General features: G+C 42.5%; 1 protein-coding gene across 5 annotated transcripts; it reads right to left on the reverse strand.

Annotated features, from left to right (window-relative positions):
- Window positions 1-8,208: 8,208 nt before the first annotated feature.
- Window positions 8,209-33,899, reverse strand: LOC121514267 (protein NLRC3-like). Of its 5 annotated transcripts, none has more exons than XM_041794393.1 (11): window positions 33,888-33,899; window positions 26,743-26,845; window positions 24,188-24,298; window positions 19,613-19,723; window positions 16,198-16,273; window positions 15,859-16,072; window positions 13,832-15,632; window positions 13,575-13,748; window positions 13,253-13,420; window positions 10,939-10,985; window positions 8,209-10,574 (listed from the first exon to the last, which is right to left on the reverse strand). In XM_041794393.1, the coding sequence occupies exons 3-11, from the start codon at window positions 24,289-24,291 to the stop codon at window positions 10,030-10,032; spliced, it is 3,240 nt and encodes a 1,079-aa protein (XP_041650327.1). In that variant the 5' UTR covers window positions 24,292-24,298; window positions 26,743-26,845; window positions 33,888-33,899; the 3' UTR covers window positions 8,209-10,029. The 5 variants fall into 5 exon arrangements, with proteins under 5 accessions (XP_041650327.1, XP_041650324.1, XP_041650325.1 ...); XM_041794390.1 differs by lacking the exon at window positions 33,888-33,899 and adding an exon at window positions 32,580-32,659; XM_041794391.1 differs by lacking the exon at window positions 33,888-33,899 and adding an exon at window positions 32,604-32,655.
- Window positions 33,900-72,089: the final 38,190 nt, after the last annotated feature.

Here is a 72,089-nt window from a genome sequence, read left to right on the forward strand (position 1 = left end):
TTTTAGTCTGACTCTTTGCTATAATTATACATAGTTCATGATAAATGAGTGAAAATTTGCATTTCAAACACCTAGGTCAATAAATATTGAAAATTCATTAAAAAAAAAAAAAAGTCCATCTTTGTCACACAGACCGCGAGATGGTACCTGCTGGCATATGGAATTAAAATACTATCTTTTTTTGAGAGCATGCTCTAATTTTTGAGAGAAAAGTTTCAAGTTTTGAGAGCATTTTTCGTATTTGAGAGCAGATTTACATGTATTGAAAGAAAAAAGTTGTCATTTTGTGCTTCAAAACCCTGTTTGTGCACTCGAGTCTCTTTTCTCCTTGGATTTCTTCTGCACACACAAAACAAAACTGCTCTCAGCCAATAGGAAGTATCGGTTTGACCAATCACAGTAATGCTGCATAGTTGCTGAGGGGTTCACTAGATTGAGCTGAGCGTCCTACACGGGCGGCTCGTCTCCCATGTATCTCCCATCTGTTCCCGCTCTAGCACCATTGAAAGATGCCACTGGTAACTTTTAGCTAACCAATGCTGTTTTTTTCTGTGCTATTTAGATTAAATGTTCGTACATCCATAGAGAGCTAAAAATGACACTATTGCGAGATCTCTGTGTTTCCATATGTTTGAGTAATCAGAGGTCAAAAGTTCTCCACTGCTCCAGGAATCACCGACCAGTCAGATTCACCTCTGACTTCTCTACCCTGATTGGTTGAGGGGCAGGGCTTACTCCCTCGCCCTGACTCAGCGAGGAGTTCTCGCTGCGTGAATGCGCTTGAGGAAGTAAAGGGCATTGATCATGGCTGAAAATGGCTGACGGTGGTCACTCAAGGAACAGAGACAGTATTCTAGTTTTCCTTTTGCAAACAGCTATCAGCATAGCAGTAACAACGCGACTAACACACTGCAAACGCTCGGAGAGAAGAGGACTGTAAAACGAGTAAAACGAGAGTAAATATCGGCGCAACATGCTATCTGACGAAGCCTGGGAGCTGAAAAGTTTCATTTCAGATCCAGGGCTGACTGCTTCTCTCCTGCACAGGTAACTAGCCTCTTTCTTTATTATGCTATGTTGTCTCGCAACGATAAATATAACTGTTATATAGTATAACTGTCACCTGCTGTAAGATTTAGCCTTGTTTAGGCCTACTCGCCTGTGGCGTGGCATAGCCATGTTGACCAGGGAAATGTCACTGCCGTTGGGGGCTCATTACCCCGAGTTAGGAGGATTGAGGGAAATTCAGGATTATATGGACATACATTACAGCCATTATGAAGCGTTGTTCCAGAGCCCAGCTGGTAGGATGATTTACTCCGTTTGAGTTTCTAAGTCATTTCACCAGCTAATCAGAGAAGATAACAGTCTCCTGCTCATATCCTGTACTTACCTCTGTAGCTTGCTCAGCACAGACTTGGTTTTAAAGTAATTATATGGAAACACATCAAACTTAGAAAGAGGAAAGAGGAGCCGGTTTTAGTTAATTCCCTTTTCTCTCAGTTTTAAGTATCATGATTTTGTGCTATAGAATAAATGACAGCGAATGTATGGCATCGTGTTAGATATTGGTTTAGAGACACAATAGATTTTATTTGCATAAACGATTAAGTTGTCTTCATAGCATGCATTCCCTGGAGGTTTTAGCCCAGTTGTTCTATTCACAGATCCATTAAGTTCATTCCAACATCATTACTCATAGGTAGTGATCAGAAAACAGACCTCCAGACCATGTCCCAGTCTGCTGATACCATGGATGAAGGTTAAACTCCTGAAGATGTACTCCTGCCTCCAGACCATGTCCCAGTCTGCTGATACCATGGATGAAGACTAAACTCCTGAAGATGTACTCCCACCTCCAGACCATGTCCCAGTCTGCTACACTGAAAATCTCATAGTATAAGCATTCATTGCTAGCTGAGTTCCAGATCTTATGCATAAAATGTTGTTTAACTCTTTCCCCGCCATTGACGAGATATTCCGTCAATTCGTGTTTTCACCGTCATAGTCTGGGGGGCGCTGTTGCGTATGTTGTGAATTACCACACACTCCCGGGTACACAAAACAAACGAAGAAGAAGCAGCTCATCTGGGAAACCTGGGAAACTGAGTTGCAACAAAGTTGCACAAACTGTATACTGCATGCATCTCATGGCAACTCGTATACAGTATCAGCGCGCTTTGGAAGATGCCGGCTCCCTGGAAAACATTCACGGTTACAGACGCCTTAAAGGACAGCGATGGAGAAGGTGGAGGTGAGGGAGAAAAAAAAGTTACACACAGTGGCGGACACGGAGAGACTCCAGGTAAAACAGATGTCAGAGACAATTTTCGCGGCCGTTCCAGGGGAAGACAGACGACCAGACGTGGGACAAGACAAAGGGCACCTAGTCGTTATCTGGAAGACAGTGGGAGTTCGGATTGGGACACTCTGGACACGGAGTGGAGGGATTCAAGACATAGATTTCGTTCTCAGCTCCCAAATACCAGAGGTGCAAGGGGTAAGACATTGTTTTATGTGGCTTTTGTATAAATAAATAAATACATAAATAAATAAATACATGCATACATAGATAGATACATGCATAGATAAATAAATAAGTACATTCACCCATCTACAAACACATACACATATAAATAAAAAAGTGCATAGATAGATGCATGCATGCATGCATAGATAGATAAATATATTCATACACACATACACATATGGATAAATATATACATAAACAGATAGATGGATAAATAAATATATGTTCATATGTTTATTTACAGATCAAACACAGCAAGGAGGAAGACAACATGGTCAAACACGAAGGCATGGTGCAGCCAGTCAACAAGCGAGGGCCCCTGACCACCATCCAGCTGCAGTTCCCGGACCTGGTAATGAGTGGCTTGAAAAGGACTGGTAACCAATAAATACTCCTTTCACTCTGAGCCCTGGGCCTATCAATGCTGCTGCAGCTCTTGATTCAGAGCAACCTGGTGATTTTGCAGAGTTGTTTATTTATGATGAACTTGTGGAGAACATAGTCGACCAGACTAACCTGTATGCAGATCAGTGTATTCAGGCTGAAACTGATGCCTCACCACATGCTCATATTCATGCATGGAAACCAGTAACAGTGTCAGAAATGAAAACCTTCCTGAGGCTGATTTTTCTCACTGGTATCATTTGTAAGACTGACCTTGAAATGTACTGGTCAACAGATGAAAGGCTGTGTTGTCCCCTTACGTTCAGGTAAATGCTACACAGTGTACCATTCAAAGGCACATTATAATGCCTGAACCAACAACCTAATCACAACCAATCACAATAAATCAATCCTAATCACAACCAATCACAATAAATCAATCCTAATCACAACCAATCACAATAAATCAATCCTAATCACAACCAATCACAATAAATCAATCCTAATCACAACCAATCACAATAAATCAATCCTAATCACAACCAATCACAATAAATCAATCCTAATCACAACCAATCACAGTAAATCAATTCTAATCACAACCAATCACAATAAATCAATCCTAATCACAACCAATCACAGTAAATCAATCCTAATCACAACCAATCACAATAAATCAATCCTAATCACAACCAATCACAATAAATCAATCCTAATCACAACCAATCACAATAAATCAATCCTAATCACAACCAATCACAGTAAATCAATTCTAATCACAACCAATCACAAATCAATCCCAATCAGTCATTCATAGTGTTGACATTATAGCCAAAAATATATTTTGTGCATTTGTTTTTGTTGAAAATGAGCAATATGAAAGGGTTTATAGAAAGGCTAAATTGATATATGGATGAATTATTATTGATTTTTGAAAATCTGTAAAGTTGGTAAGAAATCTAGTGCTTTCTGAGATGTTTTGTGTAGAGTTTGATGTAAAGTTTTGGTGATCCCTAACACTGTGGTTAATGTTCAAACTGATAATTATTATCATTATTTTGTGTATTTTTATTCTATTTTGTTATTTTGAATACAGTGTTACTATTTGTAAATGAAAAAGAGTCAAAAATATAATTATCAAATCAGTTTTATCTTCATAAAGAATGTCTTTGATGAAAAAGCTTTTTTCTCCATTTTTTGTTCAGAATGTTGTTTTTTTTAATGAAAATTACCAATATTCAAATGTTGATTACTCAAGAACGAATGAAGATAGAACAAAATATTTTTTTGTGTTTAAAAGCTGAAGTTCTATTCTTTCATTTGTTGTATTCAATGTTCACATACCTCTAACACAACATTTTCAATAGACGTTCAAAGATTAGTGGATATGATCAAAACGGCTGGCGCTTGCTGGCAACTTTTTATTAATACTCTGGCGGGAAAAGAGTTAATTTATCTAATGAAATACTTCTGGACCATACTTTCTGATCTTTTATGCAGCATTGTACTTGGTGATATATTAAACAAAGTGACAGTTATTACTTACACAGGAGAGGTTGACAAGAATGTTTTACTGATTCATTTGAAGAGTGGCTTGAAACACATACATGGCACATTAATGATCTAATTTTACACTAAAGGAAAAACGTTTTAACTGCACATCTACAAGTAGTTTACAAGTCTAAGAAAACAAAGTAAAAGTATAGCAAGTGTTGAAATTGTGCAAGGTAAAGCTAAGGTATAAAGCAAGATCAAGTTTTAAAGTGAAAAAATAAATTTAAACAGTAAAAAAAATAGGAATTAAACATGATAACATGGAACCTAAACAAAGTGAAGTGTACGTAAATGTCCACAGAGTAATAAGCGTATTAGAAACAAACATGCAATGATGATGGCAGTGAACCCCTAGATGGTGATGAAGATCTTTCAGTCATATCTGCAGCTGCTCCAGGGTGAGGCCTCTAATTCTAACCTGGTAAAGTAAAATAAACAGCCTCATTACAAATTATACAAGAGGGGTCATCTACAGTTGGAACCAGAAGTTTACATACACTATATAAAAAGGCACATAAACTTTTTTTTCTCACCGTCTAACATTAAATCAGATTAAACTTTTCCTGTTTTTGGTCAATTAGGATTACCAAAATTATTTCTATTTGCTAAATGCCAGAATAATGAGAAAAGGTTTTTTTTTAAAGACAATTTTTATTACTTTCTTTAGAGTCAGAAGTTTACATACACTAAGATTACTATGCCTTTAAACAATTTGGGAAAGCCCAGATGATGATGTCATGTCTTTGGAAGCCTCTGATAGGTTTATTGACAACATTTGAGTTAATTAGAGGCACACCTGTGGATGTATTTTAAGGCACACCTGAAACACACTGCTTCTTTGTGTAATATCATGGGAAAATCAAAAGAAATCAGCCAAGATATCAGGAAGGGAAGCTGAAAAGGCATGTGTGAGCAAAGCGGCCTACAAACTTGGCTCAGTTACACCAGTTCTGCCAGGAGGAATGGGCCAAAATTCCTGCAAACTATTGTGAGAAGCTTGTGGAAGCATATCCAAAATGTTTGACCCAAGTCATACAGCAATGCTACCAAATACTAATGAAATGTATGTAAACTTCTGACTCTCAAGAAAATAATAAAAAATTGTCTAAAAAATGATCTCTGTCATTATTCTAGCATTTAGCAAATAGAAATAATTTTGGTAATCCTAATTGACCAAAAACAGGAAAAGTTTAATCTGATTTAATGTTAGACGGTGAGAAAAAAAGTTTATGTGTCTTTTTATTTGGTGTATGTAAACTTCTGGTATCAACTGTACATCAGCTTTACAATGTGGAAATTATGCATTCAAAAGACACACCCACTCTTCTGCCATTTTTTGAGCTTGTAAAGGTTTCACCTGTACGAGACCTTTGTTTATCGGACCGTAGGCTGTTGCTCCTCCATGTCCACATCTGGCCACGGCTGCTTCTCCCTCAGCTCTGCAGCTTCGGTTGCGCCGGCCCGCAAGATCCTGGCCCGGCTACCGCTACACCTCACCTTTCAGCTGTGGATGGTCCTGACTTTTAGCCACCGCTGGAGTCAAGGCTTTCTTCTTTTTCATACTGAAAATAAAAGTGTGTGTCTTTATTCGGTGGTTGCTAGCGTTTGTAAACCTATACTGTTAGTTCAATGCTAACTAGCCGGCTAGCTGCTAGCATCGTCCTTGTTTGGCTGGTATAAGCTATCTGAGCTTCGTTTCTGACAAATATTCAAATGTGAAATAGCAGGATGTAAATCCCTGAGCTTATATTTGAATTATTTTCAGACATCACAAGCTCTCCTACCTTAGAATGAGATATGGCCATATTCCTTGTGTCTTCTGCTTACAATTCTCCGACACCATGTTGGTTGGGAGATACACGGAAGAGGAGCCACCCGTACGGGACGCAGAGCTCAATCTAGCAACTATGCAGCATTACCGTGATTGGTCGAACCGATACTCATTTCCTATTGGCTGGGAGCAGTTCTGTTTAGTGTGTCTGTAGTTTTGTTTCGTGTGCGAGCAGAAGAAATTTGAGAGGAGAAAAGAGACGCGAGTGCACAAACAAGGTTTTGAAGGAAAAATCTGAGCACAAAATGACAAAGTTTTGCTCTCAAAACACTTAAATCTGCTCTCAAGTATGAAAAATGCTCTCAAAACGAAAGACTTTGTTCTCAAAAATGAAAGGTTGCTCTCAAACATTACAGCATACTCTCAAATAAAGATAGGATTTTAATTCCACACTGGCAGGCCTGAAGTCGCCTGCGGGCCGGAAGTTTGACACCCCTGACTGAATCCAGACAAAACAGGAACCAATCTACAAAAAAAAGAGACCTAAAGAACATTTAGAGGCAATGGAACAGAATAAATGTTAATAATAACATATTGAGATTTGTGGTGATTATTTGATCAGAGTACAACAATAAAAAGGAAGAAACTGTAAGGTGATAATGGAGGCGCCTAGAAGCCAGATTCCAAGCCAACCCCTGGTTTTGAGGTGTTAGTGACCCCATCTATGGGTGTGGCGGAGGAGGGCACGTCCTCCACAAGCTGCTGCGGGAGGGGGAGGCTGCTGGACCCTCAGAGTGGCCCAGCATAGTCCCGGGACACAATGGAGGAGACCTAGAGGAGAGTGGCCGTTGAGGCAGATGGTGAAACCTGTTGTTCCAGCATGTTGGAGATATGCTTAGCCTGAGCTGTGGTGATGGACATAAAGCCATCTATGAGCTCCTCCTTTTGGTGGATTTCTGATTTGAGGCATTGGAGATTCTCTTTCAACTGAGAACTTCAGGTAACCTTGCAAAGCAGATGTATACGCCCATTTCCTTGTTTTTCACTGGCGAATCCATCTTGTTAAGCTCCCATCTGAACCGTTTGGGCCCGGTTAGAAAGTGACAGGACCAATCAGAGATGAGGGGCAGTACTTTCAGGCGCAGCAGAGTCGTGACGTAAACAAGCAGCAGCAAAAGCTGACGTAGTTATGGAGGAAGAGATTAGCGTGGATGCTGCTAAAGTGCCAGTTTTATCAGAACTTGATGACATTTCTTGGTTAAAAGAAGAACAAAGAACAGCAGTGAGTTGTTTTCTGTTAAAAACCCCCACAAAAGTCGAATGTCTATAGTCACCATGTTTCACGTTGTTCCTCAGTAACTGCGCGCGCGCAGCTCAATAGCGACTATGAGTTTTTTTTCAAATCCTCTGCCTTTTCTCAAATGTTTCCTTTTGAAGCTTTCCCAGATGGTTGTGTGAAACCATCTTAACCTGACACGCCAGATGGATGTGTTTCACACATCCATCTGGGAAAGCTTCAATAGGAAACATTTTAGAAAAGGCAGAGGATTTCAAAAAAACTCAGTGTGACTGGATGAACGTTCTGTCTGTCACATCTCCACGGGCCAATCAGAGCAACAAAACACATGACGTAGCAGCTATCGAGTGGCACTTGCGCTGCTACCAAGGATTAACGCGAAACATGGCGACTATAGACATGTTAGTACTCGACTTTTGTCGTTTTTGAAAAGAAAACAACTCACTGCTGATCTTTGTTCTTCTTTTCATGAAGACATGTCATCAAGTTCTGATAAAACTGGCGCTTTAGGAGCATCCACGCTTGTTTACATCATGACTCTGCTGCGCCTGAAAGTGCTGCCCCTTGTCGCTGATTGGTCCTGTCACTTGCTAAGTGGGCCCAAACTGTTCAGACGGGAGCTTAACAAGATGGATTCGCCAGTGAAAAACAAGGAAATGGGCGTATCCATCTGCTTTGCAAGGTTAACTCCATCTGGCCTGTCAGGTTAAACTTCTGGTACATGGAGGTGACAGCCTAGCCAGCCTCAGCGTCCACCCTCCATAAACTTTTAAGAGTTCCTGCAACTGTTTAAAGCCTTTTTTATGATACCTGAGGTAAAACATTAATGAGCTTATAGATTAAGTTTATGCCTAAAACAAGTCAATGTAGCCTCGCAGAGTGAGACACAATGGCTCAGAGATGGAAATGCACATGGCCCCGACAGTGGTATCTGAGGAGGTCATGGCGATGTATTTTAAAGAGACAGAAAGCTGATCCTGTGCTAAAATGATTGAAAGGAGATAGACAAAATGAATTCTATATTGGCACGGCATACGGAGGAGATAAGAGCCACTTGCCTGGGCGTCAACAGCTGCATGCCTAGATAATGTACAAACTCATGAAGCAAAGCTGGTTGAGCTTGAAGACAGAGCACGCCGGGATAACCTGCTAATATTCAATCTCAAAGAGGGGACAGAAGGACAAAACGTACTTTCCTACCTCATTGTCCCCTACCTTTAAACCAGATGCCACCGTCTCGGGAGGCTGTCAGGAGTCTGGCTGGGAAGCAACAATGCTCTTGCCCACTAATTGCCAGGTTTCTTTGCTCCACAGACAGAGATCAGGTGCTGAACGAAGCCAGGAAACTTAAAATACTTTTACTTGAGTAGTTATAGACCTGGGCCCAGTGTGCTGGTTCAGACTCTGGGGGCGACCGTGTGCGTCATGGAGGAGTCAGCTGGGAGGGTACCTGAAGAGATGGGGCATGGTCCTGGAGCAGACCTGGAGGACGGCCTTCAGGAGACCAGAGCAGGACAGCACCAAGGTTGACGAAGTGCCAGACCGGAGTATGATCCCATAACCTGATAGTTTTATAAATATTTATCCAAATGAAGCAGATTCAGTGTTGACTGCTCTAAATGTAGATTAAATATGAAGCACTGATGAAATACACCTTGTTCTAGTGTAAACTCTAGTCTGAGCTGTCTGCTTATAAATGTGAACAGTCCTCCCTTATTCTAACAGGTCCTCACTGACAACAGCGAACTTCTCCTTTGATAGTTAGAATCAGCTCAGCACACCTGATAGAAACAGGATTCATATCACTTTACAGTTTATCCATGGAATAGAAGTTTTAGATGGACCAGAAACCATCAAACTTAGGCATTTATGACCAAAAACATCTTTGTCCTAAACTGTTAGACATTTTATACACGGCTCATTCAATCAGAAAATCCAGTCCTGATCTGCTGTAGCCAGAAATCTCACACACCTTTCATGTTTGCTGCACTAAAGAGGTATGAATTTTTCTCTTCAAAGGTCTAACAGTCTGTCCATCAGTGTTTTCATGTGGAGTAAAGCTCTGAGGGTTTAATCACACTTTAAAATCACTTTAGAGAAGCCTAATAGGCCTTTAAAATGCAAATGTTCCTGATTGTTCTATCCACCTCCATTCTAGATCAACAGACACCAATAAGATCAGGATGAACCCACTGACTATCAAAAAGCTCCTCTCTCATTGGCTTATATTAATGTAGGCAACTACAGTTGAAATGTAAAGTTCCCTCTAAAACAATGAGAACAGGAATGACACACTAACACAAGATAGACACAAGATTGTACAATGAGATCATCTATTTAGAAAAGAGGAGCAGAGGAGACATTTTTCACCAACACAAGTTCATCTACTGAAGAATGTCTGTCAAGATTTACAACTAATCAGATTCATCAGAGAGGATCAATCATCTGGTGTGTAGTCTGACTAAGCTTTGGATTCAGACAGCAGAGTTTGAGCTACAGAGAACACAGAGACACTGCGGAAACTGGAGATATGTCCCAAACTCCAAACCCAGGATAGAGCGGTGCAGTGAATGTGGTGTTGAAGGTGTGGAGGTGGATCAGTCTGTCAGAGGAGACTCTATAGAAGGACAGAGAGCCAGCAGGATGGTCCAGATACACCCCTACTCTACCAGACCATGAAGAGGAGGAGGAGGAGGAGATTTTTATTTCTCTGTTACTGTGACGGACAGAGTAACTATGCTTAAAGCACTCCAGACTCCAGGACTGATGATTATATCCAAACACACATTCATTATAGTCTCCTCTCCGTCTGATTCCTCTGTAACTCACTGATACATAAACGCTTCCTCTCCACTCAACCTCCCAGTAACAGCGACCAGTCAGACCAGTCTGACACAGCAGCTGAGGACATTCATCAAATCTGCCCGGATGATCAGGATATGACTGATCCTTCCCCACATGTGTCACCTTCCTGTTGTTGTCAGACAGTCTGAGGTATCTGTACACTGTGTTTGTGTTCACTTCCAGCTCACAGGCGTCTGATGGAGAGAAGGAGACACAGCTGATGGTTATCATCTGATCATTCCTAAACAAGGTTACTGACAAAGTCAAAATAACATTTCATCTTCAGCCCTGAATCCTGTTTATCAGCCCTGAAATTCTACTTCCTGTTTGTATTGGAATAAACAGACAACAGTGAGCTGCAGCTCCACAGTCATGGACAGACACCAAACACGTCAAAGTTCAGACATTTCTATGGCTTTGATTTCACCTCCTGTGTCCACTGGGTGGTGCTATATTCCATCCACCAATATTCTGTAGCTGTCACGATGGTGCTGTATGTGGAGAATGATCAACAGAATGAGATAGAAGTTCTCACTAATCCACAATTCAGACACTCACACTTCTTTAGACCTGGTTTCAGTCTGTGCCGTCCCCCATGGTCCAGTCTGGAGGAAGAAACAGAACCAGTTTAGAAGTCAGGGATGGTCAGGATAGATCCAAACACTCTCATTCTTCATGGGACTTTATTTTCCTTTAGATTTTGACCTGTGCATGGTTGTCCTGCGGGACGTTCTTTAAATTCCCTCTCTTCTACATTTACTAGGCCTGAGCTCTAAAGATCAACATGGCAGTCTATCATCATGTGATCCTTGACTGTAAGCCAGTCATTACTAGAAATGGAACAATATTCAAACTTCATGTCATGATGGTCATAATCTAAAATATCACAGTTATCAGTATTATCACAGTATTTTTATTTTATATTCATCTAAAGAGGTTGTGGGCTACTTTATCATGTCCTCTTTTATTTAGTTTGGATCACAGGACTGATTCTTTTCAACTAATCTGACCTTATTCTGCACACTCCTAACCTTGCAAAGCAGATAGACATGCCCGTTTCCTTGTTCTTCACTGGCGAATCCATCTTGTTAAGCACCCATCTGAAACATTTGGGCCTGATTAGAAAGTGACAGGACCAATCAGCGACGAGGGGCAGTACTTTCAGGCGCAGCAGATTGGTGACGTTAACAAGCAGCAGCAAGAGCTGGTGCAGTTACGGAGGAAGAGATTAGTGTAGACGCTGCTAAAGCGCCAGTTTTATCAGAACTTGACAACAATTTTCGAGCACTAACATGTCTATAGTTGCCATGTTTTGCACTATTCCTTGGTAGCTGCGCACGCGCAGCTCGATAACAGCTACATCACGTGTTTTGTTGCTCTGATTGGCCCATAGAGATGTGATAGAACGTTCATCCAAGCACACTCCGAGTTTGTTTCAAATCCTCTGCCTTTTCTCAAACGTTTCCTATTGAAGCTTTCCCAGATGGATGTGTGAAACAAATCCATCTGGCGTGTCAGGTTAGCACACTCCTGTTCTGTTACTGTGTCCTCTAGCTAGCAAGTGAACTGTAGGTGATCCAGTAATGTGTGCAGACAAATGACTGATAAATGCACGTTACTGTGAAGAGGATGGAGGAGAAGAAGGTGGAGCCATGGCTGAGCCCTGTACCCAGGACTGGACTGGGAGCTCTGCTATTTTGGCTCCCTTGCACAACAGACACAATTTTTTCTTGCAAATAATTCACACAAGATGTTTATCATTCAAACCTGTAGCAAGCCAATGCAAGCTTCCACAGCAGTAAGAAATTAAAGCAGATATCTTTTTGAAAAAAAAAGGTCCTCCTCCCAAACACCACATGATGTTTGTCCTTTCCTCATATCTGTCTGTATCAGTGCCTGTGGTTTTACCTCATGTAGCCTGGTAGAGAGGGAGACAGGCAGCAGGCAGCCCCACATGTCAATGTGAACGTGAAAGTGCTACTCACACAGCTGGAGCTGTTTCTAAACTAACTGGACTTTAGTCCAATGAAATATCTAACACCGTCTCCTCTGACCTCAGACACCTGGGGCACCACTTATAGATGCTCCGGATCAATCTGCTCACTGAAATCACTCCTCCGGCTCCTCTGACAAACAGGTGAGCCAATCTGTGCACTATAGGGGAGTTAACTCCTCTCACAGTAACCTCAGCTGTGCCCTTATTACTATTATTAACAACATTTAACATAAAATGAATGAAGAGTCAGTCCCTCCTCTCAGCAAACATGGCTGGCACAGTGAATTAAACAGGGAAACTAAACAGCAAGGACCCATTCATCTAAAATTCATGCCAAGGCTGGTCAGGACACTAATGATGGGAATTCCATCTCTTTTTTAGAAATCCAGATAATTTGGCTCAACTCAGCAAGAAGAGTCGGCTCTTTTGGCTCCCAAACAGCTCTTCATTCGACCACCTTGGCTTTTAGATTTAGACTCTGGTTTTAAAAAGAAATGTGGTCCAGTTCTGATTAAACAGCTGCGCTCCTACAGCGACATCCGAGCTAACAGCTACCATAGCAGCAGGCCCTGGATATACTGGACAAGCCCACCATAAAGATACTCATGCTGAAACAGACCGGGAGTAGAGAAAACATCTTTTCTGTCATAGAAAGCTTTCAGTGTTGCTCTCTGCCCCTGTTTTAGCAACAACTCTGTACGGTAGGACTCTGAACGTAGCATCAGTCAGTCAGTCAGACACAGACAGACCCATCTGCAGGGCTGACCTTAGCAGTCAGCCAAAAATAAAGACATTAAGACCCTGTTTAGCTGAAGTGCTGAGAGCCAACTTTACTACCAAGTATCAGTCTGTCTGTCTGAGTCTGTCTGTCTGTACCTCAGTGTCTCCAGTCTGCAGTCTGGATCCTCCTGGAGAGCAGACAGTAGTTTCTCTCCTGGTTCTCCTGGATGATTGTAGCTCAGGTCCAGCTCTGTCAGACAGGATGAGCTCAGAGCTGAGGCCAGAGAAGAACAGCCTTCCTCTGTGACCATACAGCCAGACAGACTAGAAACACAGAGAAACAGTGGACATGAGAAAGGTCATGGGAGGAGGAGCCTTCAGCTATCAGGCCTACATGTGGCATCTTCAGTCTCCAAACCCCATCCTACACCTTCTAGTTGGGAGACTTTGACACAGTTGTCATTGTCCTTGGACTCACCTGAGAGTTTGCAGTCTGCAGTGTGGACTCTGTAGTCCGGTAGATAGCAGCTCCACTCCTGAATCCTGCAGGTCGTTGTTACTCAGGTCCAGGTCTCTCAGACTGGAGGACTGGGAGCTGAGGACTGAGGACAGAGCTCCACAGCTTCTCTCTGAGAGGTTACAGCCACTCAGTCTGAAAAGGAAACAGAGGTAGAAAAGTTTTTCTCTCTAAATACAGACGGACTACTTGAATCTGTCAGCTGTGAGTTCACCTACAGAGCTTTGTTGGAGGCTTTGACCACTGGCAGCAGCCTCAGGAGAGCCTCCTCTGAAGAAGAGTATTTCTTCAGGTCAAACACATCCAGATCTTCTGATGACAGTAAGATGAAGACCAGAGCTGACCACTGAGCAGGAGACAGTTTATCTTTGGAGAGACGTCCTGATCTCAGGGACTGTTGGATCTCCTCCACTAGAGAACGATCATTCAGTTCATTCAGACAGTGGAACAGGTTGATGCTTTTCTCTGCAGACAGATCCTCACTGATCTTTGTCTTGATGTACTGGACTGTTTCCTGATTGATCTCTGAGTCACTTTCTGTCTGTGTCAGCAGACCTTGTAGGAGATTCTGATTGGTGGTCAGTGACAGACCCAGGAGGAAGCGGAGGAACAGGTCCAGGTGTCCATTAGGACTCTGTAAGGCCTGGTCCATAGCGCTCTGGTGGAGATGTCTCAGTTTAGGCTTGTCTCTAAAGATTTTAGAGATGCAGGATGTTGTTCGTTCCTCTGCCATCAGATTGACTCCAGAGTTGGTAAAGGTCAGACGGACATGAAGAGCAGCCAGAAACTCCTGAACACTCAGATGGATGAAGCAGAACACCTTGTCCTGGTACAGTCCTCTCTCCTCTCTGAAGACCTGTGTGAACACTCCTGAGTACACTGAGGCTTCTCTGATATCGATGCCACACTCTCTCAGGTCTGGTTCATAGAAGATCAGGTTCCCTTTCTGCAGCTGCTCAAAAGCTAGCTTACCCAGAGACTCCATCATCTTCCTGCTCTCTGGACTCCAGTGTGGATCAGTCTCAGCTCCTCCATCATACTTGATGCTCTTCACTTTGGACTGAACCACCAGGAAGTGGATGTACATCTCAGTCAGGGTCTTGGGCAGCTCTCCTCCCTCTCTGGTCTTCAGCAGATCCTCCAGAACTGTAGCAGTGATCCAGCAGAAGACCGGGATGTGGCACATGATGTGGAGGCTTCGGGATGTTTTGATGTGGGAGATGATCCTGCTGGCCTGATCCTCGTCTCTGAACCTCTTCCTGAAGTACTCCTCCTTCTGATGGTCAGTGAACCCTCTGACCTCTGTCACCATGTCAACACACCCAGGAGGGATCTGATTGGCTGCTGCAGGTCGTGTGGTTATCCAGAGGCGAGAAGATGGAAGCAGGTTCCCCCTGATGAGGTTAGTCAGCAGCACACCCACTGAGGTGGACTCTCTGACATCAGAGAGGATTTTGGTTTGGTGGAAGTCCAGAGGAAGTCGACACTCATCCAGACCGTCAAAGATGAAGACCACCTGGAAGTCCTCAAACCTGCAGAGTCCTGCTTCTTTGGTTTCAGTAAAGAAGTAATGAAGGAGCTCCACCAAGCTGAACTCTTTCTCTTTCAGCACGTTCAGCTCTCTGAAAGTGAATGGAAATGTGAACTGGATGTCCTGGTTTGCTTTGCCTTCAGCCCAGTCCAGAGTGAACTTCTGGGTTAAGACTGTTTTCCCAATGCCAGCCACGCCCTTCGTCAACACTGTTCTGATTGGTTCATCTCTTCCAGGTGGAGCTTTAAAGATGTCTTCCTGTCTGATGGTAGTTTCTGCTCTGTCTGCTTTCCTGGATGTTGTTTCCATCTGTCTGACCTCGTGTTCCTGGTTGACCTCTCCAGTCCCTCCCTCAGTGATGTAGAGCTCTGTGTAGATCTGATTCAGAAGGGTTGGGTTTCCTGCTTTAGCGATTCCCTCAAACACACACCAGAACTTCTGCTTCAGGTTAGACTTCAGTTTCTGTTGGCATACTGGAGCAGAGGATCCTGAAAGAACAAGAAACAGATGATGTGAATGAGCTGATCCTGCTAAAAGCTGTAATCTAAAAGAGTGGCTGTGCAGTTCTTCTTCCTCCATCAGTTCCATCTGAAAATCTCATCAGGCGTTCAGTGGGTATGTGCAGAATATTAAAGCAGAGTGTGGAAATGTAAACCTCCTCTTCATCTCCCCATCATCGAAAATCTACTTTCACTTTTGACTTTTCAAACTTACTGTTCCTCAGACAGTCAGCCAGCTCGTACTGCTTCATTCTCCTCAGGAAGTTCTCTGTGATCTTCAGAAAAGCCTCTCTGCTCCTCTGCTCTTCATCTTCACCAACCAACACCTCCTCATCCTCACTGGGACATTCTGGGTTATCCTGACTCAGAGCCTTCTGAAACCTCTTCAGTTCCTTCTTCACAAAGATGATAATGTTCTCCTCCAGCAGCTGGAACACAAAGAGAAAGTAAATGTTTAGAGGACAGCCTGGGTTTGATCTGACAGACTGATAGAAAAAGAGTTTACAATGATCTCTAGATAGATGTGCTCCACCATAAACTGTGATGTACACACCTTAAATATGGAGTCCAGCTCTGGTTTCTGCTGTTTGGACTGATCTCTGAAGAACTCTGATGGTTCCAGCTGAACTCTGGAGAAAAAAACATCATCTTTAAGGATATTTAACCACACAGCTTTAAAGGTCAACAACACGGGAACCGCTTAAATGTAGGGGCTTTAAATCATTATTTCACGTTTACTATGGGATGGATGTATGCATGTTGAAAGAGAACAGTTCATCAAGAACTAACCCCCAACACCTCTGACTGAAACCACATCGGCTCAAAGGAGGTCTCCAAAGTCTTGGCAGTCTGCTGTGGTGGTCCCTGGATTTAGAGATGGAGACCATCTTCTAGTTGTCAACTACCCTACTAGGACTTGAAGGTCCTGATCCTCATCCTGACTGCTTCACTCTTCACCATAAACCTGCTGGAGGTCCCTGTCTGAGGAATCCAGCAGATCCACATCATCAGTAAAAAGCAGAGATGAGATTCTGAGTGCAACAGACCAGAATGTGTCTGACTCTGGGCTTTAAGATAAAGGATCCATGACTCTGGTCTGTAGGGATGAGTCTGGTACTAACATGACACCAGCTCAGAATGTCTGGAACCCAACAGGATGAATCAAAACAGTTTCAGTGCTTCTTTTGACACCCCATCTCAACCCCCTGCAAGTCCAAACAGAGGCACAAAATACCTCCTGGAATGAATGTGAATGATGTTAACTCAGTATTAATCAGTAGAACATGAACGCCTTTCATTCATGTCACTGTCCTGAGAAATATCTGCAAAAAGTATAACTGCTGTCACATGTAATTGTGGCTCATTGGACAATAATGACTCATTTTGTACATGCACTCCTGCATATTTCTTCATGTTTAACAGTGTTAAACGGTGTATCTGAAAAAATAAGCTGTCTGCTAGCTCTAAAACATGGTTTCAGACATCATCACATACATCTATGACTTCATTTGATTCAGTGATCAACACACTGAGAAACATCCTTCAAACATTGTCCACATGGACTTAAAACATTTGTTTAAAATGAAAAACACCTGACTGACTCTGCTTACTGAGTCATTCTTGTGTTCACTTCCTGTTTTATTTTGTTATCCTGGTGCTTGTGTGTATCTAATGTAGCTTCCTGTGTAGCTTTCATATAACCCACCTCATAGGAAGAGCTCTAGAGTGGGCAGAGAGCTACAGCAGAGAGGGATAAGCTCTCATCCTCTGTTAAAAGTTCAGCCGATGCTGTTCATGAAGTCCACGCCCTTCAGGGGCTGCTGGCCCTGAGACAGGGAAGCATTTGATTGGCTGAAGATGTCATTCACTTCCATTTCCTGGCTAAAGACAGTGTGTGTGATGGTATCTCACTATTCCTTTATAGTTAATCTGAGGACTAGTCTTAGAGCCTCTGCCTTAAGGCTGATGACTCTGCAGCATCATCCACTCCAGCCTTGAGTGTTACCATGACAACTAACCACTCAGAGATTATTCTGGATTATTGACGCGTCTACATCTAGTTTTGTTTGACTGCTCAGATTGACCTTGTTTATCTGGTCCTCCTTCCTCCTACCTGGATTTGAAGGAGGTCATTAATGAGTTGCAGACTATGGGCTGATATGCAACAAAAATTGTGTGAGAGAAAATGTGTGAGGTCAAAGTTCGTCAGGTAGGAAGGTCAAAGAGTGTTGATCATAGCTTCAACAGAGGCACTCTAACTGTTGAAATGTCAAAAACCCACGAGGAGAGATGTCAGATATGGATAAAACCATGTGGAAAACCTCAATAAGAGGAAGAGGTTTTAGTTAAGCTAGCTATGAGCTAATGCTAAACTCAACATTAGTGACAACAGTGGCTGTGGAGAGGCAGACCTGGGTCATGGTTCCCAGTTTAAAAGGGGGACTGGAGGGGGTGCTTGAATTTTCAGGTATCACACTACTCAGCCTCCTGGAAAAGTTACTTTCTGGAGCTGGAATGGAGACTCAGTACAACTGTCAAACCTCAGATACAGGAGGAACTAGAAAAGCACTCGGAGAGCGCAGACCTCCACCGTTGGCTCTATCTCCCAATAGAGTTCAATCAAAGTTGCGCCTGCGCAAGTAGTCTACAGCAGCCAGGAAACGGCATACTGCGTATACATGGCACAGTATCCCATTTTCTTTTGGAGTTCTCCAGGTAGCAAAACCGGGCTTCTCAAAACTAGGATACTGTAATATCCCAGTTTCTGCAGGTGTATACATGTACAAGGGAAACCGGGATACTCAAAAAACCCGACAGAAAACGGGATACTCAAGTCCATGTAAACGCAGTCAATGTGGATTCTGTCCTGGCCCTGGGACAGTGGACCACCTCTCTACGCTTGCAGAGCTTCTTGGGGGATCATGGGAGTTTGCTCATCCAGTCTACATATGCTTAATGGACGTGGAGAAGGATGAGGATTGTGTCCCTCAAGGGGTTTTGTAGCAGGTACCACTGAAATAAAGGGCCTGGAGTTGCTGTGGTGAACCATCAGGTCCCTGTACAACCAAAGTGAGAGCTGTCTGCATCCTCAACACAAAGTCAGACACAGTCCCAGCACATGCTGGCCTCCACCAGGGCTGCTCCCCATCACTGATTCTGTTTATGATTTTCATGGACAGGATCTCAGGGTGCAGTCAGGTGGTGGAGGGTTTCTGGCTTGGTGCCCTCAGAATCTGCAGATTATGTGGTTCCAGAAACCTCCAGCAGGCACTGCTGAGAGTGCTGAGTGAGCTGAGTGCAAAGCAGTCAGGATGAGGGTCAGCACCACCAAGTCTGCGTCCATGGTTCTCTGCCAGAAAATGGCAGATTGTTCCATCCAGGGAGTGAGTCTCTGCCTCAGGTGAAGGAATTCAAGCATGCTGGGCTGTTCACATGTGAGGCTAAAAGTGGTCATGAGATCAACAGTGGATTGGTGCAGCATCAGCAGTTCTGAGGCTGTTGTGCTGGTCTGTCGTGGAGCTGGAAGGCAAAGCTTTCCATTTATTGGTGGATCTACCTCCCAACTCTCAGCTATGGTCATGAACTCTGGGTAATGACCAAAAGAATGAGATCACAGATCCAAGGGGCTGAAATGACGTTTCTCTGGAGGCTGGCTGGGCTCAGCCTTAGAGATTTGCACAGAAAGGAGCCAGCTGACACCACAATAGACCAGCAGTAGGTAAATGTTAGAAATGGTCTTAGACTCTGAATATCAAATCAAAAAGTCTGCCTGATGATGATGATGATGATTGATGATGATGAAACTGTTAGTCCTCAAAAGATGAAGAACTCAACTGTTAGCACTGTCCATTTAAAACTAGAGATCCAACCATCCTGGTTGATTTCTATGATGATGGAGAGATGATGAAGAATGAGGGACAATGGTGGCCTGGTGATGATATCAGTGTTTATAGTTCATCATTTATTACCTTTCATCTGCTGACTGTTTGAAGTTCATATCACAATGATAAGACCGGTCACTCTTCATGGACACACAGCTGGGTTCAGCAGAGTCTGGACTCTTCTTCTCCATCCTGAACCTGAAATACAACACAATATGTTATTAAAGACAGAAAATGTTTAGATGAGGAAAATATATTTATATAGAGATGATATACTAATATAGAGATGTATTTACATTGATATACACTATATTGCCAAAAGTATTGGCTCACCTGCCTTGACTCACATATGGGCTTAAGTGACATCCCATTCTTAATCCATAGGGTTTAACATGACGTGGGTCCACCCTGTGCAGCTATAACAGCTTCAACTCTTCTGGGAAGGCTTTCCACAAGTTTCAGGAGTGTGTTTATGGGAAATGTTGACCATTCTTCCAGAAGCACATTTGTGAGGTCACACACTGATGTTGGACCAGAAGGCCTGGCTCTCAGTCTCCGCTCTAATTCATCCCAAAGGTGTTCTATGGGGTTGAGGTCAGGACTCTGTGCAGGCTAGTCAAGTTGATCCACACCAAACTCTCTCATCCATGTCTTTATGGACCTTGCTTTGTGCACTGGTGCACAGTCATGTTGGAACAGGAAGGGGCCATCCCCAAACTGTTCCCACAAAGTTGGGAGCGTGGAATTGTCCAAAATCTCTTGCTATGCTGAAGCATTCAGAGTTCCTGTCACTGGAACTAAGGGGCCAAGCCCAGCTCCTGGAAAACAAGCCCACACCATAATCCCCCCTCCACCAAACTTTACACTTGGCACAATGCAGTCAGACAAGTACTGTTCTCCTGGCAACCACCAAAACCAGACTCGTCCATCAGATTGCCAGATGAGGAAGAGTGATTTGTCACTCCAGAGAAGGCGTCTCCACTGCTCTAGAGTCCAGTGGCGGCGTGCTTTACACCACTGCATCCCACGCTTTGCATTGACCTTGGTGATGTATGGCTTGGATGCAGCTGTTCGGCCATGGAAACCCATTCATGAAGCTCTCTATCACTGTTCTTGAGCTAATCTGAAGGCTACATGAAGTTTGGAGGTCTGTAGCCATTGACTCTGCAGAAAGTTGGTGACCTCTGTGCACTATGACCTCAGCATCCTCTGACCCCACTCCATCATTTTACATGGCCTGCCACTTGGTGGCTGAGTTGCTGTTGTTCTCAGTGGCTTCCACTTTGTTATAATACCACTGACAGTTGACTGTGGAATTTTTAGGAGTCAGGAAATTTCACCACTGGACTTGTTGCACAGGTGGCATCCTATCACAGTACCACGCTGGAATTCACTGAGCTCCTGAGAGCGAGCCATTCTTTCACTAATGTTTGTAGAAACAGTCTGCATGCCTAGGTGCTTGATTTTATACACCTGTGGACATGGAAGTGATTGGAACACCTGATTTACATTATTTGGATATGTGAGTGAATACTTTTGGCTATATAGTGTATATATATATATATATGGCTTGACATTATTTTTTTTGCTCACTGGCCGACGTGGCTACTTGTTTACATAAAGTTATTAGCCACTGAGCATTTCCACTGGCCACAATTGTGTTGATTGGAAACTATGTGTGACATTGCCAAGTGGGTATGTCTGGTATGAGATGGAACACAGGTTCCATTTCCTTCTTAAATAAATAGTAAGTTTATACTAATATTAAAACATTGACTTTGAATTAACGTTGTTGAAAGAGATCAGAAAAGCAGCTGGTTTCATCTAAGTCTCACTCAGAGAAATATCAGAGAATGCTGAGGTTGTGACTCTGATCAATTCCATTGGCCAATGTGGCTAGTTGAAGTCAATCTGGTACCTGCCACAGCTGAAATCCACCAGCATTTGGCTAGTTGGCCAGTGTAAATGTCAAGCCCTGTTTATGTATATTTATATTATATATATATATATAGTATAAATATATATATGTATATATATTTATACAGTGCTTAACAAATGTATTAGACCACCCTAACCCTAACCAAAGTAAGGTTTCTGCCACAGCTGCCCTAAATTAAGAGCACTGGTAATTACCAAAATCATTTTTGGTGTTTCTGCAATGGTTAATACACCAATATGTAGAAGCTCTTTAACCCACATGATATTTTTAATGCTAAAATATAATTATTATGGTTATCCATGAATTTTTAAATTTACCAAAAAACTGAAAAAATAGTAAAGCACATTAATATTTCTTGATTAATATGTCAAATTATAGTTATTTACTTGCATTTCTGAACAGAAAAATGAGTTTTAGTGGTTGAATGTTATGCTTGATTCATTTCTGACTTCTCAGAGAAGCTCAGCGAGCTGGCTCAAATTTGGGTGAATTCAGTTTGAAATTCCTCATTCCTGTTCAAAATGTTAAAACGTGGAGAGCTGACTGAAAATGAAAGAGTCTGCATTAAAGCACTTCATGATGCGAGAACAAATATGACAGGTGGTCTAATACATTTGTTAAGCACTGTATATATATAAAGAGAGAGAGAGAAGGAGAAAATGTTTATAGCTAATAGATTCATATAGAGAAAATCTGTTTGAGCTAATATTTTTACACAGAACATTTCTATATAGAGAAGAACTCAACATTAACTTAAAGTGAATGGTGTACTGACTCACTCTGCTGTACAAGAACATTGTTGTGACACTATGGTTGTCCTGCTTGAACCCCTTCCTCTATTTAAATGTTCTTCTCATTGTGGAAGCGGTTGTTTGAAGTTGTGGTCAGAAGACTGTTGAACCCACTGGTGGACACCAGCTTTGAAGGAAGGCTATGGAGGCTATGGAGGTGAATTTATGGTCGGTGCCAGAGATGATCTGGCTAACTATCTAGGACTAAGGCAGAGGAAACCCGGACTGTTCTCGGGCTGTCCTCAGCAGGAGTGGAGAACTACTGACCCTGATTGGAGTTATTGTTGGATGATGGAAGGAACTCTTTAATCCAGTTAATGCCTCCTGCAAGGAGGGGACAGAGTCCAATGATCCAGGTGAAGACCCATCTCTATCATTGGTGGAGGTTACTGAGGGTGTCCAAAAGCTCCTCAGTGGTGAGGCACCGGGCGTAGATGAGATTGGCCCTGAGACACTGAAGGCTTTGGGCGTTGTTGGGCTGTCATGGCTGACACACCTCTCCAGTGTCACATGGAGGTCTAAGACAGAACCTGTAGAGTGGCAGACCTGGGTCACGACTCAGTCCAACTGTCAAACCTCAGATACAGGAGGAACAATGTGGATTCTGTCCTGGCCCTAGGAAGGTGGACAACCTCTCTACGCTTGCAGAGCTTCTTGGGGGATCATGGGAGTTTGCTCATCCAGTCTACATACACTTAACTGATTTGGAGGCTGAGGGTTGTATCCCTCAGGGGATTTTGTAGCAGGTACTACTGAAATACAGGGTCCTGAAGTCGCTGTGGTGAACCATCAGGTCCCTGTACAACCAAAGTGAGAGCTGTCTGCATCTTCAACACAAAGTCAGAGACGGTCCCAGCACATGCTAGCCTCCACCAGGGCTGCCCCCCATCACTGATTCTGTTTGTGATTTTCATGGACAGGATCTTGAGGCACAGGGTTTAGCACTGTTGCCTCACAGCAACAAGGTCTCTGGTTCACTTCCTGGTGGGGGCCTTTCTGTGTTTGCATGTTCTCCCCGTGCATGCCTGGGTGCTCTCCGGACACTCTGGCTTCCTCCCACTACCAAAGGCAGGCAGGGTTGCCTGTTAGGTGGTGACTCTAAATTGGCTGTAGGTGTGAATGTGAGTGTGCTATAGAAATGGATGGATGGATCTCAGGGTGCAGTCAGGTGGTGGAGGGTTTCTGGCTTGGTGCCCTCAGAATCTGCAGATTATGTGGTTCCAGAAACCTCCAGCAGGCACTGCTGAGAGTGCTGAGTGAGCTGAGTGCAAAGCAGTCAGGATGAGGGTCAGCACCACCAAGTCTGCGTCCATGGTTCTCTGCCAGAAAATGGCAGATTGTTCCATCCAGGGAGTGAGTCTCTGCCTCAGGTGAAGGAATTCAAGCATGCTGGGCTGTTCACATGTGAGGCTAAAAGTGGTCGTGAGATCAACAGTGGACTGGTGCAGCATCAGCAGTTCTGAGGCTGTTGTGCTGGTCTGTCGTGGAGCTGGAAGGCAAAGCTTTCCATTTATTGGTGGATCTACCTCCCAACTCTCGGCTATGGTCATGAACTCTGGGTAATGACCAAAAGAATGAGTTCACAGATCCAAGGGGCTGAAATGACGTTTCTCTGGAGGCTGGCTGGGCTCAGCCTTAGAGATTTGCACAGAAAGGAGCCAGCTGACACCACAATAGACCAGCAGTAGGTAAATGTTAGAAATGGTCTTAGACTCTGAATATCAAATCAAAAAGTCTGCCTGATGATGATGATTGATGATGATGAAGCTGTTAGTCCTCAAAAGATGAAGAACTCAACTGTTAGCACTGTCCATTTAAAACTAGAGATCCAACCATCCTGGTTGATTTCTATGATGATGGAGAGATGATGAAGAATGAGGGACAATGGTGGCCTGGTGATGATATCAGTGTTTATAGTTCATCATTTATTACCTTTCATCTGCTGACTGTTTGAAGTTCATATCACAATGATAAGACCGGTCACCCTTCATGGACACACAGCTGGGTTCAGCAGAGTCTGGACTCTTCTTCTCCATCCTGAACCTGAATTACAACGCAATATGTTTATATACAGGAACTATGTTTATATGTTGATGATATGTTTATATACGGGAACTATGTTTATATGTTGATGATATGTTTATACACGGGAAATATGTTTATATGTTGATGATATGTTTATATACAGGAACTATGTTTATATGTAGATGATATGTTTATATACGGCAACTATGTTTATATGTTGATGATATGTTTATATACGGGAACTATGTTTATATGTAGATGATATGTTTATATACGGGAACTATGTTTATATGTTGATGATATGTTTATATACGGGAAATATGTTTATATGTAGATGATATGTTTATATACGGGAAATATGTTTATATGTAGATGATATGTTTATATACGGGAACTATGTTTATATGTAGATGATATGTTTATATACGGGAACTATGTTTATATGTAGATGATATGTTTATATACGGGAACTATGTTTATATGTAGATGATATGTTTATATACGGGAAATATGTTTATATATTGATATGTTTATAAACGGGAACTATGTTTATATGTTGATGATATGTTTATATACGGGAAATATGTTTATATGTAGATGATATGTTTATATACGGGAACTATGTTTATATGTAGATGATATGTTTATATACGGGAACTATGTTTATATGTAGATGATATGTTTATATACGGGAACTATGTTTATATGTAGATGATATGTTTATATACGGGAAATATGTTTATATATTGATATGTTTATATACGGGAACTATGTTTATATGTTGATGATATGTTTATATACGGGAAATATGTTTATATGTAGATGATATGTTTATATACGGGAACTATGTTTATATGTAGATGATATGTTTATATACGGGAACTATGTTTATATGTAGATGATATGTTTATATACGGAAATATGTTTATATGTAGATGATATGTTTATATACGGGAACTATGTTTATATGTAGATGATATGTTTATATACGGGAACTATGTTTATATGTAGATGATATGTTTATATACAGGAACTATGTTTATATGTAGATGATATGTTTATATACAGGAACTATGTTTATATGTTGATGATATGTTTATATACGGGAAATATGTTTATATGTAGATGATATGTTTATATACGGGAAATATGTTTATATGTAGATGATATGTTTATATACGGGAACTATGTTTATATGTTGATGATATGTTTATGTACGGGAAATATGTTTATATGTAGATGATATGTTTATATACGGGAACTATGTTTATATGTAGATGATATGTTTATATACGGGAACTATGTTTATATGTTGATGATATGTTTATATACAGGAACTATGTTTATATGTAGATGATATGTTTATATACAGGAACTATGTTTATATGTTGATGATATGTTTATATACAGGAACTATGTTTATATGTAGATGATATGTTTATATACGGGAACTATGTTTATATGTAGATGATATGTTTATATACAGGAACTATGTTTATATGTAGATGATATGTTTATATACGGGAACTATGTTTATATGTTGATGATATGTTTATATACAGGAACTATGTTTATATGTAGATGATATGTTTATATACAGGAACTATGTTTATATGTTGATGATATGTTTATATACAGGAACTATGTTTATATGTAGATGATATGTTTATATACGGGAACTATGTTTATATGTTGATGATATGTTTATATACAGGAACTATGTTTATATGTAGATGATATGTTTATATACGGGAACTATGTTTATATGTAGATGATATGTTTATATACGGGAACTATGTTTATATGTAGATGATATGTTTATATACGGGAACTATGTTTATATGTAGATGATATGTTTATATACGGGAACTATGTTTATATGTTGATGATATGTTTATATACAGGAACTATGTTTATATGTAGATGATATGTTTAAGTGGAGATAACATGTTCATCAAAGTTTGTTTTGGTGCTAACCTTGAATAAATCAGCTGTTTTGAAGATTAAAATATCATCAGTTACATAAAGCAGCTCAGATCATATTTTCAGATGAATTTCCTTTTATTGATCAAACTATTAGCTCTGTTTGATCTGCTGGATAAGATTCATAATGCTTTGTCCTGTTAATTATCCTGTTAATGAATGTGTATAAATTAACTAATGAAATGAATGAATGATCTTGGTGTGTAGTCCAGCTGTCCTGACTGGAGGATCTTTGTTTCAGTGGGAGCTTTTAGTTCTGCTCTGTTCCTGTAAGGAAGTAAAATCCTGTTGTTGGCTGAATCAGGATGACTTTAGGCTCCTTTTATCAGGTTCTACTGCCCCCTGTAGGAGGTCCCAGGACACTACAAAGCTAAGTAGACTGATCAAATCTGATGATGGTATGGGTGATCATCTGTTAGAACCATGATCAGGGCGTCCCTATGATGGAGTCATGTGACCGTTAGAGATCTTCATCTCACCTCAGAGCTTCTTGGTCTTCACACAGAGAGGTTTCAGAGGAGAGACTCCCTCCTCTGGTCTGTCCCACTGATCCACAGCAGAGCGCCCCCTGCTGTCTGTCAGCTGTAATGAAGGAATCAGAGAGAAGAGAGCTTTAATATTAGACTCTGTCTGCTTGGAAGGATTATGGAGTGGACTTGGAGACCTGAGGGAACCAGATCTACTTTTTATCTGTCATTTATAGTTGGATTATTTCTTTGCTTTTGATTTCAGTGACTTTAAACCTGCTCTGAGCTTCATAGAGAAACTACACACTAACATGTGGACTGTGTTCTACATCCTCTGATATTTACCTACATTTACAATGTGAAGAAGGAGCCAAGAGGAATCAAATATAGAGATGGATTCTGGTTATTTATCTGGTTTAGATGTGAATGAAATCAAAAACACCATCTATTGAATAATCATCAGTTTGGGTTTAGGAGGAATGGCTCATCATTAGCAGAGACGGTGTGTGTAGAAAACACAGCAGCAGCTGGAGATAATAAACAGTCCAAACGGTTAAACCCCAGAGAAGAGTTAGTAGGATGATGAATAAAGAGGGATCTACCAATCAGTTTTTATGGTTTTTATTTAATTTGTCTGGATCATTCCTTCTGGGATTGGTCATGTTAGGTGGCTTTCACACTAGGGGCCCGGTCCTGGATCGAGGGTTGTCACCCATTCCTTAAAATACGGAATCGTCCCGTATTTGATAGTAAAATGCAGCGTCCTGTTTTGAATCAATACGGGACGCCATTTGTTCTGTATTTTTGTCCCTCATGTCCTATTCTGCCACTGATTGGTCAATATGTGATGCATTTGTCGTCTGTAGTGGTCAGCTAAAACATAGAGAGCCAATCAGAGGCTGAATAAGACGGGTCTTCTCTTCCCAAAACGTGTAGCAGGAGGGAGAGGGGATAGCTTCAAACAATCGCAGCACAGGAGAATTATAGATACACGGAAGTGAGCGGGAGAATGAAATACTTGGACAGCAGCGGTGAAAGGGAGTGAAATTCCTAATGCAGTGTGTGCTGTCAATGTTTTCTGGAGCACAGTGGGCTGGCAGAGAACGACACAGGACCCAAAAGAGCCAGACTGTGGTGTCACGGTTCTTTATTCCCACTAATGTCCTGAGACTGAAACAGTAAACAGCTTTTTAAGCCTGTTTCAATGGAAGCTCCATTCATGTGACATCATGAATCTGAACAAACTTCATCAATCATGAAGTTTTTCTGTCAGCCTGTGAGCTCCTCTCAGTTTGGGAGGAGAAGTAACACAGCAGCGGGTCATGGCCCCAACTGAAGAAAATCCCACTGTGGTTTAGCCAGGCTGATTTTTGATGGACCAAATGAAAATATATAAGAATGTGTTTATATATATGGTAACACTTTATATTAAGGTCCTTGTAATAAACATTAATAAGCATTAATAAGGCCCTCATAAGTCCTTATAAGATGCTTTTAACATTGTTATGTGTTTATAAGACTATTTAAGTGTTAACATTGTCATTGTAACATAGTTAATATCAGACTATTAGACACTTGTAAGAAACTTAACCCACCCACTGTGTCTTTGTCATGTTTACTTTATTAATATTAAAATATACTTTATTGCTCATCTATTATTAGTTAACTAGGCACTTGTTAACAGTTAATTATGCTATTTGCAGCTACCAGATCAGAGCGAGAACAATGCCTTTTTAAGGCTAATAAATATTTTATTATGCATTTATTAATGGTTAACAATGATTTTCACAATTTCCACTTCTGTAATGCACACTACATGTGGTTAAGGTTGATAAAATGGTGAGAAAAAAATACATGATAATACAAATGTCTCAACAGTGAAGCCTAAAATTGTCTTTTATCTCTGTGGCTGTCAAGTAAAGAGGACATTTTACTAAAAATGTATAAAAGTCACCTAAAACAGGCATTTGGAAAAAAAAAGAGTACACTTTCCAACAAGTGCCTAGTTAACTAATAATAGATGAGCATTAAAGTATATTTTAATATTAATAAAGCAAACATTACAAAGACACAGTGGGTGGGTTAAGTTTCTTACAAGTGTCTAATAGTCTGATATTAACTATGTTACAATGACAATGTTAACACTTAAATAGTCTTATAAACACATAATAATGTCAATAAGCATCTTATAAGGACTTATAAGGGCCTTATTAACGCTTATTAATGTTTATTACAAGGACCTTAATATAAAGCGTTACCAAGGTTTCTGCCACAGCTGCCCTAAATTAACAGCATTGGTAATTACCAAAATCATTTTTGATGTTTCTGCAATGGTTAATACACCAATATGTAGAACCCACGTGATATTTTTAATGCTAAAATAGAATTATTATTGTTATCCATGAATTTTTAAATGTTCTGATTTACAAAAAAACCTGAAAAAATAGTAAAGCACATTAATATTTCTTGATTAATATGTCAAATTATAGTTATTAACTTGCATTCCTGAAGAGAAAAATGAGTTTTAGTGGTTGAATGTTATGCTTGATTCATTTCTGACTTCTCAGAGAAGACCAGTGAGCCGGCTCAAATTTGGGTGAATTCAGTTTGAAATTCCTCATTCCTGTTCAAAATGGTAAAAGGTAGAGAGCTGAAAATGAAAGAGTCGGCATTAAAGCACTTCATGATGCTGGATGGTCTCTGAGACGAATATGACAGGTGGTCTAATACATTTGTTAATCACTGTAAACATATATACATATATAAATATTAGGGCTGTCAGAGTTAACTTGTTAATAAGGCGTTAACTCAAATCACTTTTAACACCATTTTTTTGTCACATGATTAACGCATGCGTGTTCTGTGTGACCCCGACCCATCCCGTAGTTTGCGAGATCAAGAAGTGGCACCGTGGTGATACAGTGCAAGTGAGCAGAAGTGGATAAAGGACTTTTGAATGGCAGCCTGGGCTTCATATCAGATAAGACTGAAGTTACTTTCTCTTAACGTTGACGTGAAGTCATCCGGACTTCTACTTCTTAGAGTCTTAAATAGCCCGTACCACCGCCAAAGCAGAGAGCCGCCCCCCTAGCCAAAGGCAGACCGTGCTGGATTGTTTACACTGGAGACACTCAGACAACACTCTAAGCAGGAAATGGACTAGCAGTCTGGCATACGGGGCTCTGTCCCGGTGAGCCGACGCACTCTGGGGCCACGATGATTTATTCATTTTTGTGGTTATGCTATGAGCTGCCCCTAAATAATGACAGCTGATTGGTCTGATCACGTCTCCTAAAGATCCGTTCACCCCTCTCCCATCACCAATCTGCTCCAGTGTGTGAAAAAGATCTGGATTGGTAAATAAAGGTAAAATAAAAAAAAAGTCAATCAAGATGCTGCAAAAGTGTCAAAGACTCTGCAGTCCCTATAGGAGACGGTCTGATGCTGGTGAATGTACAGCTGCATCATGAAGAGGAGGAGGAGGAAGAGGAGGAGAGGAGGAGAGAAGGAGGAGGAGGAGATGAAGGAGGAGGAGGAGGAGAAGGAGGAGGAGGAGGAGGAGACGAAGGAGGAGGAGGAGAAGAAGGAGGAGGAGGAGGAGGAGGAGGAGGAGGAGAAGGAGGAGGAGGAGGAGGAGGAGGAGGAGGAGGAGGAGGAGGAGGAGGAGGAGGAGGAGGAGGAGGAGGAGGAGGAGGAAGAGGAGGAGAGAAGGAGGAGGAGGAGGAGGGGGAGGAGAGAAGGAGGAGGAGGAGGAGGAGGAGGAGGGGAGGAGGAGGAGGAAGAACAGGAGGAGGAGGAGGAAGGGGATAAGGAGGAGGAGGAGTAGGAGGAGGAGGAGGAGGAGGAGGAGATGAAGGAGGAGGAGGAGGAGGAGGAGGAGGAGGAGGAGATGAAGAAGGAGGAGGAGGAGGAGGAGGAGGAGATGAAGGAGGAGGAGGAGGAGATGAAGAAGGAGGAGGAGGAGGAGATGAAGAAGGAGGAGGAGGAGGAGGAGGAGGAGATGAAGGAGGAGGAGGAGGAGGAGGAGGAGGAGGAGAAGAAGGAGGAGGAGGAGGAGAAGAAGGAGGAGGAGGAGAAGAAGGAGGAGGAGGAGGAGGAGATGAAGGAGGAGGAGGAGGAGGAGGAGGAGGAGGAGGAGGAGGAGGAGGAGGAGGAGGAGGAGGAGGAGGAGGAGGAGGAGGAGGAGATGAAGGAGGAGGAGGAGGAGGAGGAGGAGAAGAAGGAGGAGGAGGAGATGAAGGAGGAGGAGGAGGAGATGAAGGAGGAGGAGGAGGAGGAGGAGGAGATGAAGGAGGAGGAGGAGGAGGAGGAGGAGGAGATGAAGGAGGAGATGAAGGAGGAGGAGGAGGAGATGAAGAAGGAGGAGGAGGAGGAGGAGATGAAGAAGGAGGAGGAGGAGGAGATGAAGGAGGAGGAGGAGGAGAAGAAGGAGAGGGGGAGGAGAGAAGGAGGGGGAGGAGAGAAGGTGGGGGAGGAGAGAAGGAAGAGGAGGAGGGGAAGGAGGAGGAGGAGAGGAGGAGGAGGAGGGGGAGGAGAGAAGGAGGGGGAGGAGAGAAGGAAGAGGAGGAGGAGGAGGAGGGGAAGGAGGAGGAGGAGGAGGAGAGGGGGAGGAGAGAAGGAGGGGGAGGAGGAGGAGGAGGAGGAGGGAGGCTGGTGTGTGACAGAAGCAGAGGTATTACAGGTGAGCTGAGAGTGAATGAGCTCTGTAGAGTATCATAATGTAAACTAACAAGCATAATTAGACTGTGGGTCCCTTCATCTATGAGGACAAAAACAGGCTGAGATTAAATCTGTAGCTTGTCTATGATCTGAAGAATGAAGACATAAAGAAGTCCTCAAAGGTAGAAGAGTCCATTCTGAGGTGGAAGTCTTGAATCCAGACTTTATCCCTACAAACCAGTAGACCTGTGCCAGTATTTATACATCATGTCTTTACTCTTATAATAATAACATTAAATATATTTATGAAGCGCTTTCAAAGTGCTGTAGTTAGATTAAAATGAATAAAAAATAAAACATTAATAGTTGAGCAAAATGTTCCCTGTGAGTAGTCTGCTATTAAACTGATGTCATAGTTGCATCAATATGTTTTTTCTCTTCAGCTTATTTTCTACTTTTTTAAACTTCTAGAAGTTTGAAGTTTGACTCTGAATTGTGGTATTATTCAGTAATCTTACATTAAGGTCAGAATCTCCATCTGTTGGGCTTGTTATGCTCTCAGCATATTTTTGGACCATTCAGAATCTTTGAGCTTAACTTAGAGAATTTTAGCAGTTTCACCCAGATTCAGATTTACAGCAGCAGACCCAGGAATGAGGTGGATACATTAACATTTATCACAGTAGAATAAAAGATGTTGAATAACATACACAGTTGTAGCAAACACTGAATTATAACAATACTGGTAAGTAGAAATGGTTTCTAATTAGTCTGGAAATTCACTTTGTTTCACATTCTGAATCCACAAAAATATAAACAAGGAAAAAAGAACATTTTATACTGTTAATATCCTATTTGGTCCTGTCACTGTCTAACCAGGCCCAAACAGTTCAGACGGGAGCTTTGCAAGATGGATTCGCCAGTGAAAAACAAGGAAATGGGCGTGTCCGTCTGCTTTACAAGGTTAGTTAAAAACAGGTTTAGCAACTTTACACTTGCTAGCTTAAAACAATGAGAGAGAGCATCACAACCTGTCATACCAGCACAGATGTTCCTTTTATTCCAGGAACAATCAGCTTCCTCATACATTAGTGGAGGGCGTATCGATCCTAAAGTATTGATATATCATATTTACATAGTACTCATGTGGTATCGAGCACTTTTCAAAATCATGGATATTAAATGAGTACCTTAAAAAACATCTAACCATGCACCTCATCTGTTTGTTTGCAGTCGCTCTCGTCTGTCTGTTGTGCCAAAAGTCCGCTGCTGCACTGTTTTCTGTGTCACGTGACGTTGGCGACCAATCAGATAGAGCAAACAGGCACATACACACTCATGGCATCAGCACACACGGTTATTCAGAGTCCTCACGTCTGTATCAGACTGGGGGGACTTTCCACAAAAATACGAAGGTGAGTCAGCGTTTCCAGTGTCCAACAACATACTGTCTCAAAGTTATAAGAAACTGAAGCATGGAGAGGCTATGTCTAATCTGCACCGCTCTTTTTCCATCTAAAAAAAAGAGTGATGGCAATCGATGGCATTTTTTCATTGAGCCAAAACCAGCTAGTGCTGCTAGTCATAAAAAAGTCATAAAAACCAGGAAATAAAGAAGCTCTGTAGCTGACTCTGATGTAAGTGCGATTCATTTTCACTGACTTTGAGAGCGTACTTCTAAACCTGCTCCCCTTCATTACTGTTTACTAGTTTTTCTCCTATAATTTGACTGCCTTTTCCAAAGATTCAGATCACTGTTTGCAGCATTTTCTCAAAGCACACACTGAATAATCCACAGATCAATTCACTGATTTAAACAGTCTAGCCATTTGGTACAATGGGGCCCACAAAATAGATAAAAACAAGCCCTATATTACTAAAAATATTAATATAGTTTAAAATCCTGCTTTGAAATATGTTTAACTCTGAATACTTAGTTGATAGTTTAAGCTAACTCAGAAAAGAATTAGTTCTATTTATTAAGACTGATAAATAAAGGAAACATGTTTTTGAGTTTTTATTGGCCTTATTCATATCAGTTTAAAAATGATGTATACTGCTGCTGTTATAAGGAAAAAGTATGGGTACTGGTGATACTGGTCCTGTATTTACTTGGTATCGGATCAGAATTAAATTTTGCAGTATCGCCCACCACTATCATACATGTTCCTCTGTGTGTCTCATTAATTAATGCCCCCCCGCTACAACAGCTAATGCAGAACTAGATAACTTCTTTACACAATCACTCTCAATAAATTCCCTGTTTTAGACAGAGAATATAAGTAGCAAGTTTGAGATGTTCATCAAAATAAAATAGCAAAATATTAAAGTATTGACTCAGCTACAGTGCAGTGTAACTGCACATTTGAATGTGTTGAATGTGTTTCTCTCTCTGATTCTTTCTAAAGTAAAAACAGGCTTTAATATCTGCCCGCAAGTCTTCCCTCTTCTCCTCACTGTCTCTAAAGTCTTTCTAAACCATGAAAAGTCTCACTTACCTGAACTTGAACTCAGAGAACAGAGCTGCGTCACATCTTAGGAGGGATGACCGAGCTTTGACAGCAGGGAGACAAATGCAGCTCACTCATGTCTGCTGTGAAACCTGTTATAGCAGCAAAACATTCTGACAGTCTGAAAAACCAGTTCCTGCACCGCAACGGAGAGGAGCGCTACGGCTCGGTGACATCACAGTACCAGAGCGGGCAAAAACATGGCGGCCTCCTGGTGACTTTATAAACTCACATGACTCAACATGCAGCTATCTAGATATCTAGAGAGGGTTTTAGTTCAACATACAAATATCTATCCAGCAAGATGAACTAGTCTGATTATGCAGAGTTCCATTTAACAGGAAAGGTGAACATTTCAAAATAAAAGCCCTACATGTCAAAATAAAAGCCCTTACATAGCCATCCATTGTGTTTTACAGTATCATAGACATATTTGCTCAATACAATGTATTAAAAATGTCAAAGACAACATGATGGTGAATGAATGGACGATATCAATATCAGGAGGACAATAAATGAACATGAATACGCCTGGATGTGCACACAGCATGGGTCAGAATTTTCCTTCCTGATTTCATTGTTTGGTGTAAAGGTTTATTATTGTGTAAACAAAATAAACAAGCCAATGAATAAATAAATAATCAGAGCCAAAAATAAACAGAAAACCACAGGCAGAGGACTGTAAAACTCAATGGATGGCTTTTATTTTGAAATGTCCACCTTTCCCATAACCTGACACACCAGATGGATTTGTTTCACACATCAGTCTGGAAACCTTCAGTGTGTGAGTGTGATTGGATGAACCTTCTGTCTGTCACATCTTTACGGGCCAATCAGAGCAACGAAACACTTTCTGCCCCTTTTAATGACTAAAAAAAGATAACAGAGGCTGTCTAGGCAGGGGCGTAGCTAGATAATACAGCCCCCAGAGAGAATATTACCCCCCCCCCCCTTAACTGGCTAGCCAAGCTACAGATGTTGCATAATTTTTACAATATCTCTGCATTTGAATGTGTTTTTGAAGCATGATTTCCCCATTTATGAGAAATATTTTTACTGTGGTTAAACTGAACTTACTTTCATTATTTCGCAGTGCTGGACTATACAACTTGGACATTTTTAAGGGAGGAGCGGTATTTATTTATTATTATTATTTATTTATTTTACTCTATTTGAGACTAATTTCAGTCTGTTGACTGATTGGTTTTGTTGCTCTTGATTCAATAATGAAACTAATAACTAAGAAAAAATAGTTAAAGACATACTTTTCTATGCAGGCTTCCCTTCTGTGGGCCTGGGTAATCAGTACCCCCCCCCCCCCCCCCGTGCTACACCCCTGCTCACCTCTCAGAGTCAAGGTGAGCCTGGAAACAAGACGTACATCAGATATAGAAGATAAGAGCGTCTTCTGTTACTGGTCTTAAACCTGGAGTCTGTCATTTTATCAGAGGTGTCAAAAGCATTCTCATTCATTCCTCAGGTAGAAGTATAGATACCAGGGCTTAAAAAGACTTCTGTAGAAGTTGAAGTATCAACTCAAGCTTTTTACTCAAGTAAAAGTATAAAAGTACTGGTTTCAAAACTACTTACAGTATGAAAGCAAAAGTAATGTGAGGGAGAAAAAACGCCATTAAGGACAAAAGTTCAGGCCGTGCCACAGGGGTCCATAGTGCACTGCCCCACCTCCCCAAAAAAACATGTTTCTTAAGGCCATAATGACTATAATGTTATATTAAAATGATAATGTTGAAAAAATTGGGATGCTCCTGTTTCAGCCGTATTTATGTCCACTGAAAATGAACACATTTTAGTACAATGCAGATACATTCAAGAACCATATATGTGTGCTACCAACCCCCTGCTGGTGATTGGTTGGGACATTTCGCTCCAGTTCTCCTGAGTCTCTGTCACGGACATCTTCATACTATAGGCTACATACGTCTGCTATCTCCTTGCTGGAGTGTGACATGATTTGCGTCATATCTGAAGGTGCAATGGATCGTGTACAAACCAATAGCGTGTGAGAATGGTATTATGTTTATACTTCTCATCCAACCACAATCAAATTCACTCTACCCAGGTGGTGCAATTTATCTGGATAGGTTTTTGGTCTTTTATTTGTGTTTTTTTGAAAGATGCCAAGCTGGAATGAAAACAAGCTGAAATGAAATAGGAGTAAGGAGGCTATTTTCAAAATGTAAGGAGTAGATACCCCAAATTTCTACTTAAGTAAAGTAACTAAATATTTGTACTTAGTTATTTGACACCTCTGCATTTTATTTATGTCAGTTTAGTGATGTTTGATGCCGGTCTGCAGGCTCCTTAGGCTGGCAGCGCTGCACTCTCTGTCTCAGGTTGCTATAGTAACGGCTAACGGCTGCTGCACATCGATTTTGAACAGTGTAATGATTTTTTGAGCGGAACTACTTGTGAAGTTGGAACGGAGTCCGTATATCAGAAGTTAATGGACACCAATGGAACTTCCGGAGCCAATCAGAATCCAGTATTCACCAAGACCATGGTATAAATTTGGTTAACCAGGGGAAAACTGAAATCTATTAATCATAAGAATAAATGATATAAAGGCTGCATCAAAAACCCAAACATTAAAAATGAGGAGGAATACACAAAAACAGGAATAAGCTCACACATATTATACACAAGAGGAAAAAGTTTTTTCACAGACTTCATAACATCTGCACAGGGCGACTCTAAAAAACTTGGAACGTCCTCAGTAAATTTCTAAATAGAGGCCACAGAGACACCTGATAGAGAGAACACAATAAAAGGTAGGAACACCTGAGAGAGGGCTGGCATCGCTGAGCTTGTAAATACTTTTAATGACCATTTCATCTCCAGTGGTGAAAATCTCTCAAACAAAATCAGCCAACCAGTGGCTGCAGCTTTTCAGCAATCTTCATGGCAGTTTACCTGAAGTCTACTGATAAAAATGAAAGTATCCCAATTATTAAAAACATGAAAAGTTCATACACAGCTGGTGCAGATGACATCTGCTGTATAAAGTTGAAGTCTGTTGTTAATGAAAATATCAAGTTATGGCCAAGATATTGAGAATAGTACGAAATCTTAAAATCCTTTATCATCACTGTTTAATGTCCCCTATCATTCATTACCTGTGAAAACACGGTTTTCACTTAGTTGACCCGGTTATGCCCTCAGGTTAGACCTGAATTCAGATTTCAGCCCCTGCTGTGACTGAGTTTGACACCCCTGATGCAGTAAGTGATTTATTTTTAGTGTCGTATGCCCACAAAAACAACACAACCCGTCAGGGTCTTGTTATTAAAGCCTTCTAACAGAATACAAACTTCTGCACCCCCTCCTCACGCTGCACTCCCAGCAAGGGACAATGCTCCAGCCAATGAGCAGGCTAGCACTCGCAGCCAATCCCGGCTCAGGTCAGAGGGAGCGTTCCTATTGGCTGCTGTAGTAGGTGTGCTTCCGTCTCCCAGCTCAGTGACAAGTTTATACAGTGGTGGAGTTATGGCGGTTTTCAGTCCTATGTAGAATATGTCCATGCTGAGATGAAGTGTTTTCTTACCTGTCATTCGGCCTTTGATTTCAGTGGAAAAGCGAAGCAAAATCACTCCACGAGAGCTTTGCCACGTCAGTAGTCGATTAAGCGGACATGCTCATTCGCGAGGAGGTATGTGAGAAGAGGGGTGGAGCTACGGAGCTCAAACAGGGAGAAGAACAGGAAGGGATGTCTGAACTGGCAAAGACTGCCTTCTCCTATTCTGCTCCTGACTGGGGGAACAGGCTACAGCAGCTGCTTAAGATTACCGAGCTTTAACCTTTAGGGCTTTTAAGAAATATTGTTTTAAACCTCCAACCTTATGTCTGTAATTGTTTTATATAAGTGTGACCTTTCCTGTCATTTTCATCTTCACCAGTCTGATGATTTTAATGCCCTTTTGTCAGTCACTCTTCTGTTTCTATTGGTTTGTATTCTCTAAATTTCCTCTGTAATTGACTCAACATCCTTGTAAATGAGGGTGCCCCTCAACGATTTCTCCAGTATAATTAAAGGTTGATTTATTAGTTGACTGATTGATTGAGGAGGAGCAGAATTGATTCTACACGGTTCTCATACAGTGTTACATACTCAAAGTTTAAGTTCACTTCTGGTGAAAAGAATGGTAAAGTCCACTCTAAACACCTCCTGAGGGTCCGTCTCAGCCTCTGAGCTGTTGTAGATGTGGTAGTAGAAGAAGGCTGATGTTGGCGTCTCTAAAATAAAAAACAAATCCAGGTAGCAGGATGGACTCCTGAGCAGCTACCGTGGTTGTTTGTTCTTACTTTTTCTTCTTGGTGGATTTTCTAACTGACTACACGTTTACCTTTACCTTCGGGATCACACTGTACACAGGTGTGCAAAGAAAGATGAGTGAAAGTGACCCAGCAGGGTGGCTCCATTTTTGCACCACTTTGGCTCCTAGTTTGGCACAATGTTGGCTCCTATTTTGGTACCAATTTGGCTCCATTTTTGGTTCCATTTTGACATCTTGTTTGTTACCACTTTGGTTCTTATTTTGGTAGAATGTTGGCTCCTTTTGGCACCATTGTGGCTCCTTTTTTGGCATCAATTTGGCCTCTTTTTTGGTACACTTTGGCTCCTAGATTTGAAGCATTTTGGCTCATTTTGGTACCATTTTGGATCCTTGTTTAGCACCATTTTAGCCCCTTGTTTGGTAAAATTTTGGCCCTTTTTTGGCACCATTTTTGCATCTTGTTTGGTGCCATTTTGGCTCCTTGTTTGGTACCAGTTTGGCTGCTTGTTTGGTACCCTTATGGCTCCTCTTTGGCACCACTTTGGCTCCTCTTTGGCACCATTCTGGCCTCTTGGTTGGTACCATTTTGGCTCCTTTTTCTCACAATGCTCGTTCCTATTTAGGCAGGTTTAGGCAGGTAGAATAAAAACGCTGTTCCTGCACTATGTTCATTTTGTGGTGTGGTGTTTTTAAACGGCTGATGGTACATCTTTATAGCTGCTGTTTGCATCTTTAACATCATCTATGGTCATTTCTGTGACAGCTCATTTCTGAGGTGACATGAAGGCCGTGTCCACCTGTGGGAGTACATTAAGCCTCCTCTTTTTGTCTCTGAAGTACCTGGAGGCCTAGGTGGGGGTAATTTATGGTTACCACAGAGGAGCAAACAGTGCGAAGAGGCTGATGGAGGCGGCTGATCATTATTCATCTTTGTGTTCCTTCTCAAACTCGTCCCCACAGATTGCTGATACAGATACAGGCCGCTTCGTTTTGCTGAGCTTTCAACTTAAGTGGAGCAAAGCAGAAAGATTAATACTGTGAAAACAAAGATTTCTCCTTTTTTTTAAATTAAATGACAAGATGCAATTTTCCACCCTGCTGGCTCGGAGCAGCTGCTGTGGAGGAGGCAGACGGCGAGGAGGAGGGTGGGGGGGTCTAGAGAGATTTAACTTTTCCCTGTGTGTCGTCTGGCAGGAGGAGCAGCGCTGTTTGAACAGTCAGCGTGTGCTATCTGATAAGCAGCAGTCAGAATAAAAACATGAACTAAAAATCAGACAGAAAGACGAGGAACAAGAGTACACTGATCTAGTTTCATGTTGAAGTTCTGATGTAGGCCGTCCTTTAAAAGTCAGTCAGCAGTCAAACAGACACTCCAAGAAATACGTTTGTTTTTTACACGTTTCTGTGGTTGTGTTTCCGACACCAGGGGAATCTGGTCTAGCATGGGCTACGAAGGAAAGGATGCGCTACGCAGCCAATAAAACAAATTCTGTGGATCAATAAGAAAAAGGACAAAAGTTAGTGTCTTCCTCCAGCCAGTTTTTGTTCATTCTGCACATGAGCAGAGCAGGTTACAAGTCTCCCTACAGTATCCACAGTGGCGCTAAAATGCCCTCTACTGTTGTGTTTGAGTCTGAGTTTCCGTTAGCCGGCATTTGCCAGTCATTGGCCGGTAAAAAGGGTGGAAGTCCAGCAGATAAAAATATAACCGGTCAAAATGTCCAGCAGAAAACATGCAAATGACCAGATAAGTAAATACTGAATACTTTCATGTTATATTTTGTGTAACCTAGAAGATATGTTACGAGAATGCGTTAATATAAACTAAAAGATGCCTAATCTTACTACGTCTACTGTCCTGTGGTGCTGGGGTTGTTTATCTCCTCAGACGGCAAGCACATGGCTAATTATGTTTGCATGATGTCAAAGCTCTGCGCAGGCTCAGTACTGCTGGGAACTATGCAGGGAAAGTGGGAAAGTTTGACCAGAGCTTTCTCATAAAGCAGAATTTTAACCTAAGTGAGGTTTTCCTGGTTAACCAAAGGCTTAATATCATCAGCGGTATGGAGGGATTTTATGTCATTGCTGCAAGTAATGGAGAGGCTGAAACAAAGGGAATTGTTTAGCAGAGTGGCTGAAACACCAATGCAGCAGCAGAGAGAGAGAGAGGCCTACGCCGGACAGAGTTGTAATGGACTTCAATAAACTACCTATGACCAATCCTCAGATAAAATTGGACTGTAGTCAACACAAGACACTTTGTGCAGAACGGCATGGACTGCTTGGAGCTCATAACGAAGGCTCTGTCTCTCTTCAGGGAGGTTACAGTTATATCATCATGAGGACTGATATTAGACAACTGATGGTAAGACTCATTTTTCATTTGAAATGTAGAGTTCTAACAGTGTCCAGTCAACAGAGCACTTTTTTTTATGTATTTGGATGCTTTGTTGTTGTCGGTGGGGGATGGTATTTGGCTGTTGTAAGCTGCAAAGTTACGATAGCGGCCAATGAGTTAACAGGTCACCCCCATCGTGGCCTAATTGCTATAAAAATGTTGGGCCAAAGTGCCCACCTGGGAGCCAAAACACGTGCTTAAGTGCCCTTGAGAGCCAAAACTTTGCTAAAGTGCCCTTGAGAGCCAAAACATGTGCTTAAGAGCCCTTTGGGAGCCATAAGGGGTGCTGAAGTGCCCTCCTGGTTGGTAAAACACACTAAACTGCCCTCTTGGGTGAAAAAAACACACTAAACTGCCCTCTTGGGTGAACAAAACACACTAAACTGCCCTCTTGGGTGAAAAAAACACACTAAACTGCCCTCTTTGGTGGAAAAAAAACACACTAAACTGCCCTCTTGCATAAAAAAAACACACTAAACTGCCCTCTTGGGTGAAAAAAACACACTAAACTGCCCTCTTGGGTAAAAAAAACACACTAAACTGCCCTCTTTGGTGGAAAAAAAACACACTAAACTGCCCTCTTGGGTGAACAAAACACACTAAACTGCCCTCTTGGGTGAACAAAACACACTAAACTGCCCTCTTGGGTGAACAAAACACACTAAACTGCCCTCTTTGGTGGAAAAAACACACTAAACTGCCCTCTTTGGTGGAAAAAACACACTAAACTGCCCTCTTTGGTGGAAAAAACACACTAAACTGCCCTATTAGGTGGAAAAAACACACTAAACTGCCCTCTTTGGTGGTAAAAATGTGCTTCAGTGCCATCCCGGTTGGCAAAACCCTACTACACTCTTGGGTGAAGAAAACACACTTAACTCCAGAAGACCATTAGGACCAAGAAATACTATGAAACATTACTGTTACAATGACTTTTATGTTGGGCCCTTTTTTGATCTATATTGAGCCAAAAATATATCTCACGGAACCAGTTTGGATTATCTGGTGCTAATATGGTGTTAAAATGCACTAGAATACAGGAAATGGCAGCTACTTCATTGAAAATGTTCTGGGGGAAGACCCCCAGACCCCCCTAGGGATTTATTTATTTATTTCTGTGTGTTCTTCACAGTCCAACGTTGAATCTACACAGTTCTTGTGGATGCTGATCCTTACTACTAACTAACTTGAGTAGTCTGTCTAGTTAGTCTGTTTTAAAGCAGCACTATGTAGTTTTTTTCACCTTAATATAATATTTTGAGAGTCACTGTAAAGGTACATCACCTTCCAACAGGTTGAATGACACCTCTGTCATAGTCTGAGGGGGTCTGTATCGCCTTCACTGGCACAATGTAACTTCGAGGTGGATGGTAGGAACCCTTCCACACTAAAAAACGACAAATTTCTACTCCTTTGTCTGCTTTACGACATACGTCACTTCGCTCTCCTTCCCGATTCATTTAAAAGACGGAAGTCGAGGCGAAAGCTAAACAGAGAGTTGTTATCATGGTGGAAGCAGTGAAAAACCCAAAGAAAAGAAAAGTTTTATTAGAGGAGTCAAAAATAAGAAAGCAGGAGAGTAACAAGCTGAATGTCCGGAAAAGAATAAACGTTGGCCCGGCGTTCACGCTGGCGTGAGCTGAAAGGCGAGGAGGGATGTCTGACCAATGCTGACTTGGCCCTGTTACTGTTGGACTTGTAAGTATATGTTGATTGCTTACCATCTATATACAGTACTCTTGAGTTCTTAATGTGTCTTTTGGTATCACTAAGGGCCATCTTGTCATCAGTTTATTCACTATCTCGCTGAAACAGGACGGGGGGCGGGGGCGACTTCACGGTAATAAAACCGAGTTGAACTTAGTGATTTTCAACATTGTCATTTAGCCAAAAATAAATACATTACCTTTCACTATCCATCCTGCAAACAGCCGCTGAAGACAGAAGAGTAGTTTTGAAAGTAAGTCCTGTCTTCTTTCATTCACTTCCAAAACAAATGCACGCGACCGGGAGATCAGGATCTTTACGGCAGTACGTGCTGGTGCTCATGGGTAACTGAGTGTTCCTTCTGGTAAAGCACTACCGTTTTTGTCCACCGGCGCCGCAAAACTAAAAAAAAAAAAAAGTGAAAGTTCCGTTGTGCTGCTTTAAGGCTATATAATGTGCCATTTGTATAACATATAAACATGTCTAAAGTGCCCTCGAAAACATGTGAAACGTAGTGCCCTCTTCAGTGGCGAGAACACGCTGTATGTGCCCTTTTTTTTCTTTTCACCCCTACCATTGAAGAAGTCTGTGCACGCCACTGTCCTGGAGAGGAGGGGATGGAAATTATGGCTCTTTTCAGGAGTCAGCTAAACCGGCTCCTTGTATGGTACAATTTTGGCTTTATGTTTGGTACCATTTAGGCTCCTTTTTTTTTGGGACCTTTTTGTCTCCTTGTTTGATACCATGTTGGCTCCTTCTTTTTTGGGACCTTTTTGGCTCCTTGTCTTGTATCATGGTGGCTCCTTGTTTGGTACCATTTGGCTCCTTGTCTGGTATCATGGTGGCTCCTTGTTTGGTACCATTTGGCTCCTTGTTTGGTACCATGTTGGCTCCTTCTTTTTGGGACCATGTTGGCTCCTTCTTTTTGGTACCTTTTGGCTCCTTGTTTGGTATCATGTTGGCTCCTTGTTTGGTACCTTTTGGCTCCTTGTTTGGTATCATGTTGGCTCCTTGTTTGGTACCTTTTTGGCTCCTTGTTTGGTACCATGTTGGCTCCTTTCTTTTGGGACCTTTTTTTTGCTCCTTGTTTTGTACCATGTTGGCTCCTTTTTTTTGGTACCATTTTGGCTCCTTGTTTGGTACCATTTTGGATCCTTTTTTGGGACCTTTTTGGCTCCTTGTTTGGTACCATTTAGGCTCCTGGTTTGGTACCATGATGGCTCCTCTTTTTTGGACCATGTTGGCTCCTTCTTTTGGGACCTTTTGGCTCCTTGTTTGGTACCATTTTGGCTCCTTTTTAGGGACCTTTTGGCTCCTTGTTTGGTACCATTTAGGCTCCTGGTTTGGTACCATGATGGCTCCTCTTTTCGGACCATGTTGGCTTCTTCTTTTGGGACCTTTTTGGCTCCTTGTTTGGTACCATTTTGGCTCCTTTTTGGGACCTTTTGGCTCCTTGTTTGGTACCATTTTGGCTCCTGATTTGGTACCTTGTTGGCTCCTCTTTTCGGACCATGTTGGTTCCTTCTTTTGGTACCTTTTGGCTCCTTGTTTGGTACCATTTTGCTCCTTTTTGGGACCTTTTTTGCTCCTGGTTTGGTACCATTTTGGCTCCTGGTTTGGGACCATGTTGGCTCCTTCTTTTTGGGACCATGTTGGCTCCGTCTTTTTGGGGCCTTTTTGGCTCCTTGTTTGGTATCATGTTGGCTCCTTTTTTTTGGTACCATTTTGGCTCCGTGTTTGGTAACATTTTGGATCCTTTTTTTGGGACCTTTGTGGCTCCTTGTTTGGTACCATTTAGGCTCCTGGTTTGGTACCATGATGGCTCCTCTTTTTCGGACCATGTTGGCTCCTTCTTTTTGGGACCTTTTTGGCTCCTTGTTTGGTACCATGTTGGCTCCTTTCTTTTGGGACCTTTTTTTTGCTCCTTGTTTTGTACCATTTAGGCTCCTGGTTTGGTACCATGATGGCTCCTCTTTTTCGGACCATGTTGGCTTCTTCTTTTTGGGACCTTTTTGGCTCCTTGTTTGGTACCATTTTGGCTCCTTTTTTTGGGACCTTTTTGGCTCCTTGTTTGGTACCATTTTGGCTCCTGATTTGGTACCTTGTTGGCTCCTCTTTTTCGGACCATGTTGGTTCCTTCTTTTTGGTACCTTTTTGGCTCCTTGTTTGGTACCATTTTTGCTCCTTTTTTTGGGACCTTTTTTTTGCTCCTTTTTTTGGTACCATTTTGGCTCCTGGTTTGGTACCATTTTGGATCCTTCTTTTTGGGACCTTTTTGGCTCCTTGTTTAGTACCATGTTGGCTCCTTCTTTTTGGGACCATGTTGGCTCCTTCTTTTTGGTACCTTTTGGCTCCTTGTTTGGTACCATTTAGGCTCCTTGTTTGGTACCTTTTTGGCTCCTTGTTTGGTACCATGTTGGCTCCTTCTTTTTGGTACCTTTTTGGCTCCTGGTTTGGTACCATGTTGGCTCCTGGTTTGGGACCTTTTTGGCTCCTTTTTTGGTACCGTGTTGGCTCCTTCTTTTTGGGACCATTTTGGCTCCTTTTTGGTACCTTTTTGCTCCTTGTTTGGTATCATGTTGGCTCCTTGTTTGGTACCTTTTTGGCTCCTTGTTTGGTACCATGTTGGCTCCTTTCTTTTGGGACCTTTTTTTTGCTCCTTGTTTTGTACCATGTTGGCTCCTTTTTTTTGGTACCATTTTGGCTCCTTGTTTGGTACCATTTTGGATCCTTTTTTGAGACCTTTTTGGCTCCTTGTTTGGTACCATTTAGGCTCCTGGTTTGGTACCATGATGGCTCCTCTTTTTTGGACCATGTTGGCTCCTTCTTTTGGGACCTTTTGGCTCCTTGTTTGGTACCATTTGGCTCCTTTTTGGGACCTTTTGGCTCCTTGTTTGGTACCATTTAGGCTCCTGGTTTGGTACCATGATGGCTCCTCTTTTCGGACCATGTTGGCTTCTTCTTTGGGACCTTTTGGCTCCTTGTTTGGTACCTTTTTGGCTCCCTGTTTGGGACCTTTTTGGCTCCTTGTTTGGTACCATTTTGGCTCCTGATTTGGTACCTTGTTGGCTCCTCTTTTTCGGACCATGTTGGTTCCTTCTTTTTGGTACCTTTTTGGCTCCTTGTTTGGTACCATTTTTGCTCCTTTTTTTGGGACCTTTTTTGCTCCTGGTTTGGTACCATTTTGGCTCCTGGTTTGGGACCATGTTGGCTCCTACTTTTTGGGACCATGTTGGCTCCTGGTTTTTGGGGCCTTTTTGGCTCCTTGTTTGGTATCATGTTGGCTCCTTTTTTTTGGTACCATTTTGGCTCCTTGTTTGGTACCATTTTGGATCCTTTTTTGGGACCTTTTTGGCTCCTTGTTTGGTACCATTTAGGCTCCTGGTTTGGTACCATGATGGCTCCTCTTTTTCGGACCATGTTGGCTCCTTCTTTTTGGGACCTTTTTGGCTCCTTGTTTGGTACCATTTTGGCTCCTTTTTTTGGGACCTTTTTGGCTCCTTGTTTGGTACCATTTAGGCTCCTGGTTTGGTACCATGATGGCTCCTCTTTTTCGGACCATGTTGGCTTCTTCTTTTTGGGACCTTTTTGGCTCCTTGTTTGGTACCATTTGGCTCCTTTTTGTGGGACCTTTTGGGCTCCTTGTTTGGTACCATTTTGGCTCCTGATTTGGTACCTTGTTGGCTCCTTTTTTGGTACCATTTTGGATCCTTTTTTGGGACCTTTTTGGCTCCTGGTTTGGGACCATGTTGGCTCCTTTCTTTTGGGACCTTTTTTTTGCTCCTTTTTTTGGTACCATTTTGGCTCCTGGTTTGGTACCATGTTGGCTCCTTCTTTTTGGGACCTTTTTGGCTCCTTCTTTTTGGTACCTTTTGGCTCCTTGTTTGGTATCATGTTGGCTCCTTGTTTGGTACCTTTTGGCTCCTTGTTTGGTATCATGTTGGCTCCTTGTTTGGTACCTTTTTGGCTCCTTGTTTGGTACCATGTTGGCTCCTTTCTTTTGGGACCTTTTTTTTGCTCCTTGTTTTGTACCATGTTGGCTCCTTTTTTTTGGTACCATTTTGGCTCCTTGTTTGGTACCATTTTGGATCCTTTTTTGGGACCTTTTTGGCTCCTTGTTTGGTACCATTTAGGCTCCTTTTTTTGGGACCTTTTTGGCTCCTTGTTTGGTACCATTTTGGCTCCTGATTTGGTACCTTGTTGGCTCCTTGTTTGGTACCATTTTGGATCCTTTTTTGGGACCTTTTTGGCTCCTGGTTTGGGACCATGTTGGCTCCTTTCTTTTGGGACCTTTTTTTTGCTCCTTTTTTTGGTACCATTTTGGCTCCTGGTTTGGTACCATTTTGGATCCTTCTTTTTGGGACCTTTTTGGCTCCTTCTTTTTGGTACCTTTTGGCTCCTTGTTTGGTATCATGTTGGCTCCTTGTTTGGTACCTTTTGGCTCCTTGTTTGGTATCATGTTGGCTCCTTGTTTGGTACCTTTTTGGCTCCTTGTTTGGTACCATGTTGGCTCCTTTCTTTTGGGACCTTTTTTTTGCTCCTTGTTTTGTACCATGTTGGCTCCTTTTTTTTGGTACCATTTTGGCTCCTTGTTTGGTACCATTTTGGATCCTTTTTTGGGACCTTTTTGGCTCCTTGTTTGGTACCATTTAGGCTCCTGGTTTGGTACCATGATGGCTCCTCTTTTTTGGACCATGTTGGCTCCTTCTTTTTGGGACCTTTTTGGCTCCTTGTTTGGTACCATTTTGGCTCCTTTTTTTGGGACCTTTTTGGCTCCTTGTTTGGTACCATTTAGGCTCCTGGTTTGGTACCATGATGGCTCCTCTTTTTCGGACCATGTTGGCTTCTTCTTTTTGGGACCTTTTTGGCTCCTTGTTTGGTACCATTTTGGCTCCTTTTTTTGGGACCTTTTTGGCTCCTTGTTTGGTACCATTTTGGCTCCTGATTTGGTACCTTGTTGGCTCCTCTTTTTCGGACCATGTTGGTTCCTTCTTTTTGGTACCTTTTTGGCTCCTTGTTTGGTACCATTTTTGCTCCTTTTTTTGGGACCTTTTTTGCTCCTGGTTTGGTACCATTTTGGCTCCTGGTTTGGGACCATGTTGGCTCCTTCTTTTTGGGACCATGTTGGCTCCTTCTTTTTGGGGCCTTTTTGGCTCCTTGTTTGGTATCATGTTGGCTCCTTTTTTTTGGTACCATTTTGGCTCCTTGTTTGGTACCATTTTGGATCCTTTTTTGGGACCTTTTTGGCTCCTTGTTTGGTACCATTTAGGCTCCTGGTTTGGTACCATGATGGCTCCTCTTTTTCGGACCATGTTGGCTCCTTCTTTTTGGGACCTTTTTGGCTCCTTGTTTGGTACCATTTTGGCTCCTTTTTTTGGGACCTTTTTGGCTCCTTGTTTGGTACCATTTAGGCTCCTGGTTTGGTACCATGATGGCTCCTCTTTTTCGGACCATGTTGGCTTCTTCTTTTTGGGACCTTTTTGGCTCCTTGTTTGGTACCATTTTGGCTCCTTTTTTTGGGACCTTTTTGGCTCCTTGTTTGGTACCATTTTGGCTCCTGATTTGGTACCTTGTTGGCTCCTCTTTTTCGGACCATGTTGGTTCCTTCTTTTTGGTACCTTTTTGGCTCCTTGTTTGGTACCATTTTTGCTCCTTTTTTTGGGACCTTTTTTTTGCTCCTTTTTTTGGTACCATTTTGGCTCCTGGTTTGGTACCATTTTGGATCCTTCTTTTTGGGACCTTTTTGGCTCCTTGTTTAGTACCATGTTGGCTCCTTCTTTTTGGGACCATGTTGGCTCCTTCTTTTTGGTACCTTTTGGCTCCTTGTTTGGTATCATGTTGGCTCCTTGTTTGGTACCTTTTGGCTCCTTGTTTGGTATCATGTTGGCTCCTTGTTTGGTACCTTTTTGGCTCCTTGTTTGGTACCATGTTGGCTCCTTTCTTTTGGGACCTTTTTTTTGCTCCTTGTTTTGTACCATGTTGGCTCCTTTTTTTTGGTACCATTTTGGCTCCTTGTTTGGTACCATTTTGGATCCTTTTTTGGGACCTTTTTGGCTCCTTGTTTGGTACCATTTAGGCTCCTGGTTTGGTACCATGATGGCTCCTTGTTTGGTACCTTTTGGCTCCTTGTTTGGTATCATGTTGGCTCCTTGTTTGGTACCTTTTTGGCTCCTTGTTTGGTACCATGTTGGCTCCTTCTTTTTGGGACCTTTTTGGCTCCTTGTTTGGTACCATTTTTGCTCCTTTTTTTGGGACCTTTTTTTTGCTCCTTTTTTTGGTACCATTTTGGCTCCTTGTTTGGTACCATTTTGGATCCTTTTTTGGGACCTTTTTGGCTCCTTGTTTGGTACCATTTAGGCTCCTGGTTTGGTACCATGATGGCTCCTCTTTTTCAGACCATGTTGGCTTCTTCTTTTTGGGACCTTTTTGGCTCCTTGTTTGGTACCATTTTGGCTCCTTTTTTTGGGACCTTTTTGGCTCCTTGTTTGGTACCATTTTGGCTCCTGATTTGGTACCTTGTTGGCTCCTTGTTTGGTACCATTTTGGATCCTTTTTTGGGACCTTTTTGGCTCCTGGTTTGGGACCATGTTGGCTCCTTTCTTTTGGGACCTTTTTTTTTGCTCCTTTTTTTGGTACCATTTTGGCTCCTGGTTTGGTACCATTTTGGATCCTTCTTTTTGGTACCTTTTGGCTCCTTGTTTGGTATCATGTTGGCTCCTTGTTTGGTACCTTTTGGCTCCTTGTTTGGTACCATTTAGGCTCCTTGTTTGGTACCTTTTTGGCTCCTTGTTTGGTACCATGTTGGCTCCTTTCTTTTGGGACCTTTTTTTTGCTCCTTGTTTTGTACCATGTTGGCTCCTTTTTTTTGGTACCATTTTGGCTCCTTGTTTGGTACCATTTTGGATCCTTTTTTGGGACCTTTTTGGCTCCTTGTTTGGTACCATTTAGGCTCCTGGTTTGGTACCATGATGGCTCCTCTTTTTTGGACCATGTTGGCTCCTTCTTTTTGGGACCTTTTTGTCTCCTTGTTTGATACCATGTTGGCTCCTTCTTTTTTGGGACCTTTTTGGCTCCTTGTCTTGTATCATGGTGGCTCCTTGTTTGGTACCATTTGGCTCCTTGTCTGGTATCATGGTGGCTCCTTGTTTGGTACCATTTGGCTCCTTGTTTGGTACCATGTTGGCTCCTTCTTTTTGGGACCATGTTGGCTCCTTCTTTTTGGTACCTTTTGGCTCCTTGTTTGGTATCATGTTGGCTCCTTGTTTGGTACCTTTTGGCTCCTTGTTTGGTATCATGTTGGCTCCTTGTTTGGTACCTTTTTGGCTCCTTGTTTGGTACCATGTTGGCTCCTTTCTTTTGGGACCTTTTTTTTGCTCCTTGTTTTGTACCATGTTGGCTCCTTTTTTTTGGTACCATTTTGGCTCCTTGTTTGGTACCATTTTGGATCCTTTTTTGGGACCTTTTTGGCTCCTTGTTTGGTACCATTTAGGCTCCTGGTTTGGTACCATGATGGCTCCTCTTTTTTGGACCATGTTGGCTCCTTCTTTTTGGGACCTTTTTGGCTCCTTGTTTGGTACCATTTTGGCTCCTTTTTTTGGGACCTTTTTGGCTCCTTGTTTGGTACCATTTAGGCTCCTGGTTTGGTACCATGATGGCTCCTCTTTTTCGGACCATGTTGGCTTCTTCTTTTTGGGACCTTTTTGGCTCCTTGTTTGGTACCATTTTGGCTCCTTTTTTTGGGACCTTTTTGGCTCCTTGTTTGGTACCATTTTGGCTCCTGATTTGGTACCTTGTTGGCTCCTCTTTTTCGGACCATGTTGGTTCCTTCTTTTGGTACCTTTTGGCTCCTTGTTTGGTACCATTTTTGCTCCTTTTTTTGGGACCTTTTTTGCTCCTGGTTTGGTACCATTTTGGCTCCTGGTTTGGGACCATGTTGGCTCCTTCTTTTTGGGACCATGTTGGCTCCTTCTTTTTGGGGCCTTTTTGGCTCCTTGTTTGGTATCATGTTGGCTCCTTTTTTTTGGTACCATTTTGGCTCCTTGTTTGGTACCATTTTGGATCCTTTTTTGGGACCTTTTTGGCTCCTTGTTTGGTACCATTTAGGCTCCTGGTTTGGTACCATGATGGCTCCTCTTTTTCGGACCATGTTGGCTCCTTCTTTTTGGGACCTTTTTGGCTCCTTGTTTGGTACCATTTTGGCTCCTTTTTTTGGGACCTTTTTGGCTCCTTGTTTGGTACCATTTAGGCTCCTGGTTTGGTACCATGATGGCTCCTCTTTTTCAGACCATGTTGGCTTCTTCTTTTTGGGACCTTTTTGGCTCCTTGTTTGGTACCATTTTGGCTCCTTTTTTTGGGACCTTTTTGGCTCCTTGTTTGGTACCATTTTGGCTCCTGATTTGGTACCTTGTTGGCTCCTTGTTTGGTACCATTTTGGATCCTTTTTTGGGACCTTTTTGGCTCCTGGTTTGGGACCATGTTGGCTCCTTTCTTTTGGGACCTTTTTTTTGCTCCTTTTTTTGGTACCATTTTGGCTCCTGGTTTGGTACCATTTTGGATCCTTGTTTGGGACCTTTTGGCTCCTTCTTGGCTCCTTGTTTTGGTACCATGTTGGCTCCTTGTTTGGTACCATTTTGGCTCCTTGTTTGGTACCATTTTGGCTCCTTTGTTTGGTACCTTTTGGCTCCTTGTTTGGTACCATGTTGGCTCCTTTCTTTGGGACCTTTTGGCTCCTTGTTTTGTACCATGTTGGCTCCTTTTTTGGTACATTTGGCTCCTCTGTTTGGTACCATTTTGGCTCCTGTTTTGGTACCTTTTTGGCTCCTTGTTTGGTACCATTTAGGCTCCTGTTTTGGGACCATACCATTTTGGCTCCTTCTTTTGGGACCATGTTGGCTCCTTCTTTTTGGGACCTTTTGGCTCCTTCTTTTTGGGACCTTTTTGGCTCTTTGTTTGGTACCATTTTGGTTCCTTGTTTGGTACCATTATGGCTCCTGGTTTGGTACCATTATTGCTCCTTGTTTGGTACCATTTTGGCTCCTGGTTTGGTACCATGATGGCTCCTCTTTTTGGACCATGTTGGCTCCTTCTTTTTGGGACCTTTTTGGCTCCTTGTTTGTTACCATGTTGGCTCCTTGTTTGGTACCTTTTGGCTCCTTGTTTGGTATCATGTTGGCTCCTTGTTTGGTACCTTTTGGCTCCTTGTTTGGTACCATGTTGGCTCCTTTCTTTGGGACCTTTTGGCTCCTTGTTTTGTACCATGTTGGCTCCTTGTTTGGTACCTTTTTGGCTCCTTGTTTGGTACCATGTTGGCACCTGGTTTGGTACCATTTTGGCTCCTTGTTTGGTACCATTTTGGTTCCTGGTTTGGTACCATGATGGCTCCTCTTTTTCGGACCATGTTGGCTCCTTCTTTTTGGGACCTTTTTTGCTCCTTGTTTTGTACCATCTTGGCTCCTTTTTTTGGTACCATTTTGGCTCATGGTTTGGTACTATGTTGGCTCCTGTTTGGTACCATGATGGCTCCTCTTTTTGGGACCATGTTGGCTTCTTCTTTTGGGACCTTTTTGGCTCCTTGTTTGGTACCATTTTGGCTCCTTCTTTTTGGTACCTTTTGGCTCCTTGTTTGGTATCATGTTGGCTCCTTGTTTGGTACCTTTTGGCTCCTTGTTTGGTATCATGTTGGCTCCTTGTTTGGTACCTTTTTGGCTCCTTGTTTGGTACCATGTTGGCTCCTTTATTTTGGGAACTTTTTTTTGCTCCTTGTTTTGTACCATGTTTTTTTTGGTACCATTTTGGCTCCTTGTTTGGTACCATTTTGGATCCTTTTTTGGGACCTTTTTGGCTCCTTGTTTGGTACCATTTAGGCTCCTGGTTTGGTACCATGATGGCTCCTCTTTTTTGGACCATGTTGGCTCCTTCTTTTTGGGACCTTTTTGTCTCCTTGTTTGATACCATGTTGGCTCCTTCTTTTTTGGGACCTTTTTGGCTCCTTGTCTTGTATCATGGTGGCTCCTTGTTTGGTACCATTTGGCTCCTTGTCTGGTATCATGGTGGCTCCTTGTTTGGTACCATTTGGCTCCTTGTTTGGTACGATGTTGTCTCCTTTTTGGGACCATGTTGGCTCCTTCTTTTTGGTACCTTTTGGCTCCTTGTTTGGTATCATGTTGGCTCCTTGTTTGGTACCTTTTGGCTCCTTGTTTGGTATCATGTTGGCTCCTTGTTTGGTACCATTTAGGCTCCTGGTTTGGTACCATGATGGCTCCTCTTTTTTGGACCATGTTGGCTCCTTCTTTTTGGGACCTTTTTGGCTCCTTGTTTGGTACCATTTTGGCTCCTTTTTTTGGGACCTTTTTGGCTCCTTGTTTGGTACCATTTAGGCTCCTGGTTTGGTACCATGATGGCTCCTCTTTTTCGGACCATGTTGGCTTCTTCTTTTTGGGACCTTTTTGGCTCCTTGTTTGGTACCATTTTGGCTCCTTTTTTTGGGACCTTTTTGGCTCCTTGTTTGGTACCATTTTGGCTCCTGATTTGGTACCTTGTTGGCTCCTCTTTGGACCATTTTGGTTCCTTCTTTTGGGACCTTTTGGCTCCTTGTTTGGTACCATGTTGGCTCCTTTCTTTTGGGACCTTTTGCTCCTGGTTTGGTACCATTTTGGCTCCTGGTTTGGGACCATTTTGGCTCCTTCTTTTGGGACCATGTTGGCTCCTTCTTTTTGGGGCCTTTTTGGCTCCTTGTTTGGTATCATGTTGGCTCCTTTTTTTTGGTACCATTTTGGCTCCTTGTTTGGTACCATTTTGGATCCTTTTTTGGGACCTTTTTGGCTCCTTGTTTGGTACCATTTTGGCTCCTGTTTTGGTACCTTGTTGGCTCCTCTTTTTCGGACCATGTTGGCTCCTTCTTTTTGGGACCTTTTTGGCTCCTTGTTTGGTACCATTTTGGATCCTTTTTTGGGACCTTTTTGGCTCCTTGTTTGGTACCATTTAGGCTCCTGGTTTGGTACCATGATGGCTCCTCTTTTTCAGACCATGTTGGCTTCTTCTTTTTGGGACCTTTTTGGCTCCTTGTTTGGTACCATTTTGGCTCCTTTTTTTGGGACCTTTTTGGCTCCTTGTTTGGTACCATTTTGGCTCCTGATTTGGTACCTTGTTGGCTCCTTGTTTGGTACCATTTTGGATCCTTTTTTGGGACCTTTTTGGCTCCTGGTTTGGGACCATGTTGGCTCCTTTCTTTTGGGACCTTTTTTTTGCTCCTTTTTTTGGTACCATTTTGGCTCCTGGTTTGGTACCATTTTGGATCCTTCTTTTTGGGACCTTTTTGGCTCCTTCTTTTTGGTACCTTTTGGCTCCTTGTTTGGTATCATGTTGGCTCCTTGTTTGGTACCTTTTGGCTCCTTGTTTGGTATCATGTTGGCTCCTTGTTTGGTACCTTTTTGGCTCCTTGTTTGGTACCATGTTGGCTCCTTTCTTTTGGGACCTTTTTTTTGCTCCTTGTTTTGTACCATGTTGGCTCCTTTTTTTTGGTACCATTTTGGCTCCTTGTTTGGTACCATTTTGGATCCTTTTTTGGGACCTTTTTGGCTCCTTGTTTGGTACCATTTAGGCTCCTTTTTTTGGGACCTTTTTGGCTCCTTGTTTGGTACCATTTTGGCTCCTGATTTGGTACCTTGTTGGCTCCTTGTTTGGTACCATTTTGGATCCTTTTTTGGGACCTTTTTGGCTCCTGGTTTGGGACCATGTTGGCTCCTTTCTTTTGGGACCTTTTTTTTGCTCCTTTTTTTGGTACCATTTTGGCTCCTGGTTTGGTACCATTTTGGATCCTTCTTTTTGGGACCTTTTTGGCTCCTTCTTTTTGGTACCTTTTGGCTCCTTGTTTGGTATCATGTTGGCTCCTTGTTTGGTACCTTTTGGCTCCTTGTTTGGTATCATGTTGGCTCCTTGTTTGGTACCATTTTTGCTCCTTTTTTTGGGACCTTTTTTGCTCCTGGTTTGGTACCATTTTGGCTCCTGGTTTGGGACCATGTTGGCTCCTTCTTTTTGGGACCATGTTGGCTCCTTCTTTTTGGGGCCTTTTTGGCTCCTTGTTTGGTATCATGTTGGCTCCTTTTTTTTGGTACCATTTTGGCTCCTTGTTTGGTACCATTTTGGCTCCTTTTTTTGGGACCTTTTTGGCTCCTTGTTTGGTACCATTTAGGCTCCTGGTTTGGTACCATGATGGCTCCTCTTTTTCGGACCATGTTGGCTTCTTCTTTTTGGGACCTTTTTGGCTCCTTGTTTGGTACCATTTTGGCTCCTTTTTTTGGGACCTTTTTGGCTCCTTGTTTGGTACCATTTTGGCTCCTGATTTGGTACCTTGTTGGCTCCTCTTTTTCGGACCATGTTGGTTCCTTCTTTTTGGTACCTTTTTGGCTCCTTGTTTGGTACCATTTTTGCTCCTTTTTTTGGGACCTTTTTTGCTCCTGGTTTGGTACCATTTTGGCTCCTGGTTTGGGACCATGTTGGCTCCTTCTTTTTGGGACCATGTTGGCTCCTTCTTTTTGGGGCCTTTTTGGCTCCTTGTTTGGTATCATGTTGGCTCCTTTTTTTTGGTACCATTTTGGCTCCTTGTTTGGTACCATTTTGGATCCTTTTTTGGGACCTTTTTGGCTCCTTGTTTGGTACCATTTAGGCTCCTGGTTTGGTACCATGATGGCTCCTCTTTTTCGGACCATGTTGGCTTCTTCTTTTTGGGACCTTTTTGGCTCCTTGTTTGGTACCATTTTGGCTCCTTTTTTTGGGACCTTTTTGGCTCCTTGTTTGGTACCATTTTGGCTCCTGATTTGGTACCTTGTTGGCTCCTTGTTTGGTACCATTTTGGATCCTTTTTTGGTACCATTTTGGCTCCTGGTTTGGTACCATTTTGGATCCTTCTTTTTGGGACCTTTTTGGCTCCTTGTTTAGTACCATGTTGGCTCCTTCTTTTTGGGAACTTTTTGGCTCCTTGTTTGGTACCATTTTGGCTCCTGGTTTGGGACCCTTTTGGCTCCTCTTTTTGGGACCATGTTGGTTCCTTTCTTTTGGGACCTTTTTTGGCTCCTTTTTTTGGGACCTTTTTGGCTCCTTGTTTGGTACCATTTTGGCTCCTGATTTGGTACCTTGTTGGCTCCTTGTTTGGTACCATTTTGGATCCTTTTTTGGGACCTTTTTGGCTCCTTCTTTTTGGTACCTTTTGGCTCCTTGTTTGGTATCATGTTGGCTCCTTGTTTGGTACCTTTTGGCTCCTTGTTTGGTATCATGTTGGCTCCTTGTTTGGTACCTTTTTGGCTCCTTGTTTGGTCCCATGTTGGCTCCTTTCTGTTGGTACCTTTTTTTTGCTCCTTGTTTTCTACTATTTTGGCCCCTTTTTTTGGTACCATGTTGGCTCCTGGTTTGGTACCATTTTGGCTCCTTGTTTGGGACCTTTTTGGCTCCTTGTTTGGTACCATGTTGGCACCTGGTTTGGTACCATGTTGGCTCCTTGTTTGGTACCATTTTGGTTCCTTGTTTGGTACCATGTTGGCACCTGGTTTGGTACCATTATTGCTCCTGGTTTGGTTCCATGTTGGCTCCTGGTTTGGGACCTTTTTGGCTCCTTTTTTGGTACCGTGTTGGCTCTTCTTTTTGGGACCTGTTTGGCTCCTTGTTTGGTACCATTTTGGGTCCTTGTTTGGTACCATGATGGCTCCTCTTTTTCGGACCATGTTGGCTCCTTCTTTTTGGGACCTTTTTTGCTCCTTGTTTTGTACCATCTTGGCTCCTTTTTTTGGTACCATTTTGGCTCATGGTTTGGTACTATGTTGGCTCCTCATTTTAGGACCATGTTGGCTCCTTCTTTTTGGGACCTTTTTGGCTCCTTGTTTGGTACCATTTTGGTTCCTTGTTTGGTACCATTATTGCTCCTGGTTTGGTTCCATGTTGGCTCCTGGTTTGGGACCTTTTTGGCTCCTTTTTTGGTACCGTGTTGGCTCTTCTTTTTGGGACCAGTTTGGCTCCTTGTTTGGTATCATGTTGGCTCCTTGTTTGGTACCTTTTTGGCTCCTTGTTTGGTACCATGTTGGCTCCTCTTTTTGGGACCTTTTTGGCTCCTTATTTGGTACCATTCTGGGGTCTGGTTTGGTACCATGTTGGCTCCTCTTTTTGGGACCTTTTTGGCTCCTTATTTGGTACCATTCTGGGGTCTGGTTTGGTACCATGTTGGCTCCTTCTTTTTGGGACCTTTTTGGCTCCTTGTTTGGTATCATGTTGGCTCCTTGTTTGGTACCTTTTTGGCTCCCTGTTTGGGACCTTTTTGGCTCCTTGTTTGGTACCATTTTGGCTCCTGGTTTGGTATCATGTTGGCTCCTCATTTTAGGACCATGTTGGCTCCTTCTTTTTGGGACCTTTTTGGCTCTTTGTTTGGTACCATTTTGGTTCCTTGTTTGGTACCATTATGGCTCCTGGTTTGGTACCATTTTGGCTCCTGGTTTGGTACCATGATGGCTCCTCTTTTTGGACCATGTTGGCTCCTTCTTTTTGGGACCTTTTTGGCTCCTTGTTTGGTACCATGTTGGCACCTTTTTGGGACCTTTTTGGCTCCTTGTTTGGTACCATTTTGGCTCCTGATTTGGTACCTTGTTGGCTCCTTGTTTGGTACCCTTTTGGATCCTTTTTTGGTACCTTTTTGGCTCCTTGTTTGGTACCATTTTTGCTCCTTTTTTTGGGACCTTTTTTGCTCCTGGTTTGGTACCATTTTGGCTCCTGGTTTGGTACCATTTTGGATCCTTCTTTTTGGGACCTTTTTGGCTCCTTGTTTAGTACCATGTTGGCTCCTTCTTTTTGGGAACTTTTTGGCTCCTTGTTTGGTACCATTTTGGCTCCTGGTTTGGGACCCTTTTGGCTCCTCTTTTTGGGACCATGTTGGTTCCATCTTGTTGGGACCATTTTGGCTCCTTCTTTGGTATCATGTTGGCTCCTTGTTTGGTACCATGTTGGCTCCTTCTTTTTGGGACCTTTTTGACTCTTGGTTTGGTACCATGTTGGCTCCTGGTTTGGGACCATGTTGGCTCCTTCTTTTTGGGACCATGTTGGCTCCTTCTTTTTGGGACCTTCTTGACTCCTTGTTTGGTACCATGTTGGCTCCTTCTTTTTGGGACCTTTTTGGCTCCTTGTTTGGTACCATGTTGGCTCCTTCTTTTTGGTACCTTTTTGGCTCCTGGTTTGGTACCATGTTGGCTCCTGGTTTGGGACCTTTTTGGCTCCTTTTTTGGTACCGTGTTGGCTCCTTCTTTTTGGGACCATTTTGGCTCCTTTTTGGTACCTTTTTGCTCCTTGTTTGGTATCATGTTGGCTCCTTGTTTGGTACCTTTTTGGCTCCTTGTTTGGTACCATGTTGGCTCCTTTCTTTTGGGACCTTTTTTTTGCTCCTTGTTTTCTACTATTTTGGCTCCTTTTTTTGGTACCATGTTGGCTCCTGGTTTGGTACCATTTTGGATCCTTTTTTGGGACCTTTTTGGCTCCTTGTTTGGTACCATTTTGGCTCCTGGTTTGGTACCATGATGGCTCCTCTTTTTCGGACCATGTTGGCTCCTTCTTTTTGGGACCTTTTTGGCTCCTTGTTTGGTACCATGTTGGCACCTGGTTTGGTACCATGTTGGCTCCTTGTTTGGTACCTTTTTGGCTCCTTGTTTGGTACCATTTTAGCTCCTTTCTTTTGGGACCTTTTTTTTGCTCCTTGTTTTGTACCGTCTTGGCTCCTTTTTTTGGTACCATTTTGGCTCATGGTTTGGTACCATGTTGGCTCCTCATTTTAGGACCATGTTGGCTCCTTCTTTTTGGGACCTTTTTGGCTCCTTGTTTGGTATCATGTCGGCTCCTTGTTTGGTACCTTTTTGGCTCCTTGTTTGGTACTATTATGGCTCCTTGTTTGGTACCATTATGGCTCCTGGTTTGGTGCCATGTTGGCTCCTGGTTTGGGACCTTTTTGGCTCCTTGTTTGGTACCATTTTGGCTCCTTCTTTTGGGCCCTTTTTTTGCTCCTTTTTTTTTTGGTACCATTTTGGCTCCTGGTTTGGCACCATTTTGGATCCTTTTTTTGGGACCTTTTTGGCTCCTTGTTTGGTACCTTTTTGGCTCCTTGTTTGGTATCATGTTGGCTCCTTGTTTGGTACCTTTTTGGCTCCTGGTTTGGTACCATGTTGGCTCCTGGTTTGGGACCTTTTTGGCTCCTTGTTTGATACCATGTTGGCTCCTTCTTTTCGGGACCTTTTTGGCTCATTGTTTGGTACCATTTTGGCCCCTGGTTTGGTACAATGTTGGCTCCTCTTTTTCGGACCAAGTTGGCTACTTGTTTCTGGGACCTTTTTGGCTCCTTATTTGGTATCATTTTGGCTCCTTGTTTGGTACCATTTGGCTCCTTGTTTGGTACCATGTTGGCTCCTTCTTTTTCGGACCATGTTGGCTCCTTCTATTTGGGACCCTTTTGGCTCCTTGTTTGGTACCATGTTGGCACCTTGTTTGGTACCTTTTTGGCTCCTTGTTTGGTACCAATTTGGCCCCTGGTTTGGTAACATGTTGGCTCCTCTTTTTCGGACCAAGTTGGCTGCTTGTTTTTGGGACCTTTTTGGCTCCTTGTTTGGTACCATGTTGGCTCCTTGTTTGGTACCATTTGGCTCCTTGTTTGGTACCATGTTGGCCCCTGGTTTGGTACCATGTTGGGTCCTCTTTTTGGGACCTTTTTGGCTCCCTGTTTAGTATCATGTTGGCTCCTTGTTTGGTACCATTTGGCTCCTTCTTTTTCAGACCATGTTGGCTCCTTCTTTTTGATACCTTTTGGCTCCTTGTTGGGTACCATGTTGGCTCCTTGTTTGGTACCATTATGGCTCCTGGTTTGGTACCACGTTGGCTCCTTTTTTTGGGACCTTTTTGGCTCCTTGTTTGGTACCATTAATGCTCCTGGTTTGGGAACATGTTGGCTCCTGGTTGGTACCTTTTTGGCTCCTTGTTTGGTACTATTATTTCCCCTTGTTTGGTATCATGTTGGCCTCTTCTTTTTGGGACCTTTTTGGCTCCTTGTTTGGTATCATGTTGGATCCTTGTTTGGTACCATGTTGGCTCCCTGTTTGGGACCATTTTGGCTCCTTGTTTGGTACCTTTTTGGCTCCTGGTTTGGTACCATGTTGGCTCCTTTTTTTGGGACCTTTTTGGCTCCTGGTTTGGTATCATGTTGGCTCCTTGTTTGGTACCATTTGGCTCCTTGTTTGGTACCATGTTGGCTCCTTTTTTGGACCATGTTGGCTCCTTCTATTTGGGACCTTTTGGCTCCTTGTTTGGTATCATGTTGGCTCCTTGTTCGGTACCTTTTTTTGCTCTTTGTTTGCGACCATTATGGCTCCTGGTTTGGTACCCGTTGGCTCCTTTTTTTTGGACATTTTGGCTCCTTGTTTGGTATCATTATGTCTCCTGGATGGGTACCATTCTGGCTCCTTTTTTTGGGACCTTTTTGGCTCCTTGTTTGGTACTATTATTGCTCCTGGTTTGGTACCATGTTGCTCCTGGTTTGAGACCTTTTTGGCTCCTTGTTTGGTACCATTTTGGCTCTTTGTTTGGTACCATTATTGCTCCTGGTTTGGTACCATGTTGGCTCCTTTTTTTTGGGACCTTTTTGGCTACTGGTTTGGTACCATTATGGCTCCTGGTTTGGTGCCACGTTGGCTCCTTTTTTTGGGACCTTTTTGGGTCCTTGTTTGGTACCATTAATGCTCCTGGTTTGGGACCATGTTGGCTCCTGGTTGGGACCTTTTTGGCTCCTTGTTTGGTACTATTATTGCCCCTTGTTTGGTATCATGTTGGCCTCTTCTTTTTGGGACCTTTTTGGCTCCTTGTTTGGTATCATGTTGGATCCTTGTTTGGTACCATGTTGGCTCCCTGTTTGGGACCATTTTGGCTCCTTGTTTGGTACCTTTTTGGCTCCTGGTTTGGTACCATGTTGGCTCCTTTTTTTGGGACCTTTTTGGCTCCTGGTTTGGTATCATGTTGGCTCCTTGTTTGGTACCATTTGGCTCCTTGTTTGGTACCATGTTGGCTCCTTTTTTGGACCATGTTGGCTCCTTCTATTTGGGACCTTTTGGCTCCTTGTTTGGTATCATGTTGGCTCCTTGTTCGGTACCTTTTTTTGGCTCCTTGTTTGGTATCATTATGTCTCCTGGTTGGGTACCATTCCGGCTCCTTTTTTTGGGACCTTTTTGGCTACTGGTTTGGTACCATTATGGCTCCTGGTTTGGTACCATGTTGACTCCTGGTTTGGGTCCTTTTTGGCTCCTTGTTTGGTACTATTATTGCTCCTGGTTTTGTACCATGTTGCTCCTGGTTTGAGACCTTTTAGGCTCCTTGTTTTGTACCATGTTGGCTCCTTGTTTGGTACCATTATTGCTCCTGGTTTGGTACCATGTTGGCTCCTTTTTTTTGGACCTTTTTGGCTCCTGGTTTGGACCATATTGGCGCCTTCTTTTTGGGACCATGTTGGCCCCTTCTTTTTGGGACCTTTTTGACCCCTTGTTTGGTACCATGTTGGCTCCTTCTTTTTGGGAACTTTTTGGCTCCTTGTTTGGTATAATTTTTTTCTCCTTGTTTGGTACCATTTTGGCTCCTGGTTTGGTACCATGTTGGCTCCTTTTTTTGGGACCTTTTTGGCTCCTTGTTTGGTACTATTATTGCTCCTGGTTTGGTACCACATTGGCTCCTTTTTTTGGGACCTTTTTGGCTCCTTGTTTGGTACTATTACGGCTCCTGGTTTGGTTCCATGTTGGCTCCTGGTTTGAGACCTTTTAGGCTCCTTGTTTGGTACCATTATAGCTCCTTGTTTTGTGCTATTATTGCTCCTGGTTTGGTACCATGTTGGCTCCTTCTTTTTGGGACCTTTTTGGCTCCTTGTTTGGTACCGTTATTGCTCCTGGTTTGGTACCATGTTGGCTCCTTTTTTTGGGACCGTTTTGGCTCCTTGTTCGGTACAATTTTGGCTACTTGTTTGGTACCATGTTGGCTCCTGGTTTGGTACCATGTTGGCTCCTTTTTTTGGGACCCTTTTTGCTCCTGGTTTGGTACTATTATTGCTCCTGGTTTGGTACCACATTGGCTCCTTTTTTTGGGACCTTTTTGGCTCCTTGTTTGGTACTATTATTGCTCCTGGTTTGGTACCACATTGGCTCCTTTTTTTGGGACCTTTTTGGCTCCTTCTTTGGTAGTATTACGGCTCCTGGTTTTGTTCCATGTTGGCTCCTGGTTTGAGACCTTTTAGGCTCCTTGTTTGGTACCATTATAGCTCCTTGTTTTGTGCTTTTATTGCTCCTGGTTTGGTACCATGTTGGCTCCTGGTTTTGGACATTTTTGGCTCCTTGTTTGGTACCATTATTGCTCCTGGTTTGGTACCATGTTGGCTCCTTTTTTTGGGACCTTTTTGGCACCTTGTTCGGTACTATTATTGCTCCTGGTTTGGTACCACATTGGCTCCTTTTTTTGGGACCTTTTTGGCTCCTTCTTTGGTAGTATTACGGCTCCTGGTTTTGTTCCATGTTGGCTCCTGGTTTGAGACCTTTTAGGCTCCTTGTTTGGTACCATTATAGCTCCTTGTTTTGTGCTATTATTGCTCCTGGTTTGGTACCATGTTGGCTCCTGGTTTTGGACATTTTTGGCTCCTTGTTCGGTACAATTTTGGCTACTTGTTTGGTACCATGTTGGCTCCTGGTTTGGTACCATGTTGGCTTCTATTTTGAGACCTTTTATCCTCCTTTTCTGGTACCATTATAGCTCCTTGTTTGGTACCATTATTGCTCCTGGTTTGGTACCCTGTTGGCTCCTGGTTTGGTACCATGTTGGCTCCTTCTTTTGGGACCTTTTTGGCTCCTGGTTTGGTACTATTATTGCTCCTGGTTTGGTACCACATTGGCTCCTTTTTTTGGGACCTTTTTGGCTCCTTGTTTGGTACTATTACGGCTCCTGGTTTGGTTCCATGTTGGCTCCTGGTTTGAGACCTTTTAGGCTCCTTGTTTGGTACCATTATAGCTCCTTGTTTTGTGCTATTATTGCTCCTGGTTTGGTACCATGTTGGCTCCTGGTTTTGGACATTTTTGGCTCCTTGTTTGGTACCGTTATTGCTCCTGGTTTGGTACCATGTTGGCTCCTTTTTTTGGGACCGTTTTGGCTCCTTGTTCGGTACAATTTTGGCTACTTGTTTGGCACCATGTTGGCTCCTGGTTTGGTACCATGTTGGCTCCTTTTTTTGGGACCCTTTTTGCTCCTGGTTTGGTACTATTATTGCTCCTGGTTTGGTACCACATTGGCTCCTTTTTTTGGGACCTTTTTGGCTCCTTGTTTGGTACTATTATTGCTCCTGGTTTGGTACCACATTGGCTCCTTTTTTTGGGACCTTTTTGGCTCCTTCTTTGGTAGTATTACGGCTCCTGGTTTTGTTCCATGTTGGCTCCTGGTTTGAGACCTTTTAGGCTCCTTGTTTGGTACCATTATAGCTCCTTGTTTTGTGCTTTTATTGCTCCTGGTTTGGTACCATGTTGGCTCCTGGTTTTGGACATTTTTGGCTCCTTGTTTGGTACCATTATTGCTCCTCGTTTGGTACCATGTTGGCTCCTTTTTGGGACCTTTTTGGCACCTTGTTCGGTACTATTATTGCTCCTGGTTTGGTACCACATTGGCTCCTTTTTTTGGGACCTTTTTGGCTCCTTCTTTGGTAGTATTACGGCTCCTGGTTTTGTTCCATGTTGGCTCCTGGTTTGAGACCTTTTAGGCTCCTTGTTTGGTACCATTATAGCTCCTTGTTTTGTGCTATTATTGCTCCTGGTTTGGTACCATGTTGGCTCCTGGTTTTGGACATTTTTGGCTCCTTGTTCGGTACAATTTTGGCTACTTGTTTGGTACCATGTTGGCTCCTGGTTTGGTACCATGTTGGCTTCTATTTTGAGACCTTTTATCCTCCTTTTCTGGTACCATTATAGCTCCTTGTTTGGTACCATTATTGCTCCTGGTTTGGTACCCTGTTGGCTCCTGGTTTGGTACCATGTTGGCTCCTTCTTTTGGGACCTTTTTGGCTCCTGGTTTGGTACTATTATTGCTCCTGGTTTGGTACCACATTGGCTCCTTTTTTTGGGACCTTTTTGGCTCCTTGTTTGGTACTATTACGGCTCCTGGTTTGGTTCCATGTTGGCTCCTGGTTTGAGACCTTTTAGGCTCCTTGTTTGGTACCATTATAGCTCCTTGTTTTGTGCTATTATTGCTCCTGGTTTGGTACCATGTTGGCTCCTGGTTTTGGACATTTTTGGCTCCTTGTTTTGTGCTATTATTGCTCCTGGTTTGGTACCATGTTGGCTCCTGGTTTTGGACATTTTTGGCTCCTTGTTTGGTACCGTTATTGCTCCTGGTTTGGTACCATGTTGGCTCCTTTTTTTGGGACCCTTTTTGCTCCTTGTTTGGTACCATGTTGGCTCCTTTTTTTGGGACCCTTTTTGCTCCTTGTTTGGTACCATGTTGGCTTCTATTTTGAGACCTTTTATCCTCCTTTTCTGGTACCATTATAGCTCCTTGTTTGGTACCATTATTGCTCCTGGTTTGGTACCCTGTTGGCTCCTGGTTTGGTACCATGTTGGCTCCTTCTTTTGGGACCTTTTTGGCTCCTGGTTTGGTACCATGTTGGCTCCTGGTTTGAGACCTTTTCGCCTCCTTGTTTGGTACCATTATTGCTCCTGGTTTGGTTCCCTGTTGGCTCCTGGTTTGAGACCTTTTAGGCTCCTTGTTTGGTACCATTATAGCTCCTTGTTTTGTGCTATTATTGCTCCTGGTTTGGTACCATGTTGGCTCCTGGTTTTGGACATTTTTGGCTCCTTGTTTTGTGCTATTATTGCTCCTGGTTTGGTACCATGTTGGCTCCTGGTTTTGGACATTTTTGGCTCCTTGTTTGGTACCGTTATTGCTCCTGGTTTGGTACCATGTTGGCTCCTTTTTTTGGGACCCTTTTTGCTCCTTGTTTGGTACCATGTTGGCTCCTTTTTTTGGGACCCTTTTTGCTCCTTGTTTGGTACCATGTTGGCTTCTATTTTGAGACCTTTTATCCTCCTTTTCTGGTACCATTATAGCTCCTTGTTTGGTACCATTATTGCTCCTGGTTTGGTAGCCTGTTGGCTCCTGGTTTGGTACCATGTTGGCTCCTTCTTTTGGGACCTTTTTGGCTCCTGGTTTGGTACCATGTTGGCTCCTGGTTTGAGACCTTTTAGCCTCCTTTTTTGGTACCATTATAGCTCCTTGTTTGGTACCATTATGGCTTTGATTTGGTACCCTGTTGGCTCCTGGTTTGGTACCATGTTGGCTCCTTTTTTGGGACCTTTTTTGCCTGTGGTTTGGTACCATGTTGGCTTCTATTTTGAGACCCTTTAGCGTCCTTGTCTGGTACCATTATAGCTCCTTGTTTGGTACCATTTGTCATGATCCAGGTTTTGATTTATTATGTTCTGAGTTTTCCTATGGTTATCCTTTGTGTATTCTGTGATTTCTAGTTTGACTTTGTATTTGGTTTAGTTCTTAGATGTTATCTGTAGCCCTTGTGTTTCCTTTGTTCAGCCTTTAGTGTTTTATATAGTCTTTGTGTTTCTGTGTATTTTGGGCTTTTGTTATTTTCCATGTGTCTAGTTTTTTATTGTATTAAGTTATTCCCTGTGTTCCATGTTTAGGTTTTCCCCTGTGTTTCTTGTGTAGTACTCCATGTATTTCATGTCTAGTTTAATTCCCTGTTTCATGTTAAGTTTCCCTGTGCTTCTTGTTTTGTTTCATGTTTTAGTTTTACTCCCTGTGTTTGAGTTTCCCTCCTTGGTTCTTTGTATCCTCCTGTGTTTTCAGTGTTTCTGTAGTTTAGCTTCTTGTGTCCAGTTTTCAGTCCTTGTGTGTTTCTTGTGTTAGGTTCCATGTTTCCTGTTTTATTTTGTAGTTGCCTTCCCTTGTGTGTGATTCCAGTTTTGCTTCCTGCCTGAGTTTCCCTCCACTTTGATTATCCTTCACCAGTTTCACCTGTGTCTGATTGTCCACACCTGTCTGCCATTGTTAATCACTCCCTGTGTATATAAGCTCTGTGTCTCCCTGTGTCTGTGTCGGTTTATTGCAAATGTCTTCCTCGTGTCAGCTCCTCGTGCTTCCTCGTCCTCCTTTGGATTTTGTTTTGTTTCTTTGATTTTGATTCCCGTGTTTAAGTTGTAAGTAGTTCTTTTGTTTGTTTGTTAATTAAATCCTTTTCTGTTATCTGCATTTGGGTCCTCCCTTTTGAGTTTTTTCCCCGTAACCCGTGACACCATTATTGCTCCTGGTTTGGTACCCTGTTGGCTCCTGGTTTGGTACCATGTTGGCTCCTTCTTTTGGGACCTTTTTGGCTCCTGGTTTGGTACCATGTTGGCTCCTGGTTTGAGACCTTTTAGCCTCCTTGTTTGGTACCATTATAGCTCCTTGTTTGGTACCATTATAGCTCCTTGTTTGGTACCATTATTGCTCCTGGTTTGGTACCCTGTTGGCTCCTGGTTTGGTACCCTGTTGGCTCCTGGTTTGGTACCCTGTTGGCTCCTGGTTTGGTACCATGTTGGCTCCTGGTTTGAGACCTTTTAGCCTCCTTGTTTGGTACCATTATAGCTCCTTGTTTGGTACCATTATGGCTTTGATTTGGTACCCTGTTGGCTCCTGGTTTGGTACCATGTTGGCTCCTTTTTTGCCACCATGTTGGCTCTTTTTTTCTGCACCGTTGTGACTGTGGCTTAGGAGGGAGAGTCGGTTGTCTTACGGTCAGAAGGTTGCAGTTCAATCCCCAGCAGCTACATTTAACCCCAGTTTGCTCCCACTGGTTCACAGGGTGTTGAAAGGCTGGTACGGATGCATGTGTGGGATTTGCTAATACTGATGGGCAGTTCTCTACAGTAACCTCTGCCATCAGTGAGGGGTGAATCGGTATGTGTGACCTGTAGCAGACTATAAAAGCACTTTGAGGTAATGGTGGGAGATAATATCGATCCGATACCGTGTAAATATAGGACAGATATCTTTACTTATAAAAGCAGCAGTATACATTACTATTAAATTGATACAAATAAGGCCAATAGAACTCAACAAACATAAAGTATCATTTATTTATCAGTCATTCTTGTCTGAGTTATCTTTAACTATTAACTAAGCATTCAGGGTTAAACATATTTCAAAGCAGGATTTTAACTTGATTTTTATATTTTTTAGTAATATGGGACTTGTTTTTATCTATTTTGTAGGTCTCACTCTACCCAGTGGTTAGACTGTTTAAATCAGTGAATTGATCTGTGGACTCTTCAATGTGTGCTTTGAGAAAATGCTGCAAACAACGATTTAAATTTTTGGAAAAGGCAGTCAAATTTTGGTGAAAAACTGTTACACAGTAATGAAGGGGAACAGATTTAGAAGTATGCTCTTAACTTAAATTAAAATTAATTGCAGCATCCTCTTCTTGTATTCGTTTTCTTATAACTTTGAGACAGTATGTTGTTGGACACTGGAAACGCTGACTCACCTTCGTATTTTTGTGCAAAGTTATCCCACAAAGCTGCAGCCGTTTATTTCTGCTGATCTCTCCAGTCTGATACAGACGTGAGGACTCTGAATAACCGTGTGTGTGCTGATGCCGAGAGTGTGTATGTGCCTGTTTGCCCTATCTGATTGGTCGCCAGAGTCATGTGACACAGAAAGCCGCGCAGAGACGGACTTTCTGCACAGCAGACAGAGGAGAATGACTGCAAACAAACGGATGAGGTGCATGGTTAGATGTTTTATTAAAGTACTCATTTAATATCCATACTTTTAAAAAGTACTCAATACTCAAATGAGTACTTTGTAAATATGATATATCAATACTTAAGGATCAATACTCCCTCCACTACTTTGAGCAGTCAAACCACTAGAAAAGGGCTAAAAGAGCTATGACTTTTTTGTTACTGTTTTCTTTTTCTGGACGGGTACACTGACTAAACCATTTGGACAGGAATCGGCCATGATGTGCACAAAAGGAAAGATGACAGAAAATAAACTCAGAGTATATATTCATGTAAAAATGGGCTAAAAGAGGCAACAAGTTAGACACGGCAAAAACTGGTTTAAGGTGGAAAAAATGAGTTGAAAGGGGCAAAAATGGGTAGAAAACATGGTGAAAATGGGCATAAAAGTGGTAAAAATGGTTAAAAGAGGCAAGAAATTAAATAAGCTGCAAAATTTGATAATAATGGAAAGAGTGGGTTCAAAGAGGCAAAAATTGGCAGGAAAAAATTGTGAAAAGGGATCAGAAAGTATAAAATTCTGTCCTAAAAGACCCTGTATCAGTAACCCTTCACACCCCTACCCCATCCCCTCTTTCTCCCTCCTCTTTGTGACTCTGGTGTTGCTCCATAGGACTTAATCTTGTCACATTTATTCATGTTGTTGTTACTGCAAATATAGATATTCCATGTGAGAATATGCAACAGATCACGGAAATGTCATACTTAAGCATAGCACACAGTACAGATAGAGCTTTTCTTGTCATTCATTTACTTTTTTGTTTGTTTTTTGTACTTCTTATTTTTTTTTCCCTTTTTATTACATTCAATTTTGATGGTGCTAACCCTTTCTTCATATTGTTCTTCTTAAAACTCAATAAAAACATTTTACAAGAAAAGAAAGGAAAAAAAAGAAGATCTAAAAGAGGCAAAAAATTGGTTAAATATGGGAAAAATGGTTTAAGGTGGCAAAAAAGGGTTGAAAGTTGGGGAGAAAAATTGGTGAAAATGTGTCTAAAGGTGACAAACAGATGCCAACAATATTTAAACAATAGAATAAACATTTTCAACACTATAACCCAATAAAAGCCTGACACCCTTTAGAGAACTGTTAGAAAGATGGCAGCTGGCTGCCACAGATCCAATCCATAGACTGATATCATCAGTAAGTCTCGGGGGGGGGGGGGGCTTTGAGATATTTAGGGACTTGGTCCATGGCCGCCTGGTCCTATGACTCTCCAGCCAGCCAAGCTAAAGACTGATGATTTTGTTTTTTCTTGGTTCAGCTAAATGACAGCCCGCTCTCTCAGCTCCCCTCTTCATTCTGCTTTTATTCATCAGTACAGTTTATAAATGTTTGAACACGTTTGATCTGCATGCATGTATTTCAGCGAGTTATTCATTGATATTACTTTTAAAACACGCTCCTGTTTGTAGATTACAATAAGGGTTGGTTTAAGTTGAACTCATTGTCATCCTCCTGATTCTAGAGGCACTCGTGTCCCTCATGCAGTTTTTCTCCTGCTGCACACATTACCCAGTCTGATAACTGTCCATTTTCACCCCCCTGCTCCTGCAGAAATAATAAATGATGGTGAGGATGTGGATGTGGACCTTTAGATGGACTTCTCCAGGTCAGATTTTAGTCGCCCCACCCAGCAGCTGCTCTGCTTCATGATTATTTAATCCACCGTGTTTTTATGGTGAAAAAGGCTGTACCAAGGTGGGAAAAAGAAAAAAATAATTAGATGAATTCATCATAAGAAACCAGATTAACACTTTATAGATGGACCTGCCTGTTATTGGAGCTATTCCATTTTTGCCTCATTCTTCCTGCTTTTCCCCTCTTTTTGCCATTTCTTTGTCACTTTTTATCCCCATTTTATCCCCAAACCCCTTGCTGCTTTTTGCCCATTTTAGTCACTTTTCACTTATTGTCCGTCACTTCCCACCCATTCTTTTCTGTGTTTTAACCGTTTTAGCCCCCTTTAACTTATTTTTATTGTCACTTTAACCCATTTTTGCAATTTTCACCCATTCTTTTCTACGTTTTAACCGTTTTAGCCCCCTTTAACTAATTTTCGTTGTCACTTTAACCCTTTTTACAATTTTCACCCATTCTTTTTCTACGTGTTGACCATTTTTCCCCACTTTAACTTATTCTTTTTGCCACTTTTTTTTTTTTTTTTACCATTTTTGCCACTTTAACTTATCTTCATTTCTATTTAACCCATTTATGCCACTTTTCATCCAGTTTTTGTCACTGTTTTGTCCATTTTTAGCCCCATTTTTACTGCCACTTTAACCAATTTTTGCAGCTTTTCACTTAGTTTTTGCCACTTTTTTACTACTTTTGCCCATTTTAGTCATTTTTTCATCATTTTCTGTCATTTTTCACCCATTTTTGCCACTTTTTGACCATTGTTGCCTTGTCTCTCCACTAGAATGCGGCTCCTGTAAAGGTATTTTTCAACAGTTTGACTCTTTGGTTGAGTAACAGTGCATAAAAAAACCTAATCAGATTCGATGTCAAAGTGTTGTGGTACTCTCATGATGATGGTACAAATCAGGGCCAACACTGATGTTTGAAATAACTGCTTTTGGTGTCAGACTCCCAACATTTTCTCTCCTGTTTTACCCAGGAAACAGATCAGTTTGACATTCCTCTCCAGGATTTTCTGGTAGACAGCAGAATTTATGGTTCCATAAATTAAAAAAATTGATTCCTGACTCCAGCCTGTCACCCTCCCCTCACACTTTTGACCTTGGCATCATCATTAACAGTCTCCTCTCTTTTGATCAGCACAGCACCCAGGTCATAGGAACCACTTTCTTTCAGCTAAAAAAGCTCACATCTGTCCACTAGTCTCCTTCCCTGCAGCTGACACTCTCATCCACTCCTTCTTCACATCCAGACTAGATTACTGCAACAGCATCCTCTACGCAACAGCATCCTCAACGCAACAGCATCCTCTACGCAACAGCATCCTCTACGCAACAGCATCCTCTACGCAACAGCATCCTCAACGCAACAGCATCCTCTACACAACAGCATCCTCTACGCAACAGCATCCTCTACGCAACAGCATCCTCTACGCAACAGCATCCTCTACGCAACAGCATCCTCTACGCAACAGCATCCTCTACGCAACAGCATCCTCTACACAACAGCATCCTCTACTCAACAGCATCCTCTACTAAACAGCATCCTCTACACAACAGCATCCTCTACATAAAAGCATCCTCTACGCAACAGCATCCTCTACTCAACAGCATCCTCTACACAACAGCATCCTCTACACAACAGCATCCTCTACACAAAAGCATCCTCTACACAAAAGCATCCTCTACACAAAAGCATCCTCTACTAAACAGCATCCTCTACACAACAGCATCCTCTACACAGAAGCATCCTCTACACAACAGCATCCTCTACTAAACAGCATCCTCTACATAAAAGCATCCTCTACACAACAGCATCCTCTACTAAACAGCATCCTCTACTAAACAGCATCCTCTACACAACAGCATCCTCTACACAACAGCATCCTCTACACAAAAGCATCCTCTACACAACAGCATCCTCTACATAAAAGCATCCTCTACACAACAGCATCCTCTACTAAACAGCATCCTCTACACAACAGCATCCTCTACACAAAAGCATCCTCTACACAAAAGCATCCTCTACTCAACAGCATCCTCTACTAAACAGCATCCTCTACGCAACAGCATCCTCTACTCAACAGCATCCTCTACACAACAGCATCCTCTACACAAAAGCATCCTCTACTCAACAGCATCCTCTACTCAACAGCATCCTCTACGCAACAGCATCCTCTACGCAACAGCATCCTCTACGCAACAGCATCCTCTACGCAACAGCATCCTCTACGCAACAGCATCCTCTACGCAACAGCATCCTCTACGCAACAGCATCCTCTACGCAACAGCATCCTCTACGCAACAGCATCCTCTACGCAACAGCATCCTCTACTCAACAGCATCCTCTACTAAACAGCATCCTCTACACAACAGCATCCTCTACATAAAAGCATCCTCTACGCAACAGCATCCTCTACTCAACAGCATCCTCTACACAACAGCATCCTCTACACAACAGCATCCTCTACACAAAAGCATCCTCTACTAAACAGCATCCTCTACACAACAGCATCCTCTACACAAAAGCATCCTCTACACAACAGCATCCTCTACACAACAGCATCCTCTACACAACAGCATCCTCTACACAACAGCATCCTCTACACAACAGCATCCTCTACACAACAGCATCCTCTACACAACAGCATCCTCTACGCAACAGCATCCTCTACTCAACAGCATCCTCAATCGATGTTCAGTTCAATGATTTTTTGATTCAGTCTGGTACACAGGTCGGAGATGTTTGTGGAGGTCTGGTTAAGAATCTGCATCTCCTGTCAGTCATTTCGTTTGTACCAATTATGAGAACACTCTAACATTTCAGAGCAGAAATCCCACATTGAAGCACATTAATCATAGAACTAATAGCATGAATAACTCATTGTGATGCTTAAATTATTCAACCAAAAGCAGCTGAATAAAACTGGGCATGGAGCATGGGCAAATGTTGGTTAAAAAGAACAAGATATGAGAACTGGACAGCTCAGTGGATTACCCCACTGACTTTAGTCCAGGAGGTTGGTGGTTCGGGTTTGGGCAAGGTCCTTAACTCCTGGACCACCTGTCTACCTGTATGTACGTCACTTTGGATAAAAGCATCTGCTGAATGGCATCGTAAAACACCTGACTGGTCTGGAAGCTAGATCAGTATTACTCAACCAAAGAGCCAAATTGTTGAAAAATGCCATCGCAAGAGCCACAATCCAATGGGGGGGGGGGGCATTTAATGGCAAAAGGCAAATGAAATGGGCAAGAATTGCAAAGACGTAGGATAAAAGTGGCTTAAACTGATGAAAAAGGGCAAAAATGGGGAAAAAGTGACTCA

Source organism: Cheilinus undulatus, linkage group 8 (genome assembly GCF_018320785.1).
Source record: "Cheilinus undulatus linkage group 8, ASM1832078v1, whole genome shotgun sequence".
NCBI classification, from domain to species: domain Eukaryota; kingdom Metazoa; phylum Chordata; class Actinopteri; order Labriformes; family Labridae; genus Cheilinus; species Cheilinus undulatus.

Coding starts and splice junctions, on each gene's coding strand:
- LOC121514267 (XM_041794393.1), bottom strand. CDS start 24,291: ATGGAGAAGAAGAGTCCAGACTCTGCTGAACCCAGCTGTGTGTCCATG. Junction 15,633..15,858: donor GGCTGACTGTCTGAGGAACA/GTAAGTTTGAAA, acceptor TTGTTCTTTCAG/GATCCTCTGCTCCAGTATGC. Junction 10,986..13,252: donor TGCAGACTGGAGACACTGAG/GTACAGACAGAC, acceptor TTCTTCCTCCAG/ACTGGACCATGGGGGACGGC.